At 36.7% G+C, this 66,156-nt stretch overlaps 2 protein-coding genes across 3 annotated transcripts in view; both read left to right on the forward strand.

Moving 5' to 3' along the window:
* Nucleotides 1-8,479: 8,479 nt before the first annotated feature.
* LOC132273676 (uncharacterized) lies at nt 8,480-18,351 on the forward strand. 2 transcript variants are annotated; one of them, XM_059774677.1, is made up of 2 exons: nt 8,480-9,185; nt 17,930-18,351. In XM_059774677.1, the coding sequence occupies exons 1-2, from the start codon at nt 8,786-8,788 to the stop codon at nt 18,064-18,066; spliced, it is 537 nt and encodes a 178-aa protein (XP_059630660.1). In that variant the 5' UTR covers nt 8,480-8,785; the 3' UTR covers nt 18,067-18,351. The 2 variants fall into 2 exon arrangements, with proteins under 2 accessions (XP_059630660.1, XP_059630661.1); XM_059774678.1 differs by having other exon boundaries at nt 8,482-9,181.
* Nucleotides 18,352-56,981: 38,630 nt separating this feature from the next.
* LOC132273677 (uncharacterized) overlaps nt 56,982-66,156 on the forward strand; it is a 19,880-nt gene continuing 10,705 nt past the window's right edge. The window contains exons 1-2 of the mRNA XM_059774679.1: nt 56,982-57,144; nt 58,143-58,303. Of these exons, the coding sequence (XP_059630662.1) occupies nt 58,148-58,303 (156 nt within the window). The 5' untranslated portion in view covers nt 56,982-57,144; nt 58,143-58,147. The remainder of the gene's footprint in view (nt 57,145-58,142; nt 58,304-66,156) is intronic.

The raw sequence follows: 66,156 nt of genomic DNA on the forward strand, positions 1-66,156 counted from the left end.
CAATTTTCTGTTTTTCAATTTGTTTTGGTTTTTTAGTTTTCAATTTACAGAGAAGGTGCATATATATACAAAGATGAAATATAAAACAAAAAAAAAAAATGAAAAACAAAATTAAAAGAAAACTCAACATACCAGAGATGAGAAAGATGAGGAAATAGAGAGAGAGAGAGCTTGGGGAGATTTTGGAAATTTTTTGGCCAAATCGTGGCCGGAGAAGAAGAATGGAATTCACTAGAAGTTGCAGAGGGCTGCCGGCGTTTCTCCTTGGCCTAAATTGGTCGGAGAAAGAGAGAAGAGAATCTAAGAGTGGAGAGAGATGCGATGAAGAAAGAGCTCGGCCCCTTGGTTAAGAGCTCGCCGGAGTGATAGAAGCCAGCGACAAAGCTTTGGGTTCGCCGAAAAACGCAAAGGTGAGAGAGAGGGAGCTTCTCTTCAGATCGGTTATCATTTTCAGCAACAAAGCACGAACAGTTTGGAATCGCCTCCGGAATCACCAGACAAGAGTGCAAAACATAACCCTTGTGCTGGGTTGGGCCAACTTGTTCTCTCTGTTACAGTGCATGTGTAGCCCAAAAATTTGTTGTAACAACCTGTAACACGTAAATGGTGTTCCAACTTTTGGCCCAAATTCTGGACATGTTGTGGAACTGTTGAAAACAAAATAAGATAGGCCAAACATGTTTTGGGCTGAAATAGTGGTACTGTTGCGGGCCTAGAACATAACATACCAGACCATTACATAAACCAAACAGGCCCTAACATAGGTATTTCTGTCCCATTCATTTCTTCTGTACATCTCCAACACCCCATATCCTTCAAAGCGAAGTTCGTTGTCAATCATAGATACGGTGAATTGGTACTATGATAAGATAAATCATAACTGGTGACTTCTATCCCATGGTGAACGAGTTAATTTTCTTCTTCTTCAGTAAATATCCTGGGAATGATATTAAAGTGCTGCTTATGAAGTGGAGAGTTTCTCCTTTCTATTGAGTACCCAAAAGTTAGGCAATGCGGAGAAAGTCTCTTGCTGGATGAATGCCTGCCATAGTTTTTTATTTTATTTTTTATTTTTTATTTTTTATTTTTTATTTTAAGCGGTGAGAAGATATCTGTGATAGTTACATATACAACTCATTCACATAATTTTGGGTTTGTCTGATACTTTTGTTTTTTTATAATGCAGAATACATGACTAAAGAAGGTACATGGAACTATTAGTTTGTTCGTAAAAATTTGAGAATAATGTCGTTTAAATATTGGTAGTTATATACAAGTGAAAATTGGTGTTTAAATATTCTCTCATAAAATAGGATTAAATTAATAAATCATTTGTGAAACATATAAGAAAGACATCTGCATAGTTAATAATATATTCAACTGTACGAAATGTGAATTTGGATAATATTTGAAAGAAATATTGTACAAAATGTAAATTTGGACAATAATTGAAAGGAATACTGTACGAAAGTCGAGCAATTTTGTCAAGAAAAAGAGTTTTTATTAAGTAGTATCTAAACCCTGGCGTGTTGGGAAGTACACACTATTATAATACTCGATGATATTACATTCAACTAAGATACCCTTTTGCTTTTTGAACCAAATTACGTTTTTGCCCCCTTCTCTCTCTCTTTCTACTCTTATCAAACCAAAGAAACCAAAAAATTCACAGAGCTCTCCATAAGCAAAAGCTTGATACTAGACTGTTGCCAATCATTCATCTTTTCCATTACCTCGTTCCCTATCAGCTCTTGAATTCTTACCTCAAATGAGAAAAATATGAGAAAATATATATTTTCCTTTTCTCCCAATCAGATCTTTGATCTTGTTGTGTCTTTACCCCAAATTAGAAAAACATGAGAAAATTATTTTTCTTTTTTTCTTTTCTCCCTTGCACAAATTATCTGCCCACGGTGTTGCCTCAGAGCATGGCTGAAGGTTATGTTGTGGTTTTGTGGAGTCTAATTAGGTAATTGAGTTTTAGGAAGATTTAATTATATGGAAACTTCAAGACTGTTGAAGTTTAGGGAAAATTTAGTTTCTTGATCTGATTTAACTTCCTTATTGGTTTAGGAAATTCAGTTTCCTGATTTGATTTAACTTCCTTATTGGTTTTGGATTCTACAAAAGGTAATTTCTTGTAGGACAAATTATTTGGGGCTATAAATATCAACCCCAATCAGTTCTTAGGGTGTGGTAAAAAATAGAGAGAAGAAAAAAGAGAGGATCATCATACGTATTATGTGATTGATTAATTTGTGACAATACAAGAGAAAGAGATTGAGAGAAAATTCTCCATTGTAATTCTTCATCTTTTTTATAGTGAATTTGTTCGGTGTGCTCCATGTACGTACCCCTAAGATTTGGGTGAATCATGTATATCTTGTGTTCTTGTGTTTGATTTTTTTATTCTTCGTGATTATTTGTTTATTCCTTGAACAATGTTGTTTATTTTGCGTTTCCACCACAACAGCTGGTATCAAATATAGTTGATTGTGCAGAGCAACTCCAACAACTGGTATCAGAGCCCTCGGTTAAGAACCTAGGACACAGAAGGTGTTTGACGAAATTTCGAAAGTCTTTCGATCAGATCTGTCCATTCGAGTGGGAGTAATGGTATCAGAAGATAAGATATCCATATCCATGATCGATAAGTTCAATGGCACAAACTTCAATTTTTGGAATATGCAAATAGAAGACCTCTTATTTTAGAAAAATCTGTATCAGCCTTTGGGAGAGAAGCTAGAGGATACAAAGGATGCAGAATGGAAATTACTTGATAGGAAGGCTCTTGGCACCGTCAGATTGACGTTATCAAAATCAGTCGCTTTCAACATCAAGAACGAGAAGACGACAAAGTTTCTCATGGCAGCCCTTTCTAGTATATATGAACAGCTTTCTGCAACGAACAAGGTGCACTTGATCAAGAAATTGTTCAACATGAAAATGGTCGAAGGTGGTAAGTTTAACGAACATCTAAATGCGTTTAACGAGATAGTTGGGTAATTAGAGTCTGTTGATATCAACTTCAAATACGCAGTCCGAGCACTGCTAATTCTAGGGTAGTTACCCGAGAGTTGGAATGGCACAGTTACAGCAATTAGTAGCTCTGCTGCAGGGAAGACCAAGTTGAAGTTTGATGAAGTTGTGAGCATAATTCTGACTGAAGAAATCAGAAAGCAAAGCAAACAACAGGGATTTCCACCAGTGGTTCAGCATTGAATGTTGAAAGTAGATGTAAGGGTTTAAATAAGAAGAAGACAACGGTAATAGAAACAGAGGCAGATCCAAGTTAAGGAATGGAATGACACAGTCTCAAAATTTCAGGAATTCCACAGATCTTAGTGACGTTGAATGTTAAAATTGTGGAAAGAAAGGACATTACCGTGTTAATTGCAGACTTCCAAAGAAGGGAACCGAAAGAAAAACTGAAGCAAACGTTGTCTCAGAAGAATCAGATGATGCATTGATATGCTCTTTGGAGAGCAAGGCGGAGTCATGGGTTTTAGATTCTGGCGCATCGCTTCATGGTACCTCAAACAAAGATCTATTTAATAGCTATGAACCGGGTAACCTTGGCAAGGTGTATCTTTGGTGATGATCAGCCTTGCATCATTGTTGGCAAGGGTGAAGTGCAAATCAAGTTGAATAGGTCAGCTTGGAAGTTGAAGGATGTGAGACACATCCCTGACTTGAGGAAGAATCTGATTTCGGTGGGACAAGTATCAGAGGAAGGTTTTGTTGCAACCTTCAATGGAGACTCGTGGAAAGTTTCCAGAGGTGTTATGACCACTGCACGTGGTAAGAAATCTGGCACTCTCTACACAACTACCAGTGCTTGTGGGTCTATAGCAGTTCCAAAAAATAGAGAAGATCACAACCTTTGGCACCAGAGACTAGGTTACATGAGTGAAATGGGAGTCAAGATTATGTACTCAAAGGGGAAACTACTAGGCATACGGGCAATTGATATTGACTTCTGTGAGAGTTGTGTGATGGGCAAGCAGAAGATGGTCAGTTTCAAGAAAAGTGGCAGAGATCTCAGAAAGGAGAAACTTGAGCTAGTTTACACAGATGTCTTGGGACTAGCCATTGTCTCATCCATTGGCCAAAAATCCTACTTTGTGACTTTCATTGATGACCACATGAGGAAGGTATGGGTTTATTTTTTGAAGCACAAATCTGAGGTATTTGATGTGTTCAAGAAGTGGAAGGCAATGGTAGAGAATGAGATAGGTTTGAAGATCAAGAGATTGAGGTCAGACAATGGTGGTGAGTATGAAGACACTGTATTCAAGAAGTTCTGTTTTGATAATGGGATCAGATTAGAGAGGACTGTGCAAGGAACCCCACAGCAGAATGGGGTGGCAGAACGGATGAACCGAACATTGACAGAGAGAGCCAGAAGCATGCACATACATTCAGGTCTACCCAAATAGTTTTGGGCAGAAGCAGTCAATACAACATGCTACCTAATTAATTATGGACCATCGGTGCGTTTGGAGCATCGAATACCAGAGAGGTATGGAGTGGCAAAGAGGTAAATCTTTTATGGTTGAAAGTTTTTGGTTGTATTGCATATGCGCATATTAGTGACCATGCTAGAGGAAAGCTCGACCCCAAGTCACTAAAATACATCTTTGTGGGTATAGCAGAGATGAGTTTGGTTATCGACTCTAGGATAATCAGAACAAAAAAATCATCAGAAGTTGAGATGTGATTTTCAACGAGAAGGTGATGTACAAGGATAAAGTTGCAACACAGTCAACTAGTCCTATACAGAGTAAGCCTGAGTTTGTTGAGTTGGATGATGATCCAGAGAACATTGACGCGAAGTAGACAGAAAAGGGTTCTTGGCCAGAACTCACAGAGCATACTTCACCACGGATTCTAACTCCTAAGCCTACACCCAAAAGGTCCACATGTCCTCATGTACCTAATCGAAAATATTTGGATTATATATTGCTCACAGATGATGGTAGGCCTGAATGCTAAGCATATCAAGTTGAAGATGTTAGCAAGTGGGAGCTTGCAATGGAAAATGAGATGAAATCTTTTATCTCTGACAAAACATGGGAAATAGCCAAGTTGCCCATCGGGAAGAAAACTCTTCACAACAAATGGGCGTACAGGGTAAAAGAGGAACACGATGGTTCTAACAGATACAAGGTAAGATTAGTGGTTAAAGGCTTTTAGCAGAAGCAAGACATTGACTACACAGACATTTTTTCCCCGGTTGTGATTAGCTAAGGGAATACTCACTGCCTTAGTATTATTTATGTTGAACCTTTTCAAAACCCATTCAACGTACACATCCTGAGACATCTGCAAAGTACCTATCTATTTGTCTTTGCTAATCTTCATCCCAAGAATTTGCTTTGCTGCACCATGATTCTTCATCTCGAATTCACTAGACAACTAACTTCTTCAATTGCTGATTTATTCAAAATCAAAACCTGTCACTAACATGTCATCAACATAAAGTAGAAGGATAATGAAACTTTACTTGAACTTCTTTTCAAAGTGAGTTAAAATTGAAAGGTTATTGTGATGCAGATTGTGCTAAATGTCCTACAACAAGGAGGTCAATGACTGGTTATTGTATATTCCTTGGGAATTCGCTCATAAATTAGAAAAAACAAAAACAAAAAACTGTAGCTCGCTCCTCAGTTGAACTAGAGTATAGATCCATGACGTCCATCATATGTGAGTTGATATGGTTAAGATATCTTTTTAAGGATTTACAGGTCAGTCATCTTGAACTGGCAAGCTTATATTGTGACAGCTAAGCAGCCTTACATATAGCCGATAATCCTGTATTTCATGAACGCACCAAACATATTGAGATAGATTGTCATTTTGTTCGTGAAAAAATTCAGTTGGGTTTAATTGCTACTGCATATATTCCTTCTACACATGAAATTGCTGATATATTCACAAAGCCTTTGGGTAATCTCCCTTTTCACACACACTTGCGCAGGTTGGGCATTTTGGATATCTGATGTGTGTGAAATTTATACCACTCGCAATAGAACGAATCTTTTGCAGGATAGGGCTACTTAGAGGATGTCGAACCTCAGGGACTATGGTGGATTATCAAGTGTTCAATTAATACTATTTTAATTTAGAGAAAAAGATTATTTGTTTGTGTTGTGTATCGCTAGCATAAATAAAAGTAAACTAAATAAAGGAATGAGATCAGAGAGAAGATCTTAGGGATTGACTTCACCACGAACCTCATGCTATGGTCAATTGTTCAACCTTAGGATTTCAACACTTATGTATAATATGGAATTAAACTCAATAACATTCGTTTAATTCAAACTGAAAGAGAGATGTTTCATGAATTTCAGTTAATAATAACCTATCTTCGGTTGGCACGAATTATCTACCTACCTACTTTTAACTAATGTTGTAGTATAACTCATCTTCCCTAAGCATAGACTATGAAAACATTTATTCACAAAAAATGTTTGAACACTATTGTATGGTCTCTATTCTTATTTTCCGAGAAACCCTTAGCCGCTAATATCATACACTAAGAATATATTGAATATAATTAATGAACTATTAAATCTAAGATAAGGTATTAATTATTCAAAAACTATTTACTTCATTAAAATCCAATTGATCTAAGTCAATTGCCCATAATCATGTAATCAAAATACATAAAGAGTTAAATTCCCAAAGTATAGAACAATCAAACCATAGTATTCGGATTCGGGTTTCATCAATGCCTTATGAGGAGATTTAGCTACTCATGACGACGAAAGATATCATCTTTGTTGTTGTGGACTTCATCACCATGGACTGCACTTCTCTTCTGAGGATCTTCACCTGCAATGCTTTAGAACAACTACCAAAAACCCTAAAAGCCGCCACTAGATCTAGAATAATGAAAACTAAAACGTGAGAACAAGAGAGATTTTTTGTGGCCTTATGCATCCTTTTATAGAAGCAATTGACTTCTAACAAGGATTTGATGGGCTTTAGGTCTTCTAGGGTCATCTGGGCCCGTCTGGGACGAATTAATACTTAATTAGAATTAATCCCGTAACTTTAAAGTCTGACTTAACAACAAAGGCTCGAGCAGAGAAGCTTTTGCTCGAGCTTGTTGGCATATGCTCGAGCAGGAATTTCATACTTAGTCAATTTTCTTCAAATCTTTTTCGAAGCGTCGTTTTCATCAACACTAGAATATTTTGGGATAATTTCATTATGGTACTCGATCACCTTGACTTGGTGCTCGAGCCTTGGGACTTCTGCTCGAGCTTTTTGAATTATGCTCGAGCCTTTTGGTCTCTGCTAGAGGTCTGGCAGCATGGATCTTCCGAAGTGTCTTTTCATATTCTGAGAAGTTTGTGCTTGATCCCTTTTGCAAAGGCTCGAGCACCTTGAATCTTTACTCGAGCCTTTTGGCCTTGGTTATTTTTCTTACTTTAGTTGATTTTGTGCTCGAGTTATAGAACTTGTGCTTAAGCATTAGCACTTAAACTTCTCCAAAATCATCATTTTGACTCCAAGCTTGCTTCAGATGATCGCAGATAACTCTGTAAGCTTCAATATTAGTCTTTTTATCATAAAATCCCGGTTTTATCCATTTCTTTGGGAAAGTACCTACAAAAGTAAAGTAAACTCAAATCAGTCTAAAACTGGATAGAAGTACTACTTAAGGTCTTAACATACGCATGTTTAGGGGCTCGAATGTGTAATGTTCAGTGCTTATCAGTATCCATGCTCCAATTTGTGGGGTAGTGTTGAAAATTATGTAATCAATTTCCTTCGACACAAAGTCAGCAAAGATACTTACCCAATTAAGTCCTTGATTCTTGTAAATTGATTTGATTTGATTTGGTGTAGATTGCAAGTTATTTTCTTTCTATGTACAGCTATATCTTTCTTATATAAATAGTGTCTCCTGGATGTAAAGAATTTCATTACAAAATAAAGGAAATCTTCTCCATCCTTTTTCTTCTAGTTTTTCACAGTGTGTGGCGATTTATTGTAGTTGAGGGAGGCTTGAGGAGGTGATTCCGGTGCTGAATTAGGGCATTTAAGGTTCTGGATGTGCCAAGTTTTATTTGGGTATCAGCCTATTTTAGCATGGTGGTGGTGGTCGTGGTTGGGAGTGATGGCTATACGTCGTGGTTAGGGGTGGTGGTGTTAGAAGGTTGAGATGAGAGGGGAGAAAGAAAGGTAAGAAGAATAGAGAGGCAATAGTTTAATAATTAAAATAATGGGTATTTTGGTGATTTCACTATTTTGATATTTTTTTAACTACATAAAATAATGAAGGACAATCTCGACTTTCCACACTATTTTAGATGTTTGGATCAATTTGTGACAGGAGTGTAATTGTTAAAAAATTAGGTAACTTCGTGTGATTGTTAATAAGACAAAGTGTGAGTGTAATTAACCAATTAAAAAAAAGAAAAAAAAAGAAAAAAAACCGAACTACACCTTTCTTGCGAAACCGGGACCCTAGTTTTACCTATACCATTCAAAGGAACGAGCTAGAGAGGAGAGGGGATTGAAAAGCTAGGTAACAGAAGACAGACAAGGAAAGGATGGTTTGGTGCATAAAGAACGGAACGATCTACAACACTAGCTTTGCGGATGTGTTGGAGCCGGAGTTGATGTGGGAATTGAAAAAAGTATCTCGCGATGTTAAGATCGTTGAGGACGAATTTGATGAGCACGGGCGGCCCAAGGTCAAAATTGTTTACTTGGACCCTAGAGGTTGGTCCGGTAACTATCTGAAAACAAACGTGTGTACAGGTTCCTCATGCAGTGCGAGAAGAAGATGATCGCCAAGCTTAACAAAAATCAAGCCCTTGAGGCGCAGGTGCAGCCTCCTCGGATGATTATCGTGACGCAGGACAGGGACTACTGGCCTGGATCGGAGAAAGATCCTGAAGCAATGAGAAGGCGAGCTATCAAAGAAAAGGCTTTTGCGGAGATTTCACAAGGACGACACATGGGTTATGTGCGTCCTGGTTATATGTTAATCAATGTGCCTCCCAATCTGGATGATGACTACAGCGACGTCTGTGGGCGTGGCCTCGACTTCTACGACCGCGCGTACTGCCAACGGTTTTTCGACCCGTCTCTGCCTGGCACCAAATTCATTCTAGACAACTATGACCAGAAGGAACTCGAGGACGGTTTTGGAGGTCTTGATGTAGGTACCTTTAATTATTTTGTTTGCCTAATTCTTCAACTTTTGACTCACTTATTTGCCATGCTTGTAGTGTCTGCCTACAAATCCCGTTTGCTACTTTTCCCCCTATAATATTTTCAATCTATTGTTCTCTGCATGGAATTATATCTTTACTGTTAAATTAGGAACATCCCACTTGAATACTGTTATTATATTATTATATTATGCAATTGCATTATAGGATTATAGAAATTATATCAGGGTGTTGCCTTGCCGAGTATATGCATATAAGAATATCCATAGGTATCCCACCTAAGATTTACATACTTGTGTGTTGACCGTGGTGGTGGATTCTCACAAAGGGTATCGGACTTGAATAGTCTTGCCAATATAGGAAATGCACTGAGTTTCTCAACATTGATACATAGAAAGCATTGCTGACAAGAGTTGTGGTGGTGGATTCTCACAGAGGGTGCAGTGGGGACAAGATGTCTAGTTATGTCCTCACTGTGCTTTTACAAAAAAAATTCTTTGGTGAAGGCGCAGTGGGGACATAATTAGACATCTTGGCAACCGTAATTAGAAATTTGAGGACAAAAGTCTCGTTGAGGAGGGTGGTTTGTAGTGACCCAAAAAAAAAAAAAAAAAAAAAAAATGGAAGCACAACTACACTATAAGTCTGCATACACTGGGATATAAGAAAAGTTAACCGGCATGTTTAAAGGAACCAAATCAAGGATAGAGATTAAATACTCAATAAAACTCTAAATAATATATATATATATATATTCTTTATCAGAGCCTAGCTTGGTGGCAATAGGATTTTTTTTCTTTCTATATTCTAATGTTTGTCTAGGTTTTTATTGTGACCCTTGGATGTAATAATTTGGGCATTTGGATGTTTCATACTAAGATCTTTTTGTGGGATAAATTATTTTATTTCTTGATATTTTGATCCTTTTTTCACATAGTATGAGATCATCATAAGGTTCATGAAAGTTTGTGTAGAATGTACACCTTAGAATATGCTAACATTAAATTGGTTTTCTTTACTATTTGTAAATGTATGTTACATAAATAATTACCAGTTTTTATTATTATTTAAATATATACATGTATAAATATTTTAAGTTGTTGACCACATGGTTACACAAAAATGACAACATATAAGACACATATATAATATGAAAAGGAGTACTGAAATTATCATTGAAGATAAGTTGATACATAGTTGGTTTACTTCTCCGCCATTAGATTTTGACTAAAAGAAGTTTTACTTGACATATGACCACACTAAGGAGTCATGTTTTGATTTGTTTTGAGACATTTGTTTGTTGTATTGGTGATTGTTTGTTTGAGGTTCAGTGGGTTATGCCCAAGTGAAGCAAACAGAAATGAACAAGAGATTTTGCAGCACTAAGAAAGAATAGGGTTACTCCACTAAAGGGAAATATGGGAAAAGCCTTAAGAAAAGTATTAGTCTGAAATAACTCAAAATGATATTGATAAAGACTTGGTTACAACTGATAAAGAGGGCTGTCCCTTTTATAAAACTACTATTGATGAAACATGAATTTTGGAATCCCCACACAACATTAATATCATTTTATCACTTTCCTAAGTAAATACTTAGTAATTCCAAAGCTTAGTAAAATGACACTTTGATTTTTTCTTCAAGGCACTTTCCAAAGCACCATTAATGATTTGCATCACCAAGTCATCCACAGGCTTAGTTGAGGCTTGGAGAGGTTGTACAGTGGTGGTCCAAGTCCGTGATTACTGGAGGACTATGCCTTTGTGCATATGGTGGTGTTTATACATGGGAGATCCTTTGAAAGAGAGGAGAATCCTATTTGGGACATTGAAGTTTACTTGTTGTAGAACCATTTTTTGTTGGGCTCTAGGAAGAAATTGTAAATCCTTAGAGGAGATTGTGGATTTTTTGAACTACTTGAAAAGTTTAGAAGCCCTATTTGGCCTTGTGTATCTTCCGAGGGATGCGTTCCCTTTTGAACGCTTTTTTAGTGCAAATATTCCTTATAAAAAAATATTGGTAATTGTGAAATTTTAGATGACCACAAACATGACAGAGAAAATATAATACATCATTGGGAAATGTAAGGAATACCATATCAAAGAAAAATTATTGATACATATCCAACTTTGAAAAGGGCTACCTACTTATGGGATTTTCCCAAAACTACCACGATTAAAAGGAAAAAATAAGAAAAATCAAAAGTATATAATATTTGGCTTGCGAAGAGTGTCCACTAGTGTGAAAGCCGTCAAGGTTTGGTAATGGTATCTGAAAGGAATTCAAAGGACCGTGTTGAGTATTTTACTTGAATTTCTTTCACAATATGATATGGTATGCTTTCATGATTTGGATTGGTGATTTTTTTTTATTGCGAGATTACATCAACATTGTTGAGACGCGAATCTTTATATTTGATGATTTAGTTCACTTTTACACCCAAAGAAACGGATCTGATTTTTATTTTATTTTATTGGTTGAGAAGTAAAATAAACTTGTTGAGACTTTTTTTATTTATAAAATTAGTTACTTTTATTCATAATATATTGTGGTGTCATATGTTGTTGTCAAACAATTAAACTATCGCTGTTTTACTTGACTAGAAGAAAGTTCTATTATGCATACTAATTAGATTTATCTATCTAAAAATCAAAGTCCAAAACTACTTTTATTTCTTTTAGTATTTTATGTTTTGCTTCTCTCTCCTATGTGCTTCTCTCCTATATGTTTCTTTTTATCTTTTTGTCAATTCTGTAGCAAAATGCAGAAGAAAGTGGTATGTTAAATTAAGGGATAAAACTGAGCAAGGGGGAGAGATGTGAGATATGTGAGCAGTGTTATTAAAGGCTCAAGGCGCACCAAGGTGCTAGAGGTCCTTTGGAGCCTAGGCGCGAGGCGAGGCGCACGCCTGAGTGGCGCGAGGCGAGGCGCACATTGAAATTTTTAACTACCGTAAAAGCATTCATATCTCATAAGTCATATCAATATTCTAAAAATTAATATCAAATATAAAAATGTAAATCCATCAACTATATAAGCATTCAAGAACATAAAACAGAGCACAAATTTGTTTTCTTGAAAGACAAAACAAAATTTGTTTTTGAAAGGAAAAACATAGCACAAAAAGAAATAAATCTATTAACAAAACAACAACAAAAAAAACTGTTGACAAGAAAAGGAAAAAAAACAGAGCCCAAAAAAAAAAAAAAGACGCAGAGACAAAAGAAGTAGATGAGAAGAGAGAAAGTGTGAAAAAAAAGGAGAAAAAATAGAGCCCCCGACAGAGAAGAGAACTACACAAAGAGAGAAGTTAACAAAGATGAGAAGAGAGGAGTAGAGGAGAAGAGAGAGAGGAAGAAGAAAGAACTGATATGGCTTCATCTTTCATTTCTGCAACTAGGGTTTTGTCGTTGGTCTTACAGTCTCTCTCTTTCTATGTTTGGTTGATACTTTAACTCTTGGGCTTTCTTATTTATTTATTCTTTTGAACAAAAGTTCTTCTCTCATACGCTTTAGGCTTTTTTATTTGTTTATTAAGTTGCCAGAAGTACCCTTTTTAGCTTAAGAAAGAGAATAATCATTTTTTCTTATCAAAAACAAGAAAGAAAGAGAATAATCATTTTTCAAAAAAAAAAAAAAAAAACAATGAGGTGCGCCTATGCGCACCCGACAAATAGGACGAGGCGCAAACGAAGCGCCTAGTAAACATTAGTGCGCCTGGGATGACAACAAGCGCTAGACTAGGTGTGCCTTTAACAACACTGTATGTGAGAAATTATTTCTTTATATGAGCCTTATGATATATATATATATGTGTGTGTGTGTGTGTGTGTGAGCGTGTTTGTGTGTGTGTGTGTGTGTGTGCGCTTCATGTCTTATTTTTTTGTTTATCAAGCTTGATATTTCTGTTGAAAAAATTATGCTTTTGTATATGCATTCTCTTCAAGTGATTGAACAGTTTTTGAGTTGTTCTATATTTCTTTATATGTACATGTGAGAGTGCTTGGTTTTTTTTTTTTTTTTTTAATTTTCCTGAATGTGTGGAAATTTTATACAGATAAACAATATAGTACAATGAGAAATGGTGGACTAAAAAGCCACACAAAGAAAACAAACAGCTCAAAAATTGAGAAAACAAAACATAACTGAGAAAACAGCTCAGAATTGAGAAACAATAAACATTAGCAAATATGACGCATATCTGAGATTGAAATGCCCAAAAGAGGAAAGGCTCTCAAGGTACACTTTAGTTGCAACTTCTGCTGCAGTGGATGATTCCCCTCCATGAAGAACTTTGTTTCCATTATTCCAAATACACCAAATAGTGGCAGTGATTGGGTGTTTTGGTTGAGTCATTCTTATTTTTTTTTTCCTAGTTGGTACTCACACACACATTCTTATGTTTGTACTTATTTTTTTGTTTTGATTTGGAATTGCCGATGGGGGAAATTGTTAGGTATATGAGTTATGTGTTGGCAAATTCCTACTCAAAACTATATTGTAATGTGTCATAGAGTCGAGAGTTGTTCGAGGACATCTAATGTAGACACAGCAGAGATAGAATGGCGAAGATCATGGTGAAAATTTTACATCCTCAATCACACATCTAGGTTACAGGTTAGACGACCTTAGAAAGACCTATGTTGATCTTGTTGGGCTCTTAAAAGTTCAGGGCATTGTGGCTTAAGGAAGGGGATAAGAAACGAAATTCTTCCATCGGTTGGGCCGGTTGGCTAATGATCATTGGAGGGGTAATCACTGTGGAAGGATTTTTATTGATGGTAACTTGATGAGTAAAGAGGAGGATATTTAAAGAGGGATTGTTTGTAGTATTCTGAAACCTTTAATTGGAGACCTTTACTTGACGGGCTGGAGATTGGTTGGAAAGGACCTTTGTTGAAGATGAGGTGGAGATTTCTTTGAGGAGTTGCAATGGTGATAAGACCCCATGGCCGAATGGCTTTTCTATGTCATTCTTCCAACAGAATTGGGATGCAGTTGAGGAAGGGATGGATTCTTTCTAACTCCTTTCATGTGCATTGTCAATTTGAGAAGAGTTTAAATACCTCCTTCGTTGCCCTCATCACTAAATAGGGTGCAGTTATAGAGGCTAAGGACTTTTGGCCTATTAGTTTGGTGGGGAGCATCTACAAGCTTATTGCTGAAGTTCTTGTCTTGCGGTTGAGGAGAGTTATTGATGGAGTGATTTCAAACTCTCAAAATGCTTTTGTTGGCAGGCAACATATTTTGGATTTGGTTATGATTGCTGGTTAGTGGGTGGATATAAGAATCAGTAGTGGGGTATTGGGGATTGTCTGCGAATTAGATATTGAGAAGGCTAAGGACTTTAGGCCTATTAGTTTGGCGGGCAGCATCGACAAGCTTATTGCCAAAGTTCTTGCCTTGCAGTTGAGGAGAGTTATTGATGGAGTGATTTTAGACTCTCAAAATGCTTTTGTTGGCGAGCGGCAAATTTTGGATTCGGTTCCGCTTGCTAGTGTGTGGGTGGATTCAAGAATCAGTAGTGGGGTATTGGGGATTGTTTGCAAATTAGATATTGAGAAGGCTTGTGACCATGTGAATTCGGATTTTTTTTTTTACTTTCTTTTTTGTGTATATCTTGGAGAGGATGTGGTCTGGTGATAGAAATGAAGGAGATGGATTCTTTTCTGCATTCCATTGTGAAATTATTCTTTTTGTGAAATTATTCCTTTTGGTGAATGGGCCCGCATTAGGATTCTTCTCTAGTTCGAAAGGTTTTTTATTTTTTATTTTATTTATTTATTTTTTATTTTTTATTTTTTAATTGGTACTTACACACACATGCCTTCACTGAGGCTTGAACCCCTGACCTCCCTTTGTTAAGTAAGGGCCTGATACTGCTAGGCCAGGCCCGTTGGCCTCTAGTTCGAAAGGTTATCGTAGGGAGATCCATGTCCCCATATTTATTTATTATTGTGATGGAGGTTTTCAGTCAATTGGTGAGAGGAGTTGAGGCTATGGGTTATATCAGGGGTATTGTTGTTAAAGGCGCGCCTAGGCTCGAGGCGCAGGTCTAGCGCTTGTTGTCGTCCTAGGCTCGTTGTTTACTAGGCATGCGCCTCGTCCTATTTGTCAGGCGCGCCTCATTTTATTTATTATTATTATTTTTTAATGATTATTCTATTTGTTAAGCCAAAAAGGGTACTTTTGGCAACTTAATAAACTAATAAGAAAGCCTAAACTTACGAGAGAAGGAACTTTTGTTCAAAAGAATAAACAAATAAGAAGGCCCAATAGTTAAAATGTCAATCGAATATAGAAAGAGTGAGACTGTGAGAGCAATGACAAAGCCCTAGTTGCAGAGACAGACGATGAAGCCATGTCAGTTCTGTCTTCTTCTTTTGTCTTTTCTCCTCTACTTCTCTCTCTTCGTCTAGTTCTCTTCTCTCTCTGTCTTTTTCTTTTTTTTGGGCTCTGTTTTTTCTCCTTTTTCTTCACACTTTCTTTCTTTTCTGATCTACTTCTCTCACTTCATCTACTCCTTTTGTCTCTGCGCCTTTTTTTTTTTGGGCTCAGTTTTTTTTTTTTTTTGTTAATAGATTTATTTCTTTTTGTGCGCTGTTTTTCTATTTCAAAAAGCAAATTATGTTTTGCCTTTCAAGAAAACAAATTTTATGGTTCTTGAATGCTTATATAGTTGATGGATGTACTTTTTTATATTTGATATTAATTTTTTAGAATATTGGTACGACTTATTAGATATGAATGCTTTTATGGTACTTCAATTGTGCGCCTCACTTCACTCAGGCGCGCATCTCGCCGTGCGCCTAGGCTCCGAAGGACCTCTAGCGCCTTGGTGCGCCTTGAGTCTTTAATAACACTGATCAGGGGGGTTCATGATGGGTAGGGATTTGTCTGGCTAGTTGAAGATTACTCACTTTCTCTTTGTGGATGATACTATTGTTTTTTGTAAGGTGGTGGAAGATTAGCTAAGATACTTAAAGTACTATTGTTTTTTGTAAGATGGTGGAGGATTAGCTGAGATACTTGAGGTGTGTGTTGGTGTGCTTCCAGGTGGTTGCTGACTTGGAGATCAACATCCGAAGAGTGAGTTGGTGCCAATGGGGGAGGTAGGCGAGACTGATTCCTTGGCCGATATTATGGGGTGTGGCATTGGGTCCTTCCCGTTATCTTACTTGGGTTTGTCTGTGTTTTGAGAGGAGACTTGTACGTTGGAAGAAGTAATATACTTTGAAAGGAGATGTGTAGCTCTAATTAAAAGTACCCTTTCAAGTTTTTCAACTTACTTTTTATCCCTATCTCATGTCCTATCCTATGTTTTAAAGAGGATTAAGAAGGTGCAGAGGAATTGAGGGAAGGTGTGCAGAGTTATTTAGTTTGGAGGAGGTTTGATCTTTTCAAAAAAGCTTTGTTGGGCAAATGGCTTTGGAGGTTTAAGGTGAAGAGATCCAGATTATGGAGAAGCAAGATAAAAGGTTGGCGAGGATGGCAGTGGTTGGCATTCTAAGGTGGTGGTGAGCTCTCCCATTTTGGTGGGAGTTTGGAATTTCATTCAGAAGGGTTGGAATGAATTTTCAAAACATATTCAGGTTAGGGTTTAGGAGTGGGAGGCTTGTGCAGTTTTTGGCATGTGCCTTTTCGAAATCGCAGTGGACAAGCAAATAGCAGGGGAAGCTAGATCCTTGGTGTGAATAGCAACCTTCTTTAGCTGCGCTCCTTTTGAGCTCTTTTTTTATTGAAATTTTACCTATCAAATACAAATAATTGTTTTTTAGAAGTGTTTTTGGATAATGGTTTTTCAAAACTAAAGCATTATACATATTTCTAAATTGGATTTCAAACTTAAAAACAGTAGCCATTGAAGGAATGGTTGACTGATCGTGCAATTTTGGGAGTTTCAATCAAAGTATCGACCAATCTAGTTTTTTTTTTTTTAAAAAAACATCTCAATTCTAGTAAACATTGATCAAATGGTCAAATCGGTCAAGATGCTTTAGGTAAATATGTTTCAAAACCAGAATGCATGGATCGATGGGGAGGTGTCCAGTGTAGTAGTTCGACTGAAGGCTTGATTGATTGAACTTGTCGGATATAAATTTTTGGGGACTCTTTAAATACAATTTTATAAGGATATAACCATCTAAATTGTATTTAGGATTGAATAATAACTCTGTCTGAAACAATTGAGCCTTGGGTAATGGTCCCACAAACTTTCAAATACCATTATTGTCCTTACCTGCAACAACTTTTGTTTACTTGCTTTGTCTATCAAAAGGTAGGGTTTTGTTGTACTTTGGAATTGGCTCATTAGTAGTTGATTGAAGAAGAAGATGATCAATGCTTTTAGTCATTGTAGGATGTGCGACTTGTAAACCTTGTATTAGGAGGAAACAATTTTGGTGTAATTAGAACTTATGCAGCCAAATATGATATTTTGGTGAACGTATAATGAATTTATTTGAGGGATACATGGAGGGAAATTTTCTAATGGTTGTAATTTGTGATGCATGAAAATGCTTTCTTAATGCACGTGATGTTCCACATAAGCCAACAAGAAACTACTGCACATGCACGTCCATATATTGCAACAGAACAAATTTCTGACCTTCCCGGACTAATTTCTTGTTTTTTATTTTATAAGCATTGCTGTGCAAATGTGGAAACCATTTTAATTGCATTAGTTGCATTTTGATGGAACAGCTCCGTTTATTCATTGTTTTGTGCTTTTGCAGGCCATTGCAGAGATGATGGGATGGGAGTACCCATGATGGGGTTAAGTTTACGGAAAATCTGTTCTTTTGCCGTCTTTGCTTTGATACTAAACAGTAACTTTACGAACTTGTGCTTTTTCATGGTTATGAGGCTGTAGGCAAAGAAAGCTATACGGTGTTACTTTTATCGGCATCTCTCTATATCTCTCAACATATCCTTGATGTGCAAAACCCATAGAACTCTGGTCTAGGGATTGCCTACTTTTTTTTTTATTTTTTCCTTTCAGCTCGACAATGAAGTACTACTGTATAGTGTGAACTAGTTCTGGGAGCCTGGGATTGCCTTTAACATGTACATGGAATCTGCTCCTGTACAGTACTGATATTCGGAAAATAGAGATCCTTGTTAAGTGCTATATTGAGATGAAATTAATTTTCTTTGACGGTCTCTCTCTCTATATGTATGTGTGTATTTCTTGGCATGTAGTACTTGCAAATCTCAGAGATGCTGTACTTGGTTAATTTAAAGGTAAGTGTAGGTTATGGATAGCTGATTATAGAGCATAAAACTCAATTTCAATTAGAGAATTGTTACCAAAATAAAGCCACAACAACGAGTTCGTTTTCATTTAAATTTTAAATGTAGGAGAGGTTAAGGAAGTCCTTTGATGTGATTTAGTTGTCGAAGGGTGAGAACATCACAAGTAAAACATAGAAAAACAATAATAATAATTAAATTACATACTTAAAACTTTATTCCCAACCCTTGGTACTTAAAAGATAACTACTGCCAATCACATTGGATAAAACTAAAAACTGAAAACACTACTGCCAATCACATACATAGGATAACACTAAAAATTAAAAAACCAAGCATGGTAGCATAACACATGACTAAAGACTAAGGTTTTTTTTTTTTTTTTGGGAATGCAGACTACATGATTAAAGAAGATACATGGAACTACACGTTTGTTTGTTCGTAAAAATTCATGAATAATGTCGTTTAAAAATTGGTGGTTATATACAAGTGAAAATTATTCTCTAATAAAATAGGATTAAATTAATAAATCATCGGTCAAACAGATAAGAAAGACATCGGTGTGGTTAATAATATATTCAAGTGTACCAAATGTAATGTGAATAATATTTGAAAGGAATACTGTACGAAAGTAAAGCAATTTTGCCAAGAAAAAGAGTTTTTTTATTAAGTAGTATTTAATCACTAAATGTCTTTTGTGTGTGTTGTGAAGTACACTATTATAATACTTGATGATATTACATTCAACAAAGACATTAAAAATATATTAAGTCTTGTTCTTTATATATATATATATATATATATCACTGCAAGCAATCTCTGTCCAACAACAAGTGTATGATTGCTTCCTTTGTTCCTTTCTATTTTCATAACTGATAATTTTGGCATGTTCGTCCCACAACAAATGTGTGACTGCTTCCTTCCTATCTTATAAGTAAAAGAAGTTAATTGTGTTAAGAATACTGTATATAATTTTCTAGAAGGACATAAATTTGTAAATATAAATAAAATGCAAAAATAAAATAATAACAATAACAATAATAATAATAATAATAATACAAGCACGTAAGAGAAACTTAGGCTCGGTAAATTCTCGATGGATCAAGTATGCCCTTTGCATGGACTTAACCCAATGTCCAAATAGATATCCTACAATTCGGATTCACCACCTTTCTTTGTATAGTTTTTTCTTGTATATATAAATTTGGACAATACTTACTTACCCCATCAGTAGAGATTTCCTTCTCATAGGTGAGGTGGGACAATGAAAAAATTACACGTGTCTTAAATTTTTTTAGAATATCCATGTGGTACTCTATCCACATTCTTTCAGTCATTGAATGGACCGGTAGCACTCACCTAATTGGACAATTCAACAATTAGGAAATCCTGGAGCACGGTACTTGCACAATATAATAAAACTTCTCGTGTTGAGAATGCTACATATTATTTTCTGGAAGTATTTAAATTTGTAAATACAAATAAAATTTATTCATAAGTCAATGTTAAATAGTTTTATTTCATATGTCACAAGTTAAAAGGGTAAAGTGCAAAAAATTCCCCTCAATTATTACCCTTTTGTAAATAACCCCCTGAACTAAAGATTGTCTTTCTAAACTATTGATTTGTTGCAATTAAGGATAAATCCATCACAAAAGACTAGTTTACCCTTTCATACTAATTTTTTCATTTCTTATTAAAAAAAATTAATTATATCAAGTCTTATTTAAATATTAATTGTACCATTTACCTTAATTGTATAATTAGTATCAATTGATTATAAAAATAGAAAAAAATAAATAGATTTGTAGCTATCATTTTCTAAAATGATTAACATATTATAATAAAACTTATTATCCTCACTTTTTTATAAAATAATATAAAAAAGTACCTTCTTTTTCATACAATATTCATGAAAAATTAATAAATTACATAAATAAAAAATATCTTCTTTTTTATGCAATTTATTCATGAAAATTAAGAAATTATTTTTAATTGTTTCAAAATTTTCTACTTAATATTTTTATTTAAATAATTAATTTTAAAAAAATTAAAGGCAAACTTATGCAAATTTAATGGATAATATTTTATCAAATTAGTATGAATTTTTTTCATAATTTATTTCAACAAAGAAAAATATATCAAGTGTAATGCAATAAGAAATAGTACTGTGGTCATTTAATGAAAAATAGGTATGGAAATGGAGCATTTTTTTTTTTAAATTAAAAGCGATAGTTCAAGGGGTTTTATGCACACAAAATACTCTAGGGGGGTTATTTGTAAATTTGGATATAATTTAAGGGAGTTTTTTGCATTTTACCTTAAGTTAAATTTAACATGCAAAAAAACGAAAAAGAAAAGTCAAAGTCTAACCAATCAGACGAGTATCGGAGTAAATTCTTTATGGACCAACTAGACCGTTTGAACTATGTCCAAATTTTCAAAGTGCAACAATACTTTTTAGTTTTTATAGGACCTTAGCCATCCTATTTTTATGGCACATTCATGGCAAGTATTGTTGCCACTGAGAAGGAACCTCCTCCTTACTAAGTTACTTAAAAGTGAGTCCTCATGATTCAGAGAAAAAAGTGAGTCCTCATGTAGTATTATTAAAAGGACAATATTTAAGTTGTGGACGAATAACAAATAGACATAATCTCTTTAATTATTAAATTAGAGTTGGTGAGGTACATTCTGACTGGTTCTATCATCTCTTATTTGGTAAGTGAGTATGTACTCCCACTATTTCTACCTTGGTAATTAAAGAGAACGTATCCATTTGTTATTGATACACATTAGCGACAAGATGTTGTACATCCTTAACCACGAGGACCTAAGTAAAATTAAGGATGTTACAAAAATAATATGAATATTGTATAAAATTTTCTAGAAGCACATAAATTTGTAAATATAAATAAAATGCAAAAATAAAATAAAATAATAATAATAATAATAATTAAAAAATTAACCAACCATACAAGTATGTAAGGATGGCAATTTCCTCCAACCAGACGAGTTTCCATCCCGCCCCAAATGAGGCAGCCCCCTGTTTACACCATAAAATTAAATTTAGAATCAACCAGATAGGATGTGCTGATTGGTTGCCCCAAAATCAGAATTTTGCCACATGGCATAGTGTTGGAAGATTGTTGTTGCAATTGAAAAATAATGTGGTAATTTTGAAACTTAATAAAACTACAAAAGCAATGATATTCAAGTATGTGTTCACATTACATATCAATTCACGTGTGATAAGTTGACGAAGAGGATAAGATGGATAAGTTTGCAGGGATTCAAATTCAAACATTAGAGTTTGCATTTAAATCAAAGTGTCACTTGGTTAGTTAAGTAACTATCATTAACCAATCTGGGATGCAATTATAAATAACGTGGAAGAAGGCCTGTGCAAAGGTCCCCGACCACACAACACATTTTTCCATTCTTACAATTTACTTAAGTATTTTCATTGTATTACACTTCTTTTGCTTATGATTTTTCATTCTCTGCAATTTTCATACAGTCTTGTACTTTACTTCTATTCATAAGAGTAGCCTAGTGTTAGATTTACAATTCTTGTACTATGTAAAAGAATTTTACTTATGAAATAAAAGTCGACGCTTGGCTTCAGTCCCCTCTACTTTTATTTTCTAAGTCTCTTAGAATAAATGAATGCTCGTGTAACTTGTTTTACTCCCTTCATCCATTCTACTTGTAGTGCTGAAAGTCCTCTTTATTGAGGCGTTAAAGAACCTGAAGGAAGGGGTCATCCTTGCCTTCTAGCAGTCGCCTGATTTACTAAGGGCTAATTTCATATTCGATTAGCACCAAGGATAGTTTGGCTATCCAACCCCTTGGGTCGAAAGACTCTGGCACGCCCCTAAAAAAAAAAGAGCCAAACAATTTGGCACACCCGATGGGATCCCGGAAATATCTAAATTCAACCTACATCTATACCATTTACTCGATCTCAGTCGCAAAATTTGCCTGAGAAACAGCCTCAACATTAGGAATAAGGGGCTGAATTGAAGTAAATCAACAGCCAAGTAATCAGATGTTGGCTGAGAATATTAACAATTTAGTGCAACAGATGGAAATTTCCAGCTATACCTTTCATGGAGCGCTAGAGCCAATCCATAATACATTGGCTAATTTGAGTAATTCCTTGACCGTCCTATCAGCAAGGTTTGATCAACACCTTATGGCACAATCGTATACTACAAATACTTTGTTGCATGCACATCAACAAGTTCTAGTGCCTGTTGGGGTTCATTAGAATTACTACTAACAATAGCAGCAAGGGTTTCAACCCCTTCTGCAGCTGTTGCATGAATAGTATCAACCCTATGCTAATCAATTAAAGGCTAATCAGCCGCAACATCAGACACCAGCGGAGTACCAACTAATCAGAGGGGCCAATCAGAATGTGAATTGGCCACCACTTAATCCGATTTATCAACACCAACCGCAAATATGTCAGCCCCAAGAGGGGCGAGATAATTTTAATGCTGGTTTTAATTTTCCAGCGCCTCAGCCTTAGGCGCCGTATGTGCCTCAGCCTCAGGTGCCGAACGTGTCTCAGCCTCAGGTGCCGTATGTGCATCAACCTCAGGCACCTTATATGCATCAGCCTCAAGCACAACAGCCAAACCATCAACCCCTTATGGTTGATAGAGATCAATTGACTAATTTAATTCAAGAAACTTATGGACCATCCCCAAGAAGAGTTGGTCACCTTACATATAGGAAGCCATATCCAGGTTATATAGACCGATATGCATTTCCAAGAGGCTATAAAGTTCCCGATTTTGTTACCTTTTTTGGAGAAGACTCCACTTCAACCATAGAACATATTGGTCGATTTACCATTCAATGTGGTGAGGCTAAAGCAAACAAATTCTTAAAATTAAGGCTATTTGCTAATTCCCTTAAAGGGACTGCATCTTCTTAGTATATAAGTTTATCGGCAAATTCGGTCTATATTTAACAACAATTGGAAGAAATGATTCAACATTCTCAAAATTAAAGAGTGCACCATAAAATTCAAGGATTGATTTCAGATATCCAATTCCGAAAAACAAATATACTAGAAAACAAAATGAAAAAAAATTGTTGCATTGTTGCATACATACCCAATACTTGCAAAGTTTTTACAGCTTCGTAAAGTTTTTACACCCAGGATATAGATCTATTTTTCCATCATCTAGGAGCTTGTAAAACTTATCTGCCTCTTCATTAGGGCCCCGATGATACTCATTTTCCCTATCAGCTTGTTCACCCATTTCATTTTGAATTCCAAAACCCTCATATAAGAGTTCGTGCATGTCATCATAATTTACGTTGGAGTCGATATGCTCGTATGAGGTGTCCCCATCATTATGCCTAGAAGACGAAGGTAATCGTTCTCCATGATAAATCCAAATTGTGTATGTATTGATAAACCCATTCCACATCAAGTCATCAAAAACTTCTTGCCTTGTTTTCTTGATACAATTCCCACACTTGTTACATGGACAATCTATGCATCCACTCTGCCCAACTCGCTCAAATGCAGTATCTAGAAATTGTTCAACTCCATTCGAGTATGTAGCACTTATCCTATTTGTATAGTAAAAAAGATAAAGTCAAAATGAATTTATCGTAAATATCTAAACTAAGATGAGAATTAAGCTTTATATATATATATATATATATATATATATATATATATATATATATTTTAAATTAACGAGATCAAATTAAAAGTACCTTGACTCCGTAACTTCTATCCATTATGATAGATTATGTAACCTAGTGAAACAAAGAACATATGAATCTCAAAACTTTGTCAGTCAACTTCTTTGAATATTTTATACTGTAATAATTTGTGTTCAAATGTTATATATGAATATGATATCAGGAATAATTATGGAGAAAAACAAAAGTCTAAGGGTGTTGACAAGCCTTACCAAGATATAGTCAAAGAAACATCTGAACTCTGGAAAAAAATGAGTGCTGAGAAGGAGCCTTATGAGGCAGTCTACTTGAAAGAATTGGAAATCTTTAGGAAGGATCAAAAGGTAATGTCTTATTAGATACCACAAAGTAACATTCAATTTGATGGTTATTAAAATTTAGCTTTTCTATTTGTGTTCACATGAAATTTGTTTTTTCCATAGTTTTTTTTTTTTTTTGATAAGTCTGAGGGTGTTTTTTCACATGTAATTGCTTGGGGGTATTGTGTTGCCTAGGTGTGAGGGGCTGGATAGATTTTCTAAAGAAAGATTCATCTGTTCATACTTCACCAGGTCTCTATCGGACTTTGACTTGTTTGAAATTCAGCTTCTCTTTCTTTTCTTTTTCTATAGAACTTTTGTGCATTTCTGCTACTTTATTTCCCCTCTATTCTCTTCCCCTTGGCAGCTCGTCTCTTCTTCTTTTTGTCTCCTTCATACTTTGTTGGTCCGTATTTTTTTTTCTTCTATTTTTTATATTACTTAATTGTCACTGCACATGTAATTCGTATTCTAATTGCATCATTTGAATCCTATTGATGTGTTTCTACGTAAAAATATCAATTAGAGATTTTGATCAAATAATTTTTTATAACAGTAAATCATCTAAAAAATACAATTTTTTGCTTTCCACTATAAGTTTTCTGCACCAACTCATTGTAAAGCAAGATAAGCCATAAAAACCTGTGTTTATATTTCCACAACAATTGAAGGCACATAAAATAATTGGTGAAGAGAATCGATCATGTGTGAGAACAGATAATATTTTACACTTGGGAACCCATTATATATAAACCCCAACCCTCTCTCTCAAATTTCACAAAATTGGACTGAGAAATAATGCACAAAATCTGATGGAGATGGACAATACTTCCTATGCATGGAGTTTTCCACAAAATACACCTATTGTAAAATGCTGAGCTTATATAATACTATTTTTTATACTGAAATTCATACTCTAAAGTATAAATGACATCCTAAACCTGTCCATCAAAAAGGGAAATGGGTTCAAACTATAGGGAAAACCATGGAAGCAAAGTCACAGATGAACTTTTACATATGAGCTATTATACGGAGTGAGTGTTGAGGTAAACTTCAACCTCAACCACAACCAAGTACTATGTAATAATCAAAACCATAACTTTGAAACTTGGAATTCAAAACCTGTTGCTATATTCAGCCTCAACTTCACATTAACAAAGGACTCCAGACCCTTAAACCATTTATATCTTCTTTTAACCATAAATCAAAATATCAACAAAACTGAATCTACCATCTAATTTCTAAAAATCCAAATTATTTTAAACATATATGAAGGACAACCAAAAAGATAAGAGAGATGCAAATAAAACCATACAATCATTCCACCGAACTAAAAACATTCAATTTATATATCTCTAGCATGAAATAACTACTTTTAACAACCTGTAGATACATCTATCCATAATTCAAAGTAATAGTCAATCAAGTAAGGTATGTAGGTAATGTGAGGAACTAATTAAATTAACTCCTGAAAATAAAAATAAAAATAAAAAACCAAAAAAAAATTGTTAGTTGTCTCTCATCATACTTAAATCATAATGAGTACCATAACAAAAAATCAAGGATTACCAATCAATTTTAATCACACAATAAGCAATAAAATGACAATAGTTCCAAAATTACAACCAAAAGATGACAGCATTTTAAGTTCCTATTAGCGGATAAGTAAACAAAGATCCATTGCAAACTCTAATTGTAAGCAAATGGCTATTTATATCAAATAGGTAAATGACGTATGATACTCAAAGTGTGTCCCCAGATGTAAGTTTTTATGAATGCGATTATTCAAACTAGGTTTGAGACATTTTCTTCACAAGAGAGAAATTATATACATCTCAAGAACAAGAAGGGGAAAGTTAGGGTTTAAACTACTTACAACTTAAGGAGCCCAACTCTTCAACCACCACTGTCCAGACCACCAATACACCACCAATCGACAACCACCACACCACCAATCGACCACCACCGCACCACCCACACCACCAATCGACCACCGCCGCCGTGCTCTTCCCTGTGCCGCACCACCAAGCCCGGATGTCGTGGGTAAGAGAGAAGAAAGGAGAAAACCTAAAATGTGTTTATGAAACTAACCGATACCTAAAATGTGTTTATGAAACTAAAATAATAAAAAATAAAATAATAAGAATTAGATTTACCGGCACATTATTAACTGCCAGAAATAATAAATAATTTCCGGCGCTTTTAAAAAGGCTGCCGGAAATAATAAGTATTTTCCGGCACTTTTGAATATACCGCCGGTAAAAATATAAATAACAGCGGTTTCTACTAAACCGCCGAAATAATTAATTAATAACGACGGACGAAAAAAACCGCCGGAAATAATGATATTTGTTGTAGTTTAAAGTAGACAATTTGAAAGCTGAGCTTGTTAAATCTAATGAATCTATTCTGAAATTTGACTGACAGGTGAATTTGGTAACTTGTTAAACAAGTGTTGTGATTGTGAATTAAAATTCAACTGCAAAAGATTTATTGTCTTCAAAATTAATTAGTGTTCCTGTAAAACCTAAGTTTTCTACCGCAGCAACATAGTTTTGTGGAGTTTAATATTCTTCTTTCGTTTAAACAATTCAAGTGTGTGGTTGTTTCCTTATTTCATAAATTGCTTTTCTATTTCATATATATTTTTGTCAATTCGTGACAATAAGGGAGAGACGTGTTTAGGTTGGAATAACAGTCTTGGTAAATTAAGGGGGAGATTTTGAGTTTGGCATGCATTGAATATTTTACTGTTTGCGTTATTTTCTCCTGTTATCATATGATTTATCAACTCTGTTTTTTGCAGGTTATTTTTCGAGAGAATGATTTTGTTCAGTAGCTTTGGGATTCTCCGAGGATGAGATCGTCAGGCAAAGGTAAGAAACACTTTAGAGACCATAGGACCTAGAAACTTAACCATATTGCACTAGTACATGGTATACTTGCACTGGTAGAAGAGCTTTCTATTCTTACGTATTCAGTTTCGAGAATGAAGTTGCATAGTTGGAATACGGGTGCAAGATGATTTTGCCTAACTGTGCAACTTCATTATCGAAACTGAATACGTAAAAATAGAAAGCTCTTCTACCAGTGCAAGTATACCATGTACTAGTACAATATGGTTAAGTTTCTAGGTCCTATGGTCTCTAAGGTGTTTCTTACCTTTGCCTAACGATCTCATCCTCTGAGAATCCCATGACAAACTAAAGTCAAATAAAAAGGAAAAACAACTACATGACTTGAGTACGGGTGCAACATGTTTCGGCTCTACATTAAGTTTGGGACATAATACTATTATACCAGTTGTGGATTTCCTTGCATTGGTAGAACCTTGTTGGCTTTTGCGCTGGTATAACTCTCTGTTGCACAGGTACAATGTTGGGCAAAATCATCTTGCACTTGTATATAGCTTAGCCTTACATCGATACAAACTGATTAGTACTTCTAATTGTTAAAAAATTTGAAGGCAGATTATTTGCAAAGCATTTTTGTAAGACTGTCGTGTGTGATAAGATTTCACTTAACTTTTCTTCAATATAGTGTATTACTTTACTCTACATTACAATTGTTTTTTTCTCGTTAAAGTTTTTCACTTAAAAGTTTGGTTAGTTCTTTCCTTACTTGCTTTGCTTTATGGTTTTGTTGGTTTATTATGTGATTGATTTGTAGCACAAGGTTCAATTGAACCTAAAACCTGCTACTTAAGTCAAGGTCATTTTGGCCTTGAAATCATGCCTGATTGTGGAGTGTTTAATTAGATTCTCAACATCCATAAGCTTATGCCCTCCAGGCAGAAGCCTCTTACATTGATGATTTACTGACCTCCTGGTAACAAAGAGAATTTCACATAGACCTTCTCGTCCATATCAGGTTATGAGCTTCGCTGTTTGTCAATTTACATGAAATGTAGAGGCTATATGCACAACACATTTTATCAAACCAAGAATGTTGCAGATTCATGCAATTTCTCTTGTAAATTATTTCAAGTACGAGCTTAATCTCAAGTTTTGGGGTTATGACAAGCTGCAACCACTTCAATATGGAAGGTAGACGCATCTTTTGGGGTTTTAAAGTAACGTTGCATAGGTTTTGATGAACAACAATAAACTCAAAAAATAGAGTTATTTTCCATCTTTTCAAACAGAAGTTACAAAGATGTGTAACATGTGTTTGAATGTGCGAATGCATAAGTAGGCTCCCTCTTCTTTCTTTGGAATATGCAGGCTACATATTTTATTTGTTACAAAGTAATACATGAATTCAAAATACTACTATCATTATAATTATAGTGACATGCATTACATTGTTCATGTGGTGGAGTCCAGAAATAAGGTGACGTTAGTTGCTCAGCATTCACTTTAGCTTTAAGAAATTGATTTTGATGAAACGTTTGCAACTGTAGCTAGACTTGAATCTATTCATCTTCTTCTTACTCTTGCATGTCACTTTAAATTCAAATTGTAACAAATACATGTTAAAATTATTTTTCTCAATGGTGTATTGCAAGAAGTATATGTAGAATAACAAAAAGACTTTCTTAATCCACAAAATGTAGCCTATTTTTTTTTATATTTTTTATTTTAGAAAGGCTCTTTATCATTTGAAATAAGTTCATAAAATATGGTATAAAAAATTGACTTCTTATCTACTGTAAAAATGCTTTAAAGGAGAAGGAGCGGATAATACAATGTTCCTAGTTAGGGAGACAGACATTTATTTGTTGGACAAATTTATAGGATGATAATACATTGTTCCTAATGACCTTATTCATGAATATGCTGAAAATATGAAAAATACATTTGAGAAATTTGGTTTGCAAAATTCTAGGCACGTGAATACTCCTATGAGTAGCCCTGTAAATTTAAAGATGGAACTTAATGGGAAAAGGTTGAGCCCTTGTTATGAAAAAGGATTGAATAGCAGTTTATGAGAATAAGAGAAAAATAAATGACAAGAAAATAAATAGGCACACACACAAACGAGACAAGAATTTACATAGTTCGGCTATGCCTACATCTACGGGGAGAAGACAGAACAATATTTCACTATGGAAATAAAGAGATACAAAGCAAAGTGGCTCACACCAAAAACCCAATTACATCCAAACTCTTTCACCCATTAACTGATATTACAAACTCACTCAATTGATTTGGGATGCTTCAACACCATGGAGGGCAAGGTTATTTATAGCTAAAATGGGACACCAAAATGAGGCTACTTGGTGACCACTCAAAAGACTTGCTGGGCACACATTCTTGGAGGCCAAGAATAAAGCTTTATGAACACATATACTTGGAGGCCAAGAAGATAATGTCATGGGTGATGCAAGCCTCAAATTGAGCCACATGTTCAACAAATCTCCACCTTGGCGAAAATTCAAATGAGCCACTGTATATCTACAAAATAAACTGTCTTCTCCACAAAACAAATTAATTAAGAATTTTAGTTAAGTTTGAGTCATCCCCAAACTTAACCCTCGAGCTCTCATTCTTCAACCCATACATGTCTTGTGCAGCCACAAACATACCTCCATTATTTATGTCAAACTCTAAGTGCTTACCAAAAACATCATCAGAAACTCTAAGTTTGACATCTCTTTCAGCAACCTTCTCCAACCGCCCACAAACCACTGGCTGGTAATGAAAAGTCATCTTCTCACCCTTGTGGAGAATAGGACGTCCTTGACTTTTCCTCGCATCTCTGTTGTGACCAACTACTTGCCTCCCACACATCTTAATGGCACTCGAATGGACTATCTCATTGCCACCAAGATTATTGCAAGTTAATATCACACCTGTCCTCATGGGTCTGCCTCCCTGTAAGGCCTGCTGCAATTTCGGTTACCATCTGAAAATGGATTTCATTATCCCACCACGTTGTGTAGTTCCCTCACAACCCTTTTGAGAACTAGGATCGTAACACCTCTTTCTAACTCTTCTTTTGCTAAGACCCGGACGCAGATTTCTGCTAACTGTAGAAGACCCTGTAGAAGCTCCACCTGTTACTGTATTCCCTTAAAGAAGATACAAATTTTTCACCTTGGTGCCCTGTAGCACCACAAAAGAATCCATCACGACCATCATTGCTCCACATTCTGTTACAACCTTGTAACCTTTGGAGTCTAGCACACCTACTGAAATAAGATTCATCTTCAGATCCGGTATATGTCACACATCTGACAATGTTCTCACCAACCCATTGTGCATCTTGATCTTGATTGTTCCAATTCCCAAAATTTTGAAAGCTTTCCTGTCCGCCGTCAAAATCGAACCACCTTTCACCTCTTTTTTGGAAGAGAAAGAATCTCTACTGGGACATATATGAACGGAACAACCAGAATCAAGAATCCAACTATCATTAAATGAAATACTTGAACACAAGGTTGTCATGAGAACATAATCATCACTGTTCGAATCACTCGTTGTAGCAGTTGCAACAGAAGCTACTTCCTAGACCTTCTCTTTACCATTCCCATTCTTTGCCTTTAGTTTGGGACAGTGCTTGATGATGTGCCCTATCTCATGACAGTAGTAACATTCCACATTTTTATGAGATCTAGATTTGCCCCTACTAGTAGAACCCTTTGTCCCACCTTTACCTCTTACAAATAGACCCTCGGCCTGCTCATCTCCAATATTCTCAGACACCTTTTTCCTCAACTCCTGAGAGTTCAATGAGGATTTAACATCCTCTATACTAATAGTGTCTTTTCCATAGAGCAGTGTGGTAACAAAATGCTTATATGAAGGAGGCAAAGAACACAACAAAATAAGGGCTTAATCCTCGTCATCAATTTTAATATCGGTATTTTTCAAATCCATAATAATAAAATTGAAATTATCAATATGCTCCTTAAGAGGAATACCTTCCTTCATACGAAGGGTGTAGAGCCTCTGTTTCAGGTAAAGTCTGTTGGTGAGAGATTTCGTCATATACAGACTCTCCAATTTCAGCCACAACTTTGCTGCCGTGTCTTCATCAATAACTTCACGCAGCACCTCATTAACTAGATTCAAAATAATCGCATTACGCGCCTTTTCATCGACCTCATCCTTGTCTTCATCGGACATAGTTGTTGGCAACTTGTCCTTCTCGAGTAACACCTTCTTTAGACCTTGCTGAGTCAGCAGGCCTGCATCTTAATGCGTCAAAGACTGAAGCTAATCTTGCAATCAAATTTCTCAATCTCGTATCTGGTCGACATCTCAAAAAACTTCCCAAAAAATTACTCGGTGAATAGTACCATATTTGTGAACAGTACCCGGATAGTATCTGTGAACAGTACCGTATGTGTGAACAGTATCTGTACACAATACACGAACCAGAGCTCTGATACCAGTTTGTTATGAAAAAGGATTGAATAGGAGTTTATGAGAATAAGAGAAAAATAAATGACAAGAAAATAAATAGGCACACACACAAACGAGACAAGAATTTACGTGGTTCGGCTATGCCAACATCCACGAGGAGAAGACAAAACAATATTTCACTATGGAAATAAAGAGATACAAGGCAAAGTGGCTCACACCCAAAACCCAATTACATCCAAACTCTCTCACCCACTAACTGATATTACAAACTCACTCAATTGATTTGGGATGCTTCAACACCATGGAGGGCAAGGTTATTTATAGCCAAAATAGGACACCAAAATGAGGCTACTTGGTGACCACTCAAAAAACTTGTTGGGCACACATTCTTAGAGGCCAAGAATAAAGCTTGATGAACACATATACTTGGAGGCCAAGAAGATGATGCCATGGGTGATGCAAGCCTCAAATTGAGCCACATGTTCAACAGCCCTCGTAGAAGAGTGTAATTGGCAGCTTATTAAACTTGACAACTAGTCGACCCGATACTTCATTAGTGTAAGTCTGTGTGCTCGTTTTCAAGCTGATCCTGAAGAACCTTATTTAACTGCGGTAAAGTGTATGATTAGTTCTATGAATGATACTCGTTATAGCTTGCATTGCTCTACTGAGTCAACTCTAGTCTTATCTCAGGTGGATTTTTCCATGTTGGTTCTCAAGTGGATTTTTCCACGTTAATACTATCTTGTTTCGTGGTACAACAAGAAACAGGATTGCGTTTCTTTGTCATCTAGTGAAGTTGTATATAAGCAGCTATCCACATTTGTTGTGGATGAAGTAGATGAAATAGGATTATGGGATTCAATGAGTTATCATATGTATCTTTTGTGATAGTGATACTGATATTAATATTTATAAAAATTATGTTTTGCATTCTAGGACAAAGCACATTGATATCAAATATCATTTTTCTCTTTCGAGAAGGTTCATATAAATCACGACCTAACTGATATTCCCACAAATCCTTTAGGTATTTTTTTCCTTGACTAGAATGAATAGCATCACTTAGAAAAAGAACAAGAGAATAATATGGTCCATAGATTATTTAGGTGAGTTGCACATTAAAATGAATGAACTTGAGGAGAATATGACCCATATATTATTTATTTCCTCTTTTTTTTTGGGGTCGGGGGTGAGGGTTGTGTTATGTCAAGGATATTGTTGAAATAATCTATGCATGACAAAAATACCAAAATAATAAAAATATATATATATATAAATAACAGCAACAACTAAAAAAGAAAGAGAAAAATATTTGTTCAATTAATCTTGTATCTGTCTTGCAAGTAAGTCTACCTTTGAGATTTGTTCGAAGCTACAAAAATAACAGGGCATCAAATATGAGATCTATATTAATAAAGTTCTCTTAGGAAAGTGCTAGCTGCTCACGAGTGTCAAGGCTACCGTACCAGAGTTAGTTAAGAAAAGAATTTAAAGGAAATTATTGAAGATTGATAACTGAAATCCTTTCAAAAAGGATAATTTTCTATGTGCATGCTCATTGTTTTGATTCAAAAGAGAGTGTGATATCATTGATATAGACTGAAAGAGAATACTTTCTTTGGAAATTAATAATGATTATACTAAAAATTGATAAATGTGCATGCTGATACCTTTATTTTGACTGCCCAAGTTTTTTACCCCAGCAATATAGTTTTGTGGAGTTTAATATTCTTCTTTGGTTAAACAATTAAAGTGTATGGTTGTTTCCTTATTCCATAAATTGCTTTTCTATTTCATGTATACTTTTTGTCAATATATGTTTAGGTTGGAATATCCGACTTGTTAAATTAAGGGGGAGAGTCCTTGTGTTTGAATTTGGCATGTATTGAATATTTTACTATTTACGGTCTTTTCTACTGTTATCATATGATTTATCTGTGTTTGACATAGACCTGCTGTTGTTCTTTTTGTTTTTTGCATGTTATTTTTCGAGAGAATGATTTTGTTCAGTGGCTTTGGGCACAGAGTGTTGGACTTGGTTTATGGTTGACTCGAGTCTTGCAGTTGTGTTTCCTTTTTATTTTACTTTAGTTTGTCATGGGATTCTCAGAGGATGAGATCTTAAGGCAAAGGTAAGAGGCACCTTAGAGACCATAGGACCTAGAAACTTAATTATATTGCACTAGTACATGGTATACTTGCACTGATAGAAAAGCTTTCTATTTTTACGTATTCAATTTTGAGAATAAAGTTGCACAGTTGGAATTTTCCTTTTCCTTGCATTGGTAGATGACGACGGCCGTTCCAATACGCCAAACTGAATGTAGTGAATGTGTGGTTCAAGAAAAGCCCTTTATGTCAAATTTAAATTTATAAAAACCACTACCAACACCACTACTAACGTAGCAAGAGTGAGTAGGGATCGTCCCAAGGGATTATACGTGTTGGAATTTCAACTTCGACTCTAGCGTACCAAATGATTGCAAAAGAGAGTTGGGTTGGTTGATTACTTCTAGAAAAGAATTAATTAAAATGCAATAAGATAAAGAGTAAGTAAGAATGAAAGGTCTTGGGGTGTAGAGATCACCACCAAATAATACTATTCCAAACCATAATCAAGTGACTAATGAGGGAAATGAATGTGTTGCAACAATGTTGTGTGTGTAAAAGACATTCAATTGGTAAGAGTGACTCAACAAGTGCAAATTGTCTCAATCAACATGTGTGAGGCCACAATACATCTATTGGTAGAGGAATATATTATCTAGATATCATGTGAAGAGAACAAAATATCAAATCAAGTCATTGAACCTTTCATTAAGCTCATAGTCCAAGCAATCCATAAGGATGACTTAGTTAAACATGCATTATCTAAACATCATGTGAGAGGTACAAAATATCTATTGGGAGAGGAATAAATTGTCTAAACACATGTGAAAGATACAACATATCATAACTAATCATTAATCCTTCATTAAGCTCACAATCCACATACAACACAATATTAGAGGAATATGCCATTTGGACTCACAAGCATGGAATATCAAACATCAAGAGTAGATTGTCCTCCCATCTAACACTACACTACCACTACACTAAATCTACACTACTAGCATGAAAATAAAGCTATCTAGACTAGGGGAGAGGCACAAACCATCAAGAATAGGCATAAACCATCAAATGAACCAAAATAGCATTCATTAAGCATATCATCTTGATAATCTCTAGATCTATAGCATCAATACACATACACATGCATCAAAAACACTAAATCTATAGATAAGCACATGAATAGCCTACTCTAGCATACATAGACATATGGATAAAATAGAATAGTCAATTGGAAGCATTAAACCATACAAACCATGAAATAATCAAGATTTATATATACATGAATATCAAGATGTATCATACAACATTAATCCCTCAATAATACACAAGATTAGAGTATAGAAAGCATGCTTGGGGCTAACTCTAGCCCCAAGAGGATGTCTAGCCACTCATGGTAGTGATGATCCAACCCTCAAGGGCTAACTCCATGGTTACTCCTTGTTGGTGAAGATCTCCTCCAATGGTGCTCTAGCTTCCCTCCTTCCTCCTCTCCAAGAATAGCCTCCAAGATGATTTTCAATGTGTGACAAGAGACTCTAGACTCCTCTCCAAAAAGTGTATCATATTCCTTATATAGGTAGGTCAAATACACCCTATGATGAGCTGTGGTCGTGCAAGGCATATTCTCCAATAATTGGGTGAAGGACGGAATAAATGAGCTGGACTTTAACTTTTTCTCGCTGGAGGAAGTTCGATCGATCGAACCTTAACTTGGATCGATCGAAGATGGGTTCGATCGATCGAACTGCATCTTGGATTGATCGAAGTGGTCTGACTCCTCCGGATAAGGACAAGGCTGAGATATTTCGAAGATATTTATGGGGAAAAGGACAAAAGTGGTTGGTAGGCGTACAGCTGTGAATAAGATCAATCATTTGAATAGGACAAAATAGGGTTCGATCGATCGAAGGTGATGTTGGATCGATCGAACTTAGAATTTCAGCAAAGGCCAAGGTTGGATCTATCGAGAAGTACTGTGATCGATCATAGATGTTTGATCGATCGAACTCTAAGTTGGATCGATCGAACTTTTCAGCTGCACAACTTTGATTCCTTTTGCTCCTTTCTTTCTCCACTTTGCTCCCTCCTTTGGTTTATCTCATGATTGCTTCAATTAAGCTCTTATTTGGCTGAGTTAGCTCAATTTTGGGATTAGTGCCTGAAAATATAAATAACACGTAATAAGTCTAAAACGGCAAAGTAAGATAGATAAAGGTACTAGAATGCTTAAGCTTAACGGATTTAAATGCGCACTTTTCAGTGCTCATCACACCCCCAAACTTAAATATGCTAGTCCCTAGCAATGAACTAAGAAGTAAAGGAATGAAATGAACAACTAAACAAGTATAAACTGGAAAGCAAGTAAAATGATAATACCATTTTCGTAGGGAACGCGATTGCATTTAGCATATGCAACAAGCCTTTTAAACCCCTAGGTTACCCCTAGTGGACGAGTGAAGTCTCGTAAGGGTTTCCAGAAATGGTACCCACAAACATTAAGCTCATTCTTTCAAAAGAGGCACCAATATTGCAAACAAGCATTGGGAGAAAACTACCTCAAGTATGCAATTTTTCAACCGTTTCCAAGCAATCTCCCAAAATCTCAACATCAAACAAGCAAGCATGGTCCTCCACACATCAAGAAAATGATCATGAAAATCGAAACAAGTCTAGAATCCATGTAAGAGGTCCGGCATCAAGTGTGTTGCTATCTTAGCCAATTAGAGAAGTAATCACATCCTTACCCTCAAACTAGCACACAAATCTAGTCCCAATCATCAAGACAAAAAGTGGACCTTTTATTAAAGCTTTATTGTTCTAGGTGCGCTTATTCTTTTCACTCTATTTTTTTTTTCTTCTTTTTATTTTTTTATTTTATTGAGGATCAAAGATGGAAGTATTGTGCAATGTGTTGATCTCTTAAGCTTTCTAGAAGATTCATGTAGCGAGCTTTAGGTCAATGACTCCCAAACCAGATGGTTTTAGGGCATTAGGTGTTAAGACACCCCAACGGACTTACAAACTCAAATCAACTAGGCTACAAATCAAGACAACAACCATCTAATCATTTCCTACTTCTCACCTTTTGGGAGAAGTCCTCACTTTTATTACTTTTGCAACTTTTTTTTTTTTTCAATTATTAACCTAGAGTTTGGGCCCTCCACCTTTCGGCGCGAGAAGTTCACTGCTTAATGAGGCAAGAATCCCGGCTACTCAATGAAAAGGGGTTGTTATCCACATTTATCAAGAATGAAAGCTTTCAATGCACTACTAGCCCAATTGGGATATAACCAATTCAATAATCAACAAAGCATGTACCCCATAATTGAATGCTAGCGTGCGCCGGTGCTAGTGTAGAATCCTAGAATGAATCTCAAAACAATCACAAATCAGGATGATGTGGACCACAAATGCAAGCAAGATATCAATCTTATGAAAAATTTACTCCTAAATGGCATCCTCAAGGCATACAAGGAGTATTGGACTCTCAAGTCAAGCAATTTTTAAATTTTAAGCAATATAGTCCTCAAAATTTTAAGCAATATAGTCCTCAAAAGATCAAAATCATAGCTAACATCAATCTCAAATCTCAATCATGCATTTAAAGCTCAAATCTTAAGTAGAATGCAACAAGACACCTTACCCCCAAACTTAAACCGCACATTGTCCTCAATGTGCAATGAGAACAATGAAAAAAAAAAAGTGGAAAGAGTATACCGTGGTGGTGTAGACATGAAGCCCGGTCATGATCCAATTCGAAAGACGTCTCCCCCAAGCTTGGAATCAACAACCTACTTGAATAGCCACGCTAGCAAACTCACATCAAATATCAAATGGGATAAGAATAATCAAATCAAGCATTCTAAGGCAATGTAACACATGATGCAAGAGAGATATAAGATCAAGCCCTAACTAAAGCATAAAGTATGCATGACTACACATAAGGGCACAATGATGAATCTTTTTATATTTTTCATTTAATGAAAGCAAGTATATAAAAAATGCAAGAAAAACAAAGAATAAAATGCATGAACAAAATATAAAAAGAAAATTAAATAAGGCAAAATGTAATGAAAGAATATGTTCAATATAAGAAATGAAAAACAATATGTGCAATGCAAGAAATGAAAAGGAACATGTACAATGCAAGTTTATACAAAATTTTCTTACTTTTTGTTTTTCATTTTTTTTTTTTTTTTTTTTAATATATATGTGAAAACATGCAAAGAAAAATGAAAAATGTAAGAAATATGCAAAATGGGTGCTAAGTTTAACGTCTCTATCAAGACGGAATGCTTCTTTGAAAAATCGTCTCATTTTTTTATTTTTTATTTTTTTTAGACAAAACAAATATGTACACAAATAAAAATAAAAAGGCAAGTAAATAAAAATGTAAGAAAATAAGGAATGCAAGGATTTTTTTTTTTTTTTTTTTTTATAAGTTAGAAGAATCAAAAATTAAAGTTAAACAAAATATTTTTGGATTTTTGGAAATAAGATAAAAGGAAATAAAATAAAATAAAAGAAAAATGTTTTTGGGATTTGATATATATATATATATTTAAATATTTGAAATAAAAATAAAAATAAAGCTTGGAAATAAAAGTAAAAATGAAAATAAAATAAAAATCTTTTTGGAATTTTTGAAAATAAAATAAAATTAACAAAAATATTTTTGTATTTTTAACAAATTTCCAAAAACTTTTTTTTTTTTTTTTTAGTCAAGAGAGAGAGGTAACTAAATGAAATAAAATAAAATAAAAATAGAAATAGGAAAAAGTCAAAAAGTGAAAGGGTCAAAGGGGCAAAGTTGTGATCGATCGAAGATGAAGTTCGATCGATCGAACATAGCTGTGATCGATCCGAGATGAAATTCGATCGATCGAACATGTAAAATTTGGAGATCCTGAGAGCCTGCATTTTCAGAATTGAAACATGTCCAAAAATTCTCTAAGTGTTGGGACTCATGATCGATCGAACCACATGTTGGATCGAGCGAAAGGTAGTTCGATCGATCGAAATGGTTTACGATCGATCAAACTTTTGAAAATTTGGAGATCCCGAGAGCATGCATTTTGGAATTTGGATGCAGGTCCAAAATTTTTCTAAGTGTTGGGACTCAAGTGGAGTTCGATCGATCGAATCCATAGTTGGATCGATCGAAGAACAATTCGATCGATCGAAGGTGCTCTTGTGATCGATCGAACTGGCACCAAATGCCTAATTTTGAACTGAAAGTGCAGAAAATCCTATGCTAAGCCCCAATGATGGTAACAAGAATGAAAATTTGAAAAATAGATGGAAGAATGTACACAAGAATGAAAAATAAAAAGAAATGAGGGAGGAATAGAGTTGTGAAACTCTACGAATACTAGTGTTTAACGTCTCTAGCAAGACGTTAGGTTAACTCACTAATCAAATGAATCAAAAACTGGATATGAAACATCCTTATTGACCCTCTTTTCACTTTTCTCATTTAATGTCCCACTTATGACAATAAAATCATCCTCCAAAAGAATGACTTGAAAAGAAATAAAAGAGATGATATTATTCCTTTCATCCACGGTCTTGAAAACAAAATCAATCATGGTTAGGCTTGCCTCTTTGTTGTGTTCTTAAAACACATTCAAATGATCATCCATATTGATAATTGGTGAGGCATTGTCTTTCAAAGACTCATTTGGATTAATAAGAAACACCCTCTCTTCATCCCTCTTCTCCTCCTCATAAATTACCATTTCCTCACCTTCTAAGTAAGCTAAGGAGTCCATTAGAGAGTTTATTTCATTTTTAGAGCTTTTAAAGTCAAAACCACAATTTTTATACATTTCCAAAAGACATTCCTCAAGAGGGTCATTAGAGATAATAGAAGGAAGACCCTCTTCAACAAGTTCCTCCTCATTCTCTCCTACCTCAAGTGTGGTCAACATCTCCTCACTCTCTAGAGTAGCCATGTCCGAGATAAAATCATAATCAAAACAAGGAAAGTCCCCATTAATCATGTTATGTTCTATTGGATTAGCCACTAACTCACTTGCCACTTCCTCTTCTATACAAGATAGAGTGCTAGGCATTAGCTCACTTGTTTCATTTTCCTCACTCTCATCATCCTCATCTATATACATTGAAGTTCTTGCCATTTTTTCATTTGCCTCTTCCTCCTCCTCTTGATGAGAAAGAGTATTTGTAATTTGCTCAACTTGAGCTTCTAAGTTGGCTAAAGTTTGAGAATGAGAATTAATAAGTGAAGTGTGTGAAATATGCACATCAAGTAAAGCTAACACTTTTTCTTGAAATCCGGGTGAGTACTTAGAAGGTGGTGGAATTGATTCATCATAAAATGGTGGTGGAGGGCAATAGTCATAAGAAGGATTAAATGAGTGATCAAGTCCATAATAAGATGATGCATGAAATGAATTGGACTCAATCTCATAAGGATTAAAATGTGATGGAGGAGCATAAGGTGAAGGGATGTAATTCCCCCCCAAACTTGGATCAAACAATTCCTCCATTCACAATTAAAAAAAAAAAAAAAAAAAATTTGCCTCAACAAGGGCCTATGCTTGGACAAAAATTTAGCAATAAAATGAGCCTCAACAAGGGCTATCACAAACATACAAAGAAGTGAAACAATTAAAATACAAGAGTGCCAAGAATTGCTCACAATGGTCCTTTAGCACTTCAACTCCAAATTTAGCTTTTAAGCTCCAATGATTGCTTTAAGTTCCAAAGTTCGCCTTCCTTGTAGTCAAGTACCTAATTGAACAAATAATAATGAGAATCAAGAGAAAAGAATATACAATGGAAAATAAAATAAAAATAGAAGCAATCTAATGAACACTATTGTCTAGTTTAATTCCAACAAAACCGTTAATCCCCGGCAACGGCGCCAAAATCTGACGACGGCCGTTCCAATACGCCAAACTGAATGTAGTGAATGTGTGATTCAAGAAAAGCCCTTTATGTCAAATTTAAATTTATAAAAACTACTACCAACACCACTACTAACGTAGCAAGAGTGAGTAAGGATCGTCCCAAGGGATTATAAATGTTGGAATTTCAACTTCGACTCTAGCGTACCAAATGATTGCAAAAGAGAGTTGGGTTGGTTGATTACTTCTAGAAAAGAATTAATTAAAATGCAATAAGATAAAGAGTAAGTAAGAAGGAAAGGTCTTGGGGTGTAGAGATCACCACCAAACAATACTATTCCAAACCATAATCAAGTGACTAATGAGGGAAATGAATGTGTTGCAACAATGTTGTGTGTGTAAAAGACATTCAATTGGTAAGGGTGACTCAACAAGTGCAAATTGTCTCAATCAACATGTGTGAGGCCACAATACATCTATTGGTAGAGGAATATATTCTCTAGACATCATGTGAAGAGAACAAAATATCAAATCAAGTCATTGAACCTTTCATTAAGCTCATAGTCCAAGCAATCCATAAGGATGACTTAGTTAAACATGCATTATCTAAACATCATGTGAGAGGTACAAAATATCTATTGGGAGAGGAATAAATTGTCTAAACACATGTGAAAGATACAACATATCATAACTAGTCATTAATCCTTCATTAAGCTCACAATCCACATACAACACAATATTAGATGAATATGCCATTTGGACTCACAAGCATGGAACATCAAACATCAAGAGTAGATTGTCCTCCCATCTAACATTACACTACCACTACACTAAATCTACACTACTAGCATGAAAATAAAGCTATCTAGACTAGGGGAGAGGCACAAACCATCAAGAATAGGCATAAACCATCAAATGAACCAAAATAGCATTCATTAAGCATATCATCTTGCTAATCTCTAGATTTATAGCATCAATACACATAGACATGCATCAAAAACACTAAATCTAGAGATAAGCATATGAATATCCTACTCTAGCATACATAGACATATGGATAGAATAGAATAGTCAATTGGAAGCATTAAACCATACAAACCATGAAATAATCAAGATTTATATATACATGAATATCAAGATGTATCATACAACATTAATCCCTCAATAATACACAAGATTAGAGTATAGAAAGCATACTTGGGGCTAACTCTAGCCCCAAGAGGATGTCTAGCCACTCATGGTAGTGATGATCCAACCCTCAAGGGCTAACTCCATGGCTGCTCCTTGTTGGTGAAGATCTCCTCCAATGGTGCTCTAGCTTCCCTCCTTCCTCCTCTCCAAGAATAGCATCCAAGATGATTTTCAATGTGTGACAAGAGACTCTAGACTCCTCTCCAAAAAGTGTATCATATTCCTTATATAGGTAGGTCAAATACACCCTATGATGAGCTGTGGTCGTGCAAGGCATATTCTCCAATGATTGGGTAAAGGACGGAATAAATGAGCTGGACTTTAACTTTTTCTCGCTGGAGGAAGTTCGATCGATCGAACCTTAACTTGGATCGATCGAAGATGGGTTTGATCGATCGAACTGCATCTTGGATCGATCGAAGTGGTCTGACTCCTCCGGATAAGGACAAGGTTGAGATATTTCGAAGATATTTATGGGGAAAAGGACAAAAGTGGTTGGTAGGCGTACAGCTGTGGATAAGATCAATCATTTGAATAGGACAAAATAGGGTTCGATCGATTGAAGGTGATGTTGGATCGATCGAACTTGGAATTTCAGCAAAGGCCAAGGTTAGATCTATCGAGAAGTACTGTGATCGATCATAGATGTTCGATCGATCGAACTCTAAGTTGGATCGATCGAACTTTTCAGCTGCACAACTTTGATTCCTTTTTGCTCCTTTCTTTCTCCACTTTGCTCCCTCCTTTGGTTTATCTCAGGATTGCTTCAATTAAGCTCTTATTTGGCCGAGTTAGCTCAATTTTGGGATTAGTGCCTGAAAATATAAATAACACGTAATAAGTCTAAAACGGCAAAGTAAGATAGATAAAGGTACTAGAATGCTTAAGCTTAACGGGTTTAAATGCGCACTTTTCAGTGCTCATCAGTAGAACCTTGTCGGCTTTTGCACTGGTATAACTCTCTGTTGCACTGGTACAATGTTAAGCAAAATCATCTTGCATCTGTGTATAGCTTAGCCTTGCATCGGTACAAACTGATTGATAATTCCAATTCTTCAAAAATGTGAATTATGATCAACTAAAGATCGATCTTTTAAATCATTCTACTTATGGACGACATTAGAGGTGTATTGAATACTAGGAAGAGGACAGATTATTTGCAAAGCAGTTTTGTAAGATTGTCGTGTGATAAGATTTCATTTAACTTTTCTTCAATATAGTGGGGGACTTTACTCTACATTACAATTGGTTTTTTCCTGTTACAGGTTTTTAACTTAAAAGTTTGGTTTATTCTTTTCTTGCGTGCTTTACTTTATGGTTTTGTTGGTTTATTGTGTGATTGATTTGTAGCCCAAGGTTCAATCGAACCTAAAACCTGCTACTTAAAGTCAAGGTCATTTTGGCCTTGAAATCATGCCCGACTGTGGAGTGTTTAATTAGATTCTCAACATCCATAAGCTCATGCCCTCCGGGCAGAAGCCTCTTACACTGATGATTTACTGACCTCCTGGTAACAAAGAGAATTTCACATATATCTTCTCGTCCGTGTCAGATTATGAAATTCGCTTTGTCAATGTATACATATAATGTAGAGGTTTTATACACAACACAGTTTATCTAACCAAGAATGTTGCAGATTCATGCAATTTCTCTTGTAAATTATTTCAAGTACGAGCGTAATCTCGAGTTGTGGGGTTATGACCGGCTACAACCACTTCAATATGGAAGGTAGATGCATCTTTTGGGGTTTTAAAGTAACGTTGCATATATTTTGATGAACAACAATAAACTCAAAAAATAGAGAGTTATTTTCCATCTTGTCAAACAGAAGTTACCTATTCATTCAAGTTACTACCAAGATAATACCGAGGATGAATAAAAAATATACTATGTAAAACCTAGTAGAAAATGTATGCTTCATATAATATTTAAGATGAAACCAACATTTTATGTGTGGTATATGTTTTGTATTTGGCTAAACTTTCCACAACCGCCCTATTCCACTGCAAAACTCACATTATAATTATAAGATACTCAACATAATAATAAATAATATGCTTATTTATAATTAATTAAATATTTAATTAAACATGCAATAAATTAATAATAACAAAATATAAAATAGAAGGAACCCGGACCAAGTAATTTTTAAGATAAATTATGCCTTGCATTGTCTCCCAGAATACAACAGTCTCTCCATTCACCAATAGCAACTCTACAAACCAATGGATCTGTAAACCCACACTGTGTAATACTCTATTTGATTTGACTAAAAAATGTAATAATATAATTAAAGTAAACCCATGACCATTTGAACCACATAATATAATATAATATAATTAATGTAATATATATTTTCTTTCTAAAGGAAGTTGATTTGAACCACATGGTTCAGACCATTTGACTATATGACTAAACCCATTGGATTTGATTTCATGTGGCTAGGACCACTTGACCATTACTTGAACCCACAAACTTGGGTTCAAGTTAAGAGAGGAAAAGAAGATAGAATTATGAAAATTTGAAAAAATTATGGTAGCCTTGTGGGTGGGTATTTTATAGACGTAGAGATGCATGTAAGATTCGACCGAAACAGACACCAAGTACAACCCTTCATCCGAACCCATACCATTTATGACCCTTCAGCCCAACAAACACTGGACACAATGGTTTGACCCATACGGTAAATAGGTGTAACTATTCAAACCATATCAACTTGCATCTATTCGGATAATTACCAATTAATTGCCACTCATTTGGATAGTCCAATCCAAGTGCTTATCCAAATCTAATATGGGTTAGGTTTTACTGGGATATTTAATTAACTCTGGACAGCTCACACACTTAAACTATTCAAAAGCCCAATAAGCCCATACCCAAATCAAATACGAGTATTCTTTTCAATACAAAGAATAATAAATTGAGAACCAAGCCAGGCCCGGCCTAAACCAGGTTGGACCGGCCAAACCGAGTTGGGACGAGTGGGCAGGGCGCGCATGTGTGGTGGTAGGTTTGGACCTAAAGGTGCCAATCAAGAAGTATATAAACTCCTTTATATTTTCTATCATCGTTGCATATGAGACAAACTTTTTTTCACAAACCCATTTATACTTCCTTAACGTCTTATCAAACACCATACTTGGGACACAATTTTCTCATTCACTCATAAACAGTTTTGAACAAATAAATATACCATGGTCATTAATGAGCACTGAATATCACACATTCGAACCCTTAAAGTTGCATATCTTAGTTTTTTAGTAATGCTTATGTAGTTATACTTATATCATTTACTTGGTTTCAGTTATTTTCAGGTGTTCATCGTCAAATCTAGTTAAATTTACCTAATTCAAGCCTTTGAAGGTGTTTCTGAGGATCGGGAAGAGAAATGGCATTTTTGGGAATGATTTCGGGCTTTAAAGAATGAAAAAAGGAAAATTTATGAAGCCGCGATTGATCCTAGTTTTCCTAGGATCAATCCTAATGACTCCGGTATGCATATACATATCTTGCAAGCTTCCTGAAGCCAGATAACTCTATGCCAAGGTTATAATCAATCGTAGCCTTGGTACGATCAATCGCGTAAGCGCATAGGATCCATCGCAACTCACCTATGATCGATCCTGGACATATCAGATTTAAATCCTAATACTTGTGGGATTAATATGTTTTACTCATTTCTTACCATATACGGGCCGAACATTATCAAAAGCTTATGGTTCACATTTAGGGCCCAGTCTGGAGCTTATTTAGGGTATAATTACCACAATTGAAGGGAGTTTTTGGAAGATCAAAGTTCTAGAGAGAGATTGGTAGCTCAAGGCTTCTCTCCATTGTTGAAGGTTGAAAAAGGTGTTCCGATCAGAATTGGCAGTCCATAGAGATGGCTTTCATCTCATTATTGAAGATTTCTTCCTTCTCTATAAGTTGCTAAATTCCCACTTAGGTCAAGTAACATGTGTTAATTGTTCTTATTTTTGGGGATGTGTTCTGGATTATGTATATTGATTGCATGGTTAAGAGCAATTGACTTAGTAGTACCAAGCAACTTGGATTTAATGATTATAATTGTTTTTTTTTTAATGAAATCTCCATCTTGTCCTGGAATTGATTTTACTTTATTCAAATTCAAACTTCTTTTATAAAGAGAGATTGGTGGCTAATGGCTTATTTCAATTATAGGAGTACTTATCATGCAATGGTGCTTAATCGAATATGTAAATAGATGGTTTGATAATTCACAACTAGGGAAGACGGGTTGTACTACAAAGTAGATTTAAGTAGTTAGGTAGATTGGTCGTGCCAACTGAAGATGAGTTATGCTTAGTCTTTATTTATATTTGCACTAAAAGTGAGCGTGAGGTCACTTGATTCCTGAATATACACAAATATGAATTTCTCCAAAAGTTATTGCAATAGACAATGTTATGAGGCTAGTGGTGAAGTCAATCCCTATGTTTCCCTTCTACTGATACCTATTCTATCATAGTTTAGTTTATTTTTAGTTTTTTAAAAATAAAAAACATATCAAAATTCTTCTCTCAAATTAAATTAGGAACTGGTTTTATACTTAACAATTCTGCCACAGTCCTTAAGGTTTGACAGCCTCTATATAGCCCTATCCTGTAAGGATTCGTTCTATTGCGCATGGTTTATCATTTATAAATACAACACATCAATGATCTGCTCTTGACGAGAATCGTGTTTTAGCATGGACTTACCTCAAATGCTTAACAAGACCCACTTTTAATTTAACCTAGATTAAGGAGGATCATAGCTTATTTAACTTATAGTCTATTTTAGGATAGAAATAAAGTTAGTTTACAGCCTTTGCCAGGTTTGCTTAAACACACTTTTATCTACTAGTTTCAAAACTAGTTTCCAACAATCCCCCATTTGAATGAAAATTGACTGCTTAAACACAAATGAAAAAACAAACATTCGGGAAAGTATTGGAAAGTTACTACATCTAATAAGTAACTTTTGACCTTATCTTTCCTGGTGTATAACTATTCAATTAATGGCTAACCAATTGACTTGATGCGTTGAATTGTTTAGTAGTTTATGTAAAGCAAGACAATAGGTAACTTACAATTCTCTTCCGCACATAGTTGGTTTTCATAGTTGTGTTCATTTTGGCCTTAAACGACTCCTGAATTCATGAATGCTACTAAAAAACTCAGCCTTTAAAGCTCTCATAGAAGTTACCCACTTTACTCTATCATAGGTGACTTCCTAGTAAGGGTATCTTATTAAACCCTACATGGATTTTCAAGTCATAGGAATCATTAAAAGTTTAACTTGTCCTGAACCACATTTTGAGGCAACACTGTGTCATCATAGGCAATGGGCAGGTTATTAAATCTTTCCAGTGCTATTGGTGAGTCACTTAATTTATTGGTGTGTCTCTTTGAATTTAGATATTGGGATCTCCGGTCAATTAGATAGAGTTTCTATTAGGGTGACTCACTGGATTTAGGATCTAATCTCATTTCCCTAGATGACTTGTAGAAGTTCTCTCTAGTACAACCCTTTAACTTTATACAGGGATCCATAAACTTATGATTAGAACTAGTACACTCTATAGAGATTCCCATTTGACAACAACTGCTTAACATACTTTATATCTTAATAATTGCTCACTATTTATAGCAATAATTTTTTTTTAGTGGCACATGTGTAGACTTACTTTGAAATATCCTATATGTAAAATCACTCGATTTTATTCAAAGCTTCTAGCTCATTTTGTTTTGTGGACATATAATTACACCTTTACTATTAAGAACATATCCACTATTGTTTTAACTAAAAAAAAAAAAAAAAAAACATATCCACTATTGAATTTAAAGTCTTCCTTTTATGTTATTAGTCTTTATAGGGGTTAATTTCGGGTTGAGAAGAAAAGAAGCAAAAATGTGAGAATTTATGGTTGTAGAAAGGATAAAGAAAAACACTAGAAACATTGTAGGAAAGATGGGCCAGTGCATAACCAACTTTATAAGAGGTTCTGAGTTCAAAACCTTTATTGAAGCACAAATGCTTCTTTTTTGTCTTCAATTATTATTATTATTATTTTTTGGAACACACAAATAGTCAATTTCAAATTCAAAATTGGATTGATGGGAAAAGTGAGATTTTAGAAAGATTTAAATGTATTTTATTTTATTTTTCATTTTTCTAATTTTATTTTTAAAATTTTATTTTTCCCTCCTAAATTTTCCTTTCTAAACTCAACAAATATGGAGTAAGGACTCGGGATGGGTAGAGGAAGAATAGAGTAAAGTTAGAGATATCTTGTTATTTTCTTGCATATTTTCTTGTAATTCTTCTCATTCAATAAAAAATTAATGAAGCCACCATGAATGCAATAGAAATAAATGTCTTTTACTTCTTGTATGATTTTTTTTTCTCTCCAGAGTATTTTGTACGAATCTCAATGACAAAAACTTCACAATAGAGGTTGGAGGCCAAGAAATAGAGGGAGAATTTTTCGTATTTGCCAAATAATGATAATTCGGAGAAAGTCTACCATTATTTAATTTTCTAACAAGAGATAGTTAAAGGAATTTTGCAAGAACATCTCTCATAAATAGCCAATATATTAATGACATATTTTCCTTCATCTTTTCAAGTTATAATCGGACCGGTGGAGTGTTTTATGTATTGGGAGAAAAATCATATAAGAAAAATAGAAATATTCAATTTTAGTATTATTTTCATTAGTCAAGAATCTAAAAACTTGTGTTTTAAAATATTTTTTTTCTCATAAATTGATGTTTGGAATTTGAGTTTCATAACAAAATCTCACTTGAAAGTTCGACCTTGCTTATTACTATAAATTTTTTAGTTAAGTGTTTGTAGGTTTTTATTTTTGTACGGAATGTAAAGAAACAACCACAATTCCATAAATTATAAATTTGTCAGCAACATTTCAAATTTTTATTTAAAGCCCTAGGTCTAACTAGGTAACCATTCAAGTTTCTGTAAGTTAAGTTTCCAAATAAGATATCAAATATAACAAATTCCAAAATAAGTTCCAAATTTATTTGAGCCAAGTAAGGCTTAAATTATAGTACCCATAAAATTTGTAAGAGCATCTCCAATGCTAAAAGTCATTTTCGCATGCCAAATCTATATTTTGACAAGTGCTACAGTGTCAAAATGCTACATTTTAGCAATTCTGCTCCAATGGTACATTTTATACAAAATGCTGTTTTTTAACACAACCACCATTCTTTTTCAACTACCATTCCCACCATTCATATTTGCATCAGTAATATTAATATTAGGTACATTCTAAGTCAAGTTGTAGACATTAGAAGGAAGCTAAAATTAAACCTAATTAAAAAGAAGCAAAAATCTAAAATATTTGGTCAAAAAAGGACAAAAAAAAAAAAAACTTTTTATAATTTTTTTACCACTATTTGTGAATTAATTTTTTTATATAATTTTTTTTTTCGGAAATTTATATATATATATATATATATATATATATATATATTATATATGTATATTATATATATTTGATTATATTATTATTAAAAATATATATATTTTTAGGACAAATCATTCCAGCCTCCCCAATCGCCTCCATCTCTATTCTCGTTCTCAACTCTGAGAACTTGCCCTCTCTCTCTCTCTCTTTGCAACTGCAAACTACAAAATCTACAAGAATCAGAAGTTCAAAACCCATATATTTCAGTTTATCTATCTGTCTACAAGAATCCAAAGTTCAAAACCTATTACCTATATCAAAATCCATATCGGTGTATCATTTCAGATTGTTCAAAAAATCAAAACCCATATCTTTCAGTTTCCATCGCCCGCTGTTCCAGTTCGGGTTCGCCGTTTGCAAGCTTTAGCCGTTGTCTCTCAACTCTTAAGTTTGCCACCCTCTCTTTTTGCATTTGCTAATCAAGGTCTGTAGGGGAAGAGAAAATACAAAAATCAAACAACAGAAGCAGGAGGTGGTGTTCGTTGCCTTTAAGCACCGGTCGTCGTCAATAATGGCCGGTCGTTGCAGATGGATGAGAGAGAAAGAGATACGGTCATTGCAGATTTTGGCAGAGCAAGAGAGAGACGGTCGATTTTGGTAGAGCAAGAGAGAGATGGCAGGCAACAAAAAAGGCAAATAGCTATTGCTATTTGTTTTGTTAGATTTGGCACCAAAAATGGCAAAGACAAATTTTGGAAGGTGATATAGCAGTCCATTGGAGGACCTAATTTTAACTTACCTGTTATATTTTGAATTGACAACCCATATGACAGGTGGAGATGCTCTAAGACATTCTAGTGTTAATATGATCTCATAAATCTAGTGATCTAGCTAGCAAACCTATAGGATCTGTGAAACATTCTATGGTTCATTATTTAGTTCCTTTAATTTCCATATCTAGGTTCTTTGGCTTGTAAGTATGGGTGCCCTCTTTATAGTCAAAGTCTCCTTCCATCAATAGGTTTATAAGACTATTGAACTACATTTGATTTGATTCTTCTTGTAAACAAGATATGTAGCCAACCTAGGGACTTTCCTAGGCTCCGTTATGCCATTCCAAAATATTCATTTTCCAAAAATTTCATTATTTATTTATTTTTTTTTAATTTTCCATGGTAAAGACAACCACAACACAAGCAACCGAAAAACCAAGACTAACTAAGACCCAACATCTGTCTCCACAAAAGGAACGACGGAAGGAGGAAGAGAAGACAACAACTGATCCGACACAAGCCCTGATCGTGAAAGAGCGGCCAAAGCATGAGCCACTCGATTACCCTGGCGACGAACATGAGTCAACTTAGCAGATGAAAACCGCCGCAAGTCCCGATTAATGTCAAAACTAACATAAGCAATTTCTGATGGACAAGACACTCCATATAACACCCCATCCACTACAACTTTGGCGTCCGATTCAAACCATAAGTAAGAAAAATCCAAAGCAAAAGCACAAAGAATGGCATACTGACACACCAACGCTTCCGCCTCCAAAGCTGAAACAGCAGAAAAGGGACGAAAAAGAACAACACAAAGCACAACTCCTCAAAAATCCCAGAAAATAGCGGCACCACACCCTTGCAAAGACTGCCGACAAAAAGAAGTATCAAAATTACACTTAACAAATCCAGATGGAGGAGGACTCCACGAATCCACCAACGCATTAGCCGACCCTGGAAGCACCGAAGAACAGAGCGATCGAGCATCATGAAACTCCCAAAAATTAGCAACAGCCTTCTGCACCACAACCTCAGGCCTCTATAAAAACCCTTCAAAGACCAACCGATTCCTGGCTTTCCAAATATTCTAAATACAAAAGGAAATCAGACTAAGAACATCCGCAAAGTCCGAAGAGAGCATAGCCTTATGCACCAGAAAACTCCAACCTACCCGGAACGAAGAAAAAGAAGAATCGAAAAAATCAAAAAGCATCGGAGATAACTTCCACACCTGAATAGAATGAGGGCAAGAAAAAATAAGATACACCACCAACTCCTCCTGCAAACCACACCGAGGGCAAAAAGGGGATACCTCACACCCTCGATCCAGCAAAGCAACGCGAATTGGCAAATCATGAAAACAACATCACCAAAGAAAGTATTGCACCTTAGACATAGTACGGCATCGCCAAATAGAAGGTCAAGTAGCAGTAGTAGAAGCAACCCCCAAAGAAGGAACCATGGAACTAGCCAATTTATAGGTCGGTCGCACCAAAAACTTACCCGACCTCTCTGGAGACCAAATGACCTCATCAGGCTTATCCCACCGACTAATATGGATTTTTAGAATTTCCTGCACCATAGGGGGAGAGAAAAACTGAGACAAAACATCCACCTTCCACGAAGACGTAACAGGATCAATCAGCCCTACCACAAAAGAAAATGGAGTAGGAACCGGGGTAGGTGGCATTTTATGTGGAATCGTAAGGACCAATCATCATTCCAAACATGCGTGGAAATACCATTCCCAATCAACGAGCGGACCCCCTGTCGTAACAAGGCCTGAGCAGACCAAAAACTATGCCATCCCCAAGAAGGATTATATCCCAAAGAAGCATCCAAAAACGACAAAGAAGGAAAATACTTGGCTTTAAAAAGCTGGTATAGCAGCCCATGTTTCTGGATCTGAAAATGCCAAGCATGCTTCACTAAAAGAGCTAAATTGAAAGCCTCTAAATCGCGAAATCCAAGACCACCCAACGGTTTACTCCGGCATAGTAGATTCCAATGAATCCAATGAATTGCCCAAGATTTATCTTTATCACACCACCAAAAAGAACAAATATGCTTCATCAAATCTTGGCACAACGTAGTGGGAAGCTTAAAAGAAGACATGACATACGTAGGCAAAACACTCAATACTGCCTTAATTAACACCTCCTTCCCATTCGTGGACAAAGATTTCGCCTTCCGAAAAGATAACCGGTCCTATATTTTAGTCAGTAAGAATTGAAACACATCCCACTTGGAACATCCCAAAATGGCCGGCACCCCAAGATACCGACTATGAAACCTCGACAACGGCAATCCCAAAGAACTACTAATAGATCGCCTCAAGGACATAGGAGCATTTCATGAGAAAAAAAACAGAGGATTTACTAAAATTCACTTGTTACCCAGAAGCGTGTTCATAATCTGCCAAAATATGTTGTAGCACAGAAACTTCCTCTGAATCAATAGCACAAAACACAATAGAATCATCAGCAAAAAACAGATGAGACATGGACGGAGCGTCCCGACAAATACGAACACTAGATAACAACCGAGCTTATTGGGCCCGCAAAATAGCCAGCGAAAGAGCTTCAGCACAAATAATAAACAAATATGGGGATAGAGGATCGCCTTAACGCAAACCCCTGAACTGTTGGAAAAAGCCCACAGAACGCCCATTAATTTTCAAAGAGTAAGAAACCGTGGAAATGCAGGCTGTGATCATGTGAATCCAATGGGCATTCAAGCCCAACTGGGCCAGCATAAGAATTAAGAAATTCCACTCAAGCCGGTCATAAGCTTTACTCATATCAAGTTTCAAAGCCAACTACGTCTTGCCCTTACGCTTATTTTTTAAATAGTGTAAAATTTCATGAGTAACTAAAATATTATCAGTAATATGACGACCCACCATAAATGCACTTTGAGAATCACTGATAAAGGAGCCAATGATCCCTTTCAAACAGTTAGTCATTATTTTCGCAATAATGTGATAAGACACATTACATAAAGAAATGGGTCTGTAATGACTAACCTGGATCGAAGAGGAAATCTTAGGAATTAAAACAATATTAGTGTGATTAAAACTGGATAGCAAGTTCCCCGTAGCAAAAAAACTAGAGACAGCCCCAACAATATCCCTTTTAATGATTTCCCAATATTTCTGATAGAATAGCGGTGTCATCCCATCCGGTCCAGAAGCCTTCATCGGTTGCATGGAAAAAAATAGCCTGCTTTACCTCCAATTATGTCGGAGGTAACAACAGATCAGTGTTCATCTCAGTAGAAATCCGGATAGGCATATACCTCAAAAATTGCTCAATAGTCGAAAGATGGGAAGACTGAAACAATCCTTGAAAATAACTCAGAAAGACCGACTGAACTGCCGTCTCCTTAACCACCCATTGATGCCCAGCATCAAAAACTCCCAAAATGGTATTGCAGCTTCGCCGCCGTTTAGCAGTGACATGACAAAATTTAGTATTACAATCCCCCTCTTGTAACCAAAGAAGAAGAGACTTCAGTGTCCAATACAATTCTTCCTCCGACTAACAGGACGTTAAAGCATTTTCCAATTAAACCACTTCAGCATGGCAATAATTAGAAGTGCGAGCTCGCAACTCGTGAAGCCTAGCCACTGTACGATCAATTTGAGCTTAGGAATTAAGATTATGATGCTTAGCCCAATGAATGAGATCAGCCTTACAATGCTGTAATTTCTTAGCCCACTGAAATTGAGCCGAACCACTAAGCGGAGTAGACCAAGCCGAATCAATAAGCTACCGACGGTCATCCAAGAATGTCCAACGAGCATCAAAGTGAAATTGCCATTTTCGAGACCGACGCTCAGGCACAAGGGTCAGAAGCAAGGCATAGTGATCAGAGCCTATCACAAAAAGATGGGATAATGTAGCCCGAGGAAAAGTAGAAAGCCAATCCTTAGTCACTAACGTATGATCCAACCGTTCCTGAATATTAGCGAACCCATCTCTCTGATTAGACCAGGTAAATGGAAAACCCACATACCCAATATCCACCAAAGCACAACGATCAATCAGTGTACGAAAAGACCGAAGTTGCCACCCACGCCTAACTCAGCCCCCATGCTTTTCGGATGGATGCAAAATATCATTAAAATCCCCAATAAAAATCCACCAACCCGACCAAAAGTGGGCACTATGCATAAAATACTCCCATTGCGGCGCCCGTTCCCGTTCAACCGTACTGGTATATAGAAGAGAAAAATACCAAGGGAGTTGATTAAGGGACAGAACAGCAGTAGTAATAGAAAAACAAGTTTTATCGACCATCCTTAGCTGAACATTATCAGTCCACCAAAGGGTAAGAGCACCGGCAATCCTGTTTGGTTCAACCACACACCCATGAGAAAAGCCCAACAACCGTTGCACAACCAAAGTCCGTCGCAATGATTTGGTTTCAAGAACACCAAGAATATCCGGGCAATATTGATATTTTAAACATTTAAGTTGCTGAACTGTAGAAACAGACCCCAAACCACGGCAATTCCAAGCAATAATATTTGGACTAACATTATGAGAATTAGAAAAACAAACAGGGAGAGCAGTAGAAGGCGAAACAAAAGAATCAAGGTGCCGTAGCCGACCAGAGGAACTCTCTATATGAGGCCGGGAAGAAGAACCCCGCTGGGAATGCATGAACTCGTGAGCCATCACTGGAAATAAACGGCCAAGTAAAAAACGTGGACCGACAGACCACAGCCCAACAACCCAACAACCAAAAGCCCATGCCACAGAAATGAGGTCGAGAAGCAATCGAAGGCAGCCAAAAATGGATGAACCAGAAGACACCACGTGGCCACCCCGGAACCACAAAAGCAATGCCGTAGACAACCCCACGGCCAAGCAACACCACCGTCCGATCCACTCCAGCCGACCCCGAAAGCAAGCCAAAAAGCACAAAAAAACACCACGCGGAGAAATAGTCCCACAGACCAATCCCCAACACACCAAATCACAAACAACCAATAAGCCGTAGGCTGTGCGAACCCCCGTACCAAAGTAGTTCAGCCAAAATTGGATGAACAAACCCCAGACGAACAACCCCAAAAATGGAACAAGCAAATCCCCGAGCGTCACAACGAGCAAACCTAGAAGAGCACACAACCACAGATTTGGAACCACATGAGCATCAACGTGAAGATCTGAACTACAAACCCACTCACGTGGCGTGAACGAACAAAAGAAAATGAGACGCACACACTCTCATGAAAAGAAAGAACTCTCACGGACGGAGAGAACGTTGAAAGACCAAACTGAACCTCCCAAAAATTTCATATTTAAGCATTCCTTTTAGGATCTAACATCTTCCCTACACGTAACCATACTCCGGAATCTATTAAATTGGTTCTCACAGTAGTTAGTAGTTATACACATTTATGGTCCATATATTTCCATAAGTCAGACTTCCTTAGGAGACATAACATACCACAAATTTAATGGCAGGTGGCAACCCCATAAACTAATAGGCCATATCCATGGTATTTGGCCATGGCCTTTTGTTGTATTAAGCCCCCTATTTCCCTCAAGTGAATTTGTATAGTCATCTTAGAGGCTAATCCTCCATTCTTCCGAGGTAATGTAGGAAACGTGTCAAAAGACGAAAGGTGCAAAATCTCGGTTGCAACAATGTACTCAAATGACACATACACTGGCAACAAAGGCATGCATATACAACCAAACACACACGAATGATAGAACGTCATCAGTGCATGCATATACCAACAAAACACTAATCATGTCAATATATAACACATACATAAACCAATAATTTTATTACTTAAAAAACCCTGATTAGGTTTAAAATTAGCACAAACTGAAAACAAAACTTAATTAAAGACCATATTGGGCTCCAAAAATCGGTTGATTATAACAAAAGCTCTATTTTTTTCTGGAGTATGAAGGACCCACATAGAATTTATGAAACAAGTGGTTGACTCCTTTATTAAAGAAAGGATATGAAAAATAAGCCGGCAACAAGAATCTCGACTTTAAAAATTATAAAAAAAACAAAACAAATCATATAGGACTCACAAATTTGAAATAAAAAATCCTAATTTTTAAAAACATACCGGTGCGCTTGGAATCCACAACATGCTTAGAAGAAATCCTAGTAGAATAACCACAAATCGCTACGAATTCAATAAATATGCACAAAGAGAGATTGTGTATATGTAGAGTGACTGGAAAAGTAGAAACAAGACCAGAGGGGTGGTAAACAAACAATAAAGGGTTATATATTCACATTATAGGGGCATTTACAGAAAAAATTATTGCATTGTCAAGCCCAATAAATATATATATATATATATATATATATATATATATATTTTTTTTTTTTTTTTCAGAGGGCCAATCAATACTTAACACATCAACAAAATGTGTCAGAATGGTGTAAGATTTATTCAATTTTTGCTGATGTGTCAAGTACTGGTTGGCTGAGACCAATAATTTCAAGATTATGTAACAATTTCTAAGTGTTTAAGAGAAGACATGAAAATAAATCATTTTATAAAATTGGTTCCACTTACTTTTGAAAATCGCTCTATTATTACAAAGAAATTTAAAAAATGGTATAAATTAATTTGGTCCTCCAAATACCAAATGGTCGAGAATCATTTAATAATTTCTCAGCAACTAATTGCGATTTTCATTGGTTTTATAGTAATGCGTCCATTTAAACGATAAACTAATTTATGTACCTATTATTTTTTCAAGGGTATTAGAGTAATTTAATTTATTATCATTATTATTATTTTTTGGCCTCAAAGGTCGTTTAATTCTCTCTGATATCTCACTCATTTTCTCTCCCGTCCCTCACTGATCTCTCTCTCGGCGCAACTCCAAAGCCCAAAAAGAGGTTGCCTACGGTCTAATCGAGTCCCTAACCGGTCTCTATCAACGACGATCGATAGCTGCATCCCCAAACCCTTGAAAAGGTACTGCATTAAAACCCTAGAAATTGTTGTATCTAATTAAACCCTATAAATTGGGACAAATCGAGTCCATCACCGATCTCTGTCACTCTGATCACGATCTTATCAGACAGTAAAAGATTTGGTCCTTAACAAAGGGATCAGTGGTGTGCTACTTTATTCTTAGCACCTAAGACCTTTTGTTTACACATCAGAATCTAAACCAATCTCTAGGGTTATCATACAGCAAAAAAGACGAGGCAAAGGAATGTGTCTTTGCTGTTTGCATTTTGGAAATTTGTATTAAGGCGTGTTCTGTTGATAAGTTGAGAGCGTACAATGTTGCCAATTTGCCATCTTGTTAAGTTTTTTGTAACTCTTTGATCCTTATATTTGAAATGGTTTTGATGATATTAGTACTTTGGAGATTATGTCATTTCGTTTTATGTACATATAGGGTTTGTATAGTGTTCTATATACATATTTGGTTTGGACATGCCAGTTGTTGATGTATACCGGACAAGGTTGTTTGACAAAAAGGAATATTAGAACCATATTCCTAATAGTCTAAAGGTTTCTTGGGATGCTTTCTTGATAAAAAGCAAAATTAGAACCATTTGACCCACAACAGTTCCTGATTAATTGAAGTATTCATGTTTCCTATGGTATATAGGCACTCTATTTACCATAGGGCATAAAAAGGTATAAATTGGATATCTTACAATTTCAAGTACATTAAAACTGGTTGTAGCTTATCAGTGTAGTTGGATTAAAGTCTATACGCTTAAATAAATGAAATTTGAGCTCCATATCAATATTCTTTTGGTCTTAAACTTTGTAGTACCACACATGCTTTTCTTCACCTGATTAGGTTTTATCACATCATGTTGCTTTCCTTAGTTTATCCTTTCTAACAGTTCATGGGCTTCTGAGTAGTGATTGCTATTATGACATGTTGCTGTTTTTCTAGTATTATTACTAACTATTTGATCAAATGTTTTGTCATTGTTTATGCAAACTAGAGTCAATGGCAGGGTCTGGGAGTTCCATGTTATGTTCTTTGCTTCTATTCACTGTCATTCTCTCACTTCAAGAAATGTATAGAGGGAAGTTAGCATCGTCAGAGTTATTCACCATACTTGGAGGGTTCACCAGTTCCCTCTTATTCCTAATGTTGCTAACAGTGAGTTCAAAATGCTTCTTTAAATGCTCCTCAATGGTTCTTTATCATGTGTGCTTCTACATTGATACATGAGCGTTGCACTGTTCGAGTTTATTCTGTTATATGATTGATTGATGATTTAAATATAAGTAATTTATTGTTTCATTAGATTTTTCATTCACTTACATCATTCTACATATTGGTCTTTTACATCATTAGGAACTCCAATCACACAATTATTTTTCACCACTCCAATTTATTGGAAGCCACATTCAACTTAGGCCAAATTAGTTGTTTCTTGTGCTTTATATCATTTATAATAATTATAATAGTCAAATCCTAAGTGGATCTGCTAATGAAAGTACTAGAGAGTCAGAAGCAGTCTTATTTGGAGGTTGCTCGTTTACCTCGTCTGGACCTAAAAGGAGAGGTGGAACGGATTCCTTCCTCGAGGGATCATGTGTTTAGAGTGGACACTCGCAGTACTTCCTCTCGAGAACGTGTTCTTAGGGCTTGTCTGGTTGGGAGATTTGACAGAGAGGTGGGGTCTTTGGAGAACATTGAAGATTGGGCTACGAAGACTTGGTTGATTTTGGGAGGAGTTAGGGTTAATTCTTTGCCGGACGGACTTCTGTTGTTCCGGTTCCCGTCAGTGTTGGAGGCCCATAAGGTTCTGGATTGGGGCAAGAAATCTTGGGGTGAGGCTCAACTTCTTATTGATCCCTGGTACTTTAGGGTTGGGTGTTCTGGTTTGAGATTGAGGCACAAATTCCGGCGAGTCATTCTGTATGGTCTGCCGCTGCACCTTTGGTGTCAGAAGCTCTTCGTCGCCATTGGTGACGCATGTGGCGGGTTTAGAGATGTGGAGGCCTTTGAAATGAGTGATACGGAAAGAATTGTGATCACTGTGGCTGGGGGTGGTGTGATTCCGGCGAGTGTGGTTGTGGAGGATGGAAGATGGGCGTTCAGAATTTCGCTATCTGAAGAGATTGATCCGACAATGGTTCCGCTGACTGGGACAAGTTCCGGAAAAGGTGATTCGGGCTCACCGGAGGCGTTGGCTTGCATCTCTCGTTCGGTTTACAGTCATGGAGGTGGGGATGGATCTAAGCCGGATTTCCAACAGATGGAGGTGCAGAGTAACCGGATCCAAGGTCAGGGACGTGTGAAAAGCCACGCGCCTAAGGCAAGTGGAAATGGGAAGGCTTCGTCTGGGACACGTGGTTGGAGGAGAAAGGATAACCGTTATGAGTGGATGACAGCTACCCTTCCTCGTGCCGAGTCACGTGCTTCTTTTGATTTTTTAAACTCAACTTCTTTTGGGCCGGATGGTGTTGGGCCTAGATTACGTGGGACTCATGCAGCGGGATCAAAAGTCACTGGGAAGGATTCTAATGCGTGGGGTGGGCCTGGGTCATCCATTGGGCCCAGGCGGTTCATTAAGTCTGTTAAACGAGATGGACGATCTAAGCAATCTGGGCCTCTCTTTTCCTCTGGACCGGTTCAGGTGAAGACAAGAGTGGATAAAGGAAGGTTGGTTAAATGGGGCCCAAACAACCATCTCTCAATTTCCTTCCACAGTGGGCAGCCCATCACATCTTTAGAAGCAGGTCAAAGCCATGGCATTCCAGAACCTGACTTGGTTACGTCACAGAGAGTTTTGACCTCACGTGCTTGGTCGAGGAAGGAGAAGGCGAATTGGGTGAAGGTGAGTTCGAAGGTGTTAAAAGGGGCTGGGGCTAGCTCAAAGAACTTCTGGCATGGGTCGTGCTGTCAGAATCGACTCTTGGGTAACAGATTTGAGATTCTTCAATCTGGATTTTTGGGAGATGACGAGAAAGGCGAATGTGTCTCCATTAAGAAGGATATTACATCTCAAAGTTTGCCGATAATTCCCAGTAAGAAATGGACTAGGAAGGACAAACAGAAATGGGTGGCCCGTAAGGTGTCTCATTCGTGCCCAGGTATGTCGAGTTCCTTTCATGCTCGGAAATCTGCATCTTCTTCTATTTCTGCTTCTACTCCCTCTTGCGAGTTGAATAGTAAAGGGGGTAAGATTGTTGATGGGAGGCATCATTTGCTTTCACCTGTTGTTGAGGCTGACTTGGTGGAAGGTTTGATCTCTACGGTTGGCTCGGAGTTTGGGATTGTTGGGCCGTCAGAAAGGGATGGGACGGTTTGCTTGTCTGGTGACAGGGATGTGGATCGACACTCTGTAGGGATCGCTGAGACTTGTTCGGAATTTTCCTCAGCCTCTAGATATGATTCTTCGGGGGAGGAGATGGGGAGGGCGGCTAAGTTTCGTTTGGGTGGATCGGAAGGGGTGTGTTCTTCTTTTAAAGGTGATCCAGTGGCTTGTCTGAAGGATCTTGTGTCTGATGTGGTGACTGTTTGTGTGGGTAAAGATATCCGCATTTTCCCTCAGCGAGGAATCAGCTTCTCTTTTGGTGAAGGAGTTGCAGAAGCACAGATTTTCGATCGATGACCATACTGTTGATTGTAACCCGGTCCCGGTCACACAAAGTGATGTGTTGGATTTTAAAGAGGACTGGTTATCATCTGTTGATGAAGCTGTGGAGGCCAAGGGAGGTATGGCAGATGGGAGCAGAATGGATCATGGGAGTTCTCTGGATATGATTTTGTGGGAGGAGGAGGGTTTTGCTAATTTGGGGGTGGTGGACCCTTTGGCTGTAGTTCATCCAGAGGAGATGGGCAACAAGGTGTGTAGGCAGGAAGGTGAGGACACTGGATTGGATTGGGTTAAGGCTAACATTGGGGCTACTTGTGATCTACTGGGTGTCTCATGCAAAGGAAAGCGTGATCAAGCCTTAACAATCTTTCAGGCCACGGCAGAGGGGAGAGAAGGGGAGATGATTCAATTTTCCAGAAGGAGGAGTAGGAAGAAGAAGAACCTGACTCCGGGAAAAGGGGAAAGGGAGCTTAGAAATCTGTGCTGTGATGTGAATTATGATAGGGTGAGTTGGGGGGGGGGGGGGGGGGGGGGGGAAGGAGAGGGGTAATGCTAAGGGAGGAGGGAGGGGTAAGGGGGTGAAGGGGATGATTGTTTCCTCATGAAGTTTTGAATTTTATTGTGGAATGTCCGCGGTTTGAACGATCCGGGCAAGCGCAGGGTGGTGAAGATGGCAGTGAGGAAACGGGGGGTGCACTTGGTGTGTCTTCAAGAAACAAAGATTGATTCTTTGTCTGATCGTGTGGTGAAAAGTCTGTGGGGCAACCGCTTTGTTGAATGGGAGGCATTGGATGTTGTTGGGACTTCAGGAGGTGTTCTTATTATGTGGGATAGGAGATGGCTGACTAAAGTTGATGTCTGCTGAGGGAGATTTTCTTTATCTTGTGCTTTTGTGATGGAGGAGGATGGCTTCACTTGGGGTTTTTCTGGGGTGTATGGGCCGGTTGATGATGTTGTGAGGGATGGTTTGTGGGAGGAGTTGAGTGGGGTGAAGGGGAGGTGGTCTCTTCCTTAGTGTGTGGCAGGAGACTTTAATGTGGTTAGATCCCCGGAGGAGAGGTCTACAGTTGGCCTGTGGACTCAGGCTATGATGCACTTTTCTGATTTTATTGATGGCCACCAGCTTATTGATCCCCCTTTTGAGGGAGCTTCCTTTACTTGGTCCAGTGGAAGGGAAGTTCCAACTTTCTCTCGCATTGATAGATTTTCGATTTCAGGTGAATGGGAGGAGAAATTCTCGGATGTTGTTCAGGCAGTTTTGGCTAGGGTGACGTCGGATCACATTCCCTTGGTTTTGGACTGTGGAGGTTTGAGATCTTGCAGTACTCCTTTCAGATTTGAGAACATGTGGCTTCGTGTGGATAACTTCCAGGAATTTGTCCATTCTTGGTGGGAGGAGAATCTAGTGGTGGGTACATCGAGCCATATTCTTGCCGGAAAGCTTTGAATCCTGAAAACAAATCTTAAAAGGTGGAATAAGGAGGTGTTTGGGAGCTTGGTGTGGAGGAAGAATAGGGCTTTGGCTGATATTGCGGAGATTGATCGATTGGAAGGGGAGGGTGCTATTACGGAATCTCAACGCAGTAGAAGAGCAGCTTGCCAGGCAGAATGTGTGGAGATTGCTCTTTTGGAGGAAATCTCGTGGCGTCAGAAATCTCGGGCATTATAGCTCAAAGAGGGGGATCGTAATACGAAGTTTTTTCACAGAACTGCTAATGCTAATAGGAGGAGTAATCATATTGGGCGGATGTGTGTGGATGGTGCAGTTTTGTCTTCGGAGGAGGAGGTGCGAAGTGCTATTGTCTCTTTCTATCAAAGACTTTATTCTGAGCCTCTTCGTTGGAGACCTCGTCTAGATGGTCTTCACTTCGATTCTATTTCTGCCTTGGAGAGAGATGGGCTGGAAAATCCTTTTTCGGAGGAGGAAGTGCTGAAGGCTTTAAAGAGTTGCAATGGTGATAAGGCTCCAGGTCCTGATGGTTTCAGAATGAGATTTTTGTTGGAAAGCTAGGAGGTGGTCCGGTACGAGATTATGGGCACTTTTCATGAGTTCCATTGCACGGGGCGATTTGAGAAATCGCTTAACGCATCTTTTATTGTCCTTATTCCTAAAAAGGGTGGTGCTTCTAATATCAAGGATTTTAGACCCATTAGTTTGATCGGGTGCATTTACAAGATCATTGCAAAAGTCCTTGCCTTTAGATTGAGGGAGGTCCTGGATGGAGTTATCTCTGAGTCTCAGAATGCTTTCGTTGGGGGTAGACAGATTCTGGATTCCGCTCTTATTGCTAGCGAATGTGTGGATTCTAGACTTCGTAGTGGGACTCCTGGTGTTCTGTGCAAGCTGGATATTGAGAAAGCCTATGATCATGTTTGTTGGAATTTCCTGTTCTATCTGTTGGAGAGGATGGGTTTTGGTGAGAGATGGAGGAAGTGGATTGTTTCTTGTGTTTCCACTGTCAGGTTTTCGGTGTTGGTGAATGGCTCTCCTTTGGGGTTCTTTGGCAGTTCTCGTGGGTTGAGACAGGGGGATCCTCTCTTCCCTTTTCTTTTTATTATTGTTATGGAGGCCCTTAGCAGGCTGATGAGAAGGGCGGTGGATTTGGGTTTTCTTAGGGGTTTCAAGATTGGCCCTGAATCAGTTCAGCAGTTAGAGATCTCTCATTTACTTTTTGCGGATGACACTATTGTTTTTTGTGAGGCTGATGTATCCCAGTTGAGGTATCTGAGATGTGTTTTGGTTTGTTTTCAGGCTGTTTCTGGTTTGAAAGTTAACGTGGGAAAGAGTGTGATTGTTCCTGTGGGGGAGGTTCAGGAGGTGGACACTCTGGCTGCTGTTCTAGGGTGTGGGACGCAACGCTTTCCCATCTCGTACTTGGGTTTGCCGCTGGGGGACTCGGCTAGGAGGGTGGGAAGTTGGAACCCGGTGATTGAGCGGGTTGAGAGAAGATTAGCGGGTTAGAAAAAACAATATCTGTCAAAGGGCGGTAAAGTTACGTTAGTGAAGAACACTTTGTCAAGCCTTCCAACGTACTTTCTTTCGCTTTTTCGTATTCCAGCCTCTATTGTTGGAAGACTAGAAATGCTCCAACGTAATTTCCTTTGGGGGGTCGTGGAGAAGAGTTTAAGTATCATCTTTGTCAAATGGGAATAGGTTTGCAGGCCTATTCGGTTGGGAGGGCTTGGAATTAGGAGATTGGCCCTTTTCAATTGTGCTCTTCTTGGTAAGTGGCTTTGGAGATTTGGTAAGGAAAGGCATAGATTATGGAGAAGGGTTATCTCATGTCGCTTTGGGGAGGAGAGAGGAGGGTGGTCAGTTAGACCAGTCAGGTCTGTTAGCGGAGTGAGGGTGTGGAGGGCCATTGGTAAGGGGTGGGATGCCTTTTCCAAACATATTAGATTCAGAGTTCGGGATGGAAGAAATGTCCGGTTTTGGGAGGATCCATGGTGTGATGATAGGCCTTTGGCCCTATTGTTTCCCAGGCTTTTCAGGATTGCTGTTGACAAACATGCTATGGTTGCTGACTACTATCGCCTTGATAGTGGAAGGTTGTCTTGGGATGTGCGTTTCCGATGAGCTTTTCAGGATTGGGAGCTGGATGATGTCACTGGGTTTTTGGCTCTCCTCTACGGACAGGAGGTGGAGGGGTCTGGGGCAGATTCCTTGATTTGGGTGCCTTCTTCTCAGGGGATGTTTCAGGTCCGGTCCTTTTTTGTGTGCCTTTCTGGTTTTCATGGTACCTCATTCCCATGGAAGACGGTGTGGAGGTCTAAGGCGCCTCTTAGGGTGGCCTTTTTTGTGTGGACTGCAGCTTGGAGTAAGATTTTGACTTTGGACAATTTGAGGAAGCGAAGGCATATCATTGTTAATAGGTGTTGTCTTTGCAAGATTAATGGGGAGTCGGTGGATCATCTTTTGTTGCACTGTCCTGTGGCTCATGATTGTTGGAGTTTGATGTTTGGCCTGTTTGGTATTCATTGGGTCATGCCTCGGTCATCTTGGGAGTTGTTAGATATGTGGAGGGGCCAATGGGTGGGGGCTCAGGCCAGAGTTTTTTGGAGGGCGACCCCTTTTTGTATTTGGTGGAGCCTTTGGAGAGAGCGTAATGGAAGATCTTTTGAGGGAAAGGAATCCTCCATTGGGGTGTTAAAATTTTCTATCATTTGTAATTTGTTTTGTTGGGGTCAGGGGAGAGACTACTCCTCTCTTGAGGATATTGTTGATTTTATGAGCTCTTTGAGTTCATAGGCTCCGTTTTGTCTTTGTATAGTTTGGGACGCGTTCCCCTTTTAAACGCTTGTAATACAATTTACTTATAAAAAAAAATATCATTTATAATTTGAAATATAATAAATCTTTTTAATATATTTCCATCTCAATGGCATGTAGTGGATCAACAAGTGCATACCTTCCTACTTTAGAAACACTTTATTTATTAAAGGCTAGCCCAGTGCACGACTCCATCATTGCGGGTGTTGGGAGGGTCACTTTATTTACTAATGACTGATTATAGAATATAGAACTGCAAATTAAAATATCTTGTTTGCAAGGTGTTCTACTAGCAAAGGATTATAATATACAATTGGGTATTCATATTAAATAATTGAGGAGAGGATAACCAAAAGGGTTATACATGAAATTTGCAATTATGAATTGGATTGAATTGTTTGAGGATAAATCAACTCAAAGGGCCCTACCCTCTGAATGTCCCACTTATTTAAGGTGTCGGGGCAGTAAGGCTGGAGATAGACCTAAAATTTTACATTATGTGGCACAAATTTTGTGCTTTCAGACTCAAATATCTGTATTTTTCATTAAAAATGCTCAAAAGGGGAGCACACCCACAAATTTGCTTCTATATTTATTTTTCCTTCTATATTGAAGCGATGACTAGATATATTGATTCTCTATTTTTTTATTTTTTATTTTTTTTCTCAGTGTGCTTGCTTATAGAAATTTGTCAATCAGTTGGCCATCATTGTGCACTTGATCCTTACCGTAACAGCGGTAAAATGGTTAATGAACATTAATTTGTACATGTTTATTTTATTAATAATATCTTTGTTGTCTTTTCAACAAATCTTCTATGGTTTTCATAGGTAAGAGTCATCACAACATAGGCTACTAGTTTAGATTTATATATAAAGGGACAATTTAAAAGGAGAAATAAAATTATAAATATAAGAAATATGTGATAGAATTTATTTATTTTTGATAAGTGAATATGTGAGAGAATTTAAAAGGAGAAATCAAAATTATTTTAGAGTAGGATGCTAAAAGAAGTAATGCAGTATGCAAAAGGTGAAACAAATTTATTTTGGAATAGGATGACTGTATGCATTAAAAGATGTCAAAAGATGTCTTTGGAGAATCAAAATGAACAGGACCATTGTCTAAGGAGAC

The sequence above is a fragment of the Cornus florida genome, unplaced genomic scaffold, assembly GCF_030987335.1.
Source record: "Cornus florida cultivar Cherokee Brave unplaced genomic scaffold, ASM3098733v1 CherokeeBrave_3.0.0_Hap2_Chr09, whole genome shotgun sequence".
NCBI lineage: Eukaryota > Viridiplantae > Streptophyta > Magnoliopsida > Cornales > Cornaceae > Cornus > Cornus florida.

Coding starts and splice junctions, on each gene's coding strand:
- LOC132273676 (XM_059774677.1), top strand. CDS start 8,786: ATGCAGTGCGAGAAGAAGATGATCGCCAAGCTTAACAAAAATCAAGCC. Junction 9,186..17,929: donor TTTTGGAGGTCTTGATGTAG/GTACCTTTAATT, acceptor GTGCTTTTGCAG/GCCATTGCAGAGATGATGGG.